At 42.0% G+C, this 56405-nt stretch overlaps 1 long non-coding RNA gene across 1 annotated transcript; it reads right to left on the reverse strand.

Annotated features, from left to right (window-relative positions):
* Positions 1 to 25168: 25168 nt before the first annotated feature.
* LOC128423478 (uncharacterized) lies at positions 25169 to 26226 on the reverse strand. Its single transcript, XR_008332766.1, has 2 exons — positions 26143 to 26226; positions 25169 to 25427 (listed from the first exon to the last, which is right to left on the reverse strand). It is a non-coding gene; the product is annotated as an uncharacterized LOC128423478 (long non-coding RNA).
* Between the last annotated feature and the right edge of the window lie 30179 nt (positions 26227 to 56405).

Consider the following 56405-nt stretch of genomic DNA (forward strand, 5'->3'; position numbering starts at 1 on the left):
AAGACTTTGCCTGGCTGGCTTCCCTCTGCTCCACTCTCTGGGATATAAGCTGCACCTGGGCACTGCTCTCAGTCGGAGTTGGGTCTCCTGTGAAGAAGGACATTGCTGGAAGCTCCAAAAGAAGCCGAAGAACCGAGAAGATCCTGGTTTCCAGGGCCTCCGAAGTGACCAAAGGGGCTTGGCTGCTATGAAATTGGGATGCCTTTGTTCTGATCCAGCAGAGCACTTCTTAGGTTCTTACATTATTGTGCTTATATCACTCTGAATGCAACCCTATGCACAATTTCCAGGATGTAAATTCATCTGGTTGCACTGGAATTTGTTTTCAACTGAACATTCTTAGGATTGCCTCACACAAGACTTTAAACACAAACCATCTCTGTTGGGTTCAGCTGACTAAACTCTAAATGTAATTAATTTTGTCCAGAGAAATGACTTCAAGCAACATTGTGAGGAGGAAAAAAAACTCAGGCAGATAATTTCATTTCGGTGTTGTTGCTCTTACTATCATTGCTGGAGGATTGCCTAATATGATTTCAAAAGTTGCCAGTTCTAAACAATTAAGGTTGGTCTGCAACCAATTCTAGGCCTGTTTTTTCTTTTCCTTCCCTGGACACCACAGAGGTCATTATTTGTATATTCCTGGCAGCAATGATGCTAGTTTGAAGTACAATCAATACTTTATATTCTTATGCTGAAAGAAAATGGCTGATTGTATCAGAAAGTGCCTGCTGGTAAAATATCTCTCAACTACAAATCCTGTGACAGATGCTTGATCGAAGACAGGGTCCTGCTGCTATGGAAATAACCATATTAACCACCTTACCCAGGTGATTTGCCACCTTCATACATTAGTGGGAGCATACATAGAATCAGTGTTCCCATGCTGCAGAGGGCATATGATTTTAGGGGCGGGGAAAAAGCTCTGGAGGTAGGTTCATATTCGTCTCCTCTGATCCTGTTGCACAGCAGGAAAACTTCCATGCATTTAAGCTGAAAATAGTCTTAGGGGGAAGAGGCATGTTTAATATAGGGCCATTGTTTCTTTCTCCATAATCCAAAGACAATTGCAAAATCATCTCCAACCTGTGTTTCCACAGTCTGGTGCTCAACGGCGTGTGCATCAGCCTCTCAGTACACCATTGGGCTTGGAGATTTAGAGAGAAAGTAGTTATTATTCACCATCCTTCTCTACAGCAGCTACAATATCCTAGGGAATCTTGTGAGGATCCAAACAGCAGTAATGACCCCAGATTCCCAAACGCACATTGTTTGTAGCTTCAGGTTTGATTTCTAAACATGCATGCCCAGACAGACTGTTGTTTTTACCACAAAATCAGATTAATGAAAGCTATGTCTAATGGTAATGGTGGGAATGAACAGGAAGATTTACTAGTTTTACCGCAAAATGAACTTAATTCACCTTTAGGTTACTTGGCAATAATGGAACTACAGTAGTACCTCAGTTTACGAACTTAATCTGTTCCGGAAGTCCGTACTTAAACCGAACCCATTCTTAAACCGAGGCACACTTTCCCTAATGAGGCCTCCCACTGCCGGTGCCCTTCCACTGTTCGGCTTACGTTCTTAGACCGAGGTAAAGTTCACAACCGGGGACACTACTGCCAGTTTTGCGGAGTTCTTAAACCGAACTGTTCGTAAACAGGGCTGTTCTTAAACCGAGGTATCACTGTACTTTAAGGCGTAGTTTGGAGATTTTTGAACTAGTTCAGTGTACTTTGTTCAACTGAAGTAGTTGACTCCGAGCACTGCTTTAAGGCGTCTTGAGACTCTGCTGTTTATTTGCTCTAAAATATTAATATGGCTATCCACCTAGGATTTAAGCAGCATTGATCAAAATTTAATCTAGTGAGAATGAAGTATGATATCTAAGTATGTGTAACTTTCATTTGCTCACACATAATCCCTTATTACAGTGGTACCTTGGATTACATATGCTTCAGGTTACATACGCTTCAGGTTACAGACTCGGCTAACCAAGAAATAGTACCTCAGGTTAAGAACTTTGCTTCAGGATGAGAACAGAAATCGTGCTCCGGCGGCGCGGCAGCAGCAGGAGGCCCCATTAGCTAAAGTGGTGCTTCAGGTTAAGAACAGTTTCAAGTTAAGAACGGACCTCCGGAACGAATTAAGTACTTAACCCGAGGTACCACTGTATTTTTGTTCCTTTCATCCCCTCTGATACCCCTTCCTTCCTTCCTTCCTTCCTTCCTTCCTTCCTTCCTTCCTTTCTCCTCCCTCTGTTGTGTCCCCTGTAACACAATGGCAGCAGTTGTACTGGTGGAAAATTCGATGCACCACACTTTGTGCAATGTACTGTGCAACAAAGTTGCCAGCAAGCTGCCTACGCATTCTCTTGCACAGCAACATTCTGATGGTGCAGAACATTTTGCCAACAAAAGAAGTGTGCCACTATGTGGCTTCAATTTAGCATAACATAAATTCTTAGATAGTGGGTCCTTTGAAGGCAGAGGCCTGTCTTCCCTGTGAGCACTATAAAGCAGCAAGGTACAAGCAAACAGAAAGAGAGCCCTGGCTAGAAATATGTGGTTCCTAATTTCTTTCAGTTTCGAAAAGATCAATCAAGACAATTATCAGTCCCGTTGATAGAAAAGAAAGCTGAAGGCGTACAAGAGAAATCCAGCTGCGCTTCTCTTATTGGCACACATGAAATGGCTGTGAAGTGAAGGCTGCTTTTAAATTATTCCTTATCGCAGATGTTTCCATATGGCGACCCTTTCATGAGCAGATGTTGCCCAAACAAATGGGAGAATTCGTCTCTAAACCATGCTCTTTTGGTGACTGCATTGATATATGGCTCAGTGCAATAGATAGTTGCCTCCCAGCTAACATTTGGAGTGGGCAAGACTAGTGGGAAAGAAAGGCACAAGACTTTAGAAGTGTGAGAGAGAGAGAGAAAGAGAGAGAATATACATGCGTATGTGATGTGTATGTATTTATAACCACCACATGTTATATAATATAATATAAAGGTAAAGGGACCCCTGACCATTAGGTCCAGTCGCAGACGACTCTGGGGTTGTGGCGCTCATCTCGCTTTATTGGCTGAGGGAGCCGGCGTACAGCATCCGGGTCATGTGGCCAGCATGACTAAGCCGCTTCTGGCGAACCAGAGCTGCACACGGAAACGCCGTTTACCTTCCCGCTATTACCTATTTATCTACTTGCACTTTGACATTCTTTCAAACTGCTAGGTTGGCAGGAGCAGGGACCGAGCAACGGGAGCTCAGCCCGTTGTGGGGATTCAAACTGCCGACCTTCTGATCAGCAAGTCCTAGGTTCTGTGGTTTAACCCACTGCGTCACCCGCGTCCCATGTTATATAATATAGACGTTTATAAATAATATATTGTTCATATTATATTATAATAATATATTATATTATATATTACAATAATATTATTTATATTATAAATAATATAGATGTGTATGTTTATAAACACATGTTTATAGATGAGCTTTTTGGAATAAAATGTTCTAGAATGGTCCTTATTCATGGGGTATACATATAGCGAAATGCTTTCCTTCATTTGAAATTAAACTTTGACATTTTCCTTTGAAAGAGATGGCCTGGATATTCTCAACAAATGTTGGCAGAGGGCTGCAGTAATTAGCATGTACAAGGGAGAACACTAACGAAACAAAAAAGGAAATAGATTGCAAATGCAAACAGTGACAGTGTCTTTGATATGAGTGGACGTAGGACTGCATAGTCTTATAAGCTTCCAGGGAACTGGAGGTAGACAATTGTTAGCGAAGGAAGGGGTGGTATCTCTAGCAGTGTTGTAGTTGTTCCTGAAGGGCATTTGCAAAACTTTGGAAACATTATTATATTTGTAGAATTTATATCCAACCTTTCATTTTGTGCAGTCTCAAATTGAAATAGCAAACATACAAATAACAACAACGTGTCCAAGTCCTGGTGTCCAGTGCAGAGGTAAGGAAGTGGTATTGGGCATTAGGGATGAGTGAATCTGTTAGTTTGGGTTTCTCTCAGTTTCTCATTTTTCCAATCCTAAATTTGGCTCTCCACATTTCTGCACCAGTTTGCAAATTATTCTGAAGTCCTTGTGAAAATTCATAAGCACGTTATTCTCATCATCATCATTTCTATACCACTTTATTTTTTTAAGAAAAATCTCAAAGCGGTTTACAGCATATTAAACATCAATAAAATAATGCAGAATCAAACATTTCTCCCCAATATACACATGCTTATATATGCAATTTTGCACAATGTTTGCAAAAATGTTTTCCCTAACAGAATGCATTTTAATGTTATTCAACAATATCTGCAGTTTTATGCACCCTTTACCTTACTGCATGCATTTTTTTGTATACATCTTGCTTGCCTACTGAACAGCACAACAAAATCCAGAGAACTGCACATTTTGAAGAAGGGCTGCATTTTGGCTCACATGTTGTGAGGGAGGATAGGGCACCTAAAATGTGAACAACTTAAGTGAATTTCTCCCCCATCCCTACTGGTGGCACACAGACACCTTCCATTCTATGTTACGGAAAGAGAGGAGCCTTCTTTATCTGGCCTGAAATACCGTATTTTTTGCTCTATAAGATGCACCAGACCACAAGACGCACCCAGTTTTTGGAGGAGGAAAACAAGAAAAAAAATATTCTGAATCTCAGAAGCCAGAACAGCAAGAGGGATCGCTGCGCAGTGAAAGCAGCAATCCCTCTTGCTGTTCTGGCTTCTGGGATAGCTGCGGAGCCTGCATTTGCTCCATAAGATGACACACATTTCCCCTTACTTTTTAGGAGGGAAAAAGTGAGTCTTATAGAGAAAAAAATACGGTATTTGGCTGTGGCTAACATTGCCAAAGCCACTGAAATGGAGAGTGAAGCATAAACCCAAAGATTAATGGCAATATCCTTCAGCTGTTCTGCAACCCTGACAGAAGAATCACTCAAAAGAAGCCTAATTTTGAATATGTAGCGAGAGTCAGTTGAATCCACATAGAAAATTGGTTTTTTAAAAAAAGAGAATAGAGGCCACATTTGCCTTTGTAATTCATGCCAATCTGACCAACTCCACCAGCTGCAGAAAGTCTTTAGTTAGGTGGAATTTCTATGTTGGTCCTAACAGATATATGGAGGAGAAATCTTCAAAGGTTCATATAAAATGTACTTTCCCACCCATTAAAACTGGATTACAAAAAGTTACTTCAGCACTGTGCACAATGCCCCAATATGACCTGAAAAGGAAGTTGTTTTTGCTAACCTTCAAGTGACTAATATAATTTTAATATTACTATTTATAATCCTTAGGCTGTTAATGGTCTTATATTATCCAAGGTGATTTGGAATTCACTCATGAGTAAGCTCATGAGTATTCTCCATTTTTATTCTGCAATTATTCTGTGTGCTTCATGTTGATTTATCATGTTTTCTTTCCATTATTTTTGGAATCCTTTTGTACATAGGGAATTTCTCTAATAGCCACTTATTTCCCTGAGGAACATTTTATGCAGAATGATTTGCATGTTACCAAATGTCTGGCAATTTAATGGTATTTTGTTACAACTAAAAATTCAGCTGGGAGATGCCTGCAAGACGAGTGACCTGGAATCACCTCATATTCTGTACTTACGTGATTTCGATTTGGGAAAACTCTTTGCCAAGTTAAACATGAAGGGTTATACAGCCATGTCCTTCCGCTGATGGGACACTCTTCAGTCCAGCAGACACTTCCATGAGTGAAAAGGGCGGAGGGAGCTGTTTTCCCCCAATTCACCCTTTGCTATGGCCTAAGACCCACGTACCTACGGGACCGCCTCTCCTGGTATGCCCCATGGAGGACCTTAAGGTCCACAAATGATAACACCTTGGAGGTCCCAAGCCGCAAGGTGGTTAGATTGGTCTCAATTAGGGCCAGGGGCTTTTCAGTACTGGCCCCAACTTGGCAGAACGCTCTGTCACAAGAGACTAGGGCCCTGCGGGACTTGACATCTTTCCTCAGGGCCTGCGAGACAGAGCTGTTCCACCTGGCCTTTGGTTTGGACTCAGTCTGACCCTTATGTTTCCCTCTCCTTATGGTCTTGATCTATGGGCTACTATTAAAATGAGGCTGCATTTTAAATTATATTTTAACCTGTATTTTAAATTGTGGTGGGTTTTTTTGTAATTTTACTGGTGTTAGCTGCCCTGAGCCCGGCTCTGGCCGGGGAGGGCGGGGTATAAATTATTATTATTGTTGTTGTTATTGTTATTACTATGTAACCTCTACAACGCTGTCCCAGAGGGGCTGGAGAACCCTCTGGAACAATGTGGAAAGTGGCATGGGGAGCTTGTAGGAGAATGTGGGAATTGGAGAAACTCATGTCCCTGCTTTCTGGTCATGGAAGACTCTGCTGGATCCAAGAGTCTTACATCAATGAAGATACATATCTGGAAACAACTCCGAACAATGTTAATCAATTCTTACAGAGCAATCCTACAATGCTTACTCAGAAGCAGAGCTTCTTCTTCTTTTCAGTCAGAACTCTCCACAACTCAGTTCCGGCTCCTCTCAGGTGGGTGCCATTTCCATTATAAGAGAACAAGGTTCATGGTGAGTTCTGGCACCTCTTTTTCTAGAAAAATGGCTCAGAAGGAAGTCTCATGGTTTTCTATTTGGTTTACTCCTAGGTAATTGGGATTGCAGCCTAAAGCTCTAAATTCGGTGTACAGCAAACATGTATTGCAGCCCACACTTTACAACCCATTTCTGTGGACTTTGTGCAGCCTGACCACCCTGCATATGTCTGAGGGGTCACGGGTTTGAGAGAACCATCCTAAAGCAGCTGACTGTGTGCTTACATAAAGGTGATGAAACGAAGTTTCTGCCTAGTATCATATTTTCCAGAAAAGCATTTCAAAGCACCCTGAATAATGTATCCCAGGCACAATCACAATCACCTGCCATTCTAACAACCAAATGCACATCTTGCTTAATAAGTGCTCACTGGCTTCTCTCCCCCGATATTTTGTATAGACAGAGGTGCAGGTTTCTAAATTCCTTTAATGGATTACATGCAGCGAAACTGTCACAGTAATTGGGAGAACTGCTCCTCACATTGTACAGCATCTTTTAATGTATCTAATAGTGGCACTTAAACTAATCACACTTATGTTAAAGTGCTTGTACAAAAGGTAAATAACAGTGACTGGCAGCAGACTCCTATGCATTTTTTACTTATAAGTAGGGATGTGGGGAAAATTCTGTTCAGCTCGCATTTAAAGGCAAACTTATCGTACTTAATTTGCTCTTTCTGAAACAATATGCAAACTGAAACTTATAACCATCCTTCAAAATTTGCATTTTTCAGGATTCTGCAGATCTCCAGGGGGTTGGGGTCCCTTCCAACTCTTCAATTCTATGATTCCAGGAAGAATTTTGCAGACGTTCTCCAGCTAAGTTACATATGAAAAAATGTATATGCTAGGGTCAAGTGTTCATATAAATGCATGTATTAGTGAAAATAGCACACAAAATGCATATTTGGGAAAATTGATTTGAAAAAACATATGCACACACACACAAATGTGTATATTAGGCACATTTGCATACAGAAATGTGTATATTTAGAAACATTTGCATTAAAAATCTGATGAATTGTCATGACGACTTTGTTTTAAAAATTGTAAACTGATGCAGTAATGTGGAGAACTGAATTTAAGATTGGAAATAGGAGAAACTGAAATCGACAGAATCACCCTTCCATATTGATACATCTTGCTCATTATTGTATACAATGATTGACAGTGGTTTTCCATGGTTTCAGATATGGGACACTCCCAGCCCTATACCTGGAGATACTGGGAATTGATCCTACGACCTTCTGCTTGCATTACTTGGGTATATATAGTTTCTCCTTGCTGTCCTGCCCATGTTGCATTCCCGCCACAATTGCCATGAAAAATCAAGCTCTTTTAGCACTGAGATTTTTGTTGTATGTTTTTAGTTCCAAGCTCGTTTTTTACTGGCTAGTAAACTCTGTTTTCAGGTGTGTTGCTCAGTGGAATGAGAACTTTGTGTCCAAATCGCTTCCTCTAGCCTTTTGCCTCCATCTGTCCCTTCTTCCTTCCATGACTGACACCTGGGCAACAGATGGTGCAAATGGCCCAGAATATTATTGTTAAATTAGTATAAAAACACTGCCAGGTTGCTGGATTCTTTGGCCATGGACCTTGCGGCTCTGAGGACTGGTTAGAGAAAATGATGGTATCTGGAAATTAATTGAGGCTAAACTTCTTGGTCTTGTGTTCTGAGTGGCTGGGGCAAGACATTTTAAGAATATTTAGTTGTTTGTCCAGAAGGACACACTTTGTATTCATTCTCATATGTTAGTTTTATATGTTGCTACTGCGCTCTAGCGTGCTTTTCTGTTTTTCAGTTTAAGATTCATTGTAATAATTGCTGAAACTAATTGCCTTGCCCTCTCACTGTGCTACATTTAAAGGAACTAGCATTCCTGGCATTCCCAGCTTTTTATAATCCCTGTTCTACCTGAGAGGTGGAGGGAATGGACGACCATATTCTTAAGCATCATTAACCACCGTTCAAATAGTATGAAGTTAGATCCCAATACAGTTCACACGGGATAATTATTTTAATTATCTATTAACTAAAGATGGCACATGATAGATATTTAGTGGTGAATGGGTTTATTATGTTCAATTCAGGATTCCCCCCCCCATAAGAATAAGAACTGGCTGCCCTCATCCAAGTTTTGTAATTGCCTTATATTTAATGATTTCATGCATCGTGAAACTTAGCCCCAATACTGTATATAGCTGAATGTTTCATAATGCGCAATATAAAAGGGGACTTTAGGATATAAGCCCAATTCTGGTCCAGCGTTATTTTAGATAATTCTTTTCCAGAGGATAATGAATGATAAAATTCAAGAGATCACATCGGTAGCAGTGATAAAATGTGGAGGATGCCATGCTCTTCTAATTAATGCTTATTAAACATAGGAGCAGGAATTTCATGTTAGAAGAAATATGTATGTTTTATGGAGGATATAAGCCAGAGGTAAGGAGCCTGCGGCCTTCCAGATGTTGATGGATTCATCTGCCCTAGCCAGTTGGCCAATGGTCAGCTACAACAACATCTGGAGAGCCACAGGTTCCCTATCACTGATCTAATGTTGTATCTTCTACTTTCTTTACCCATTCAAGCTCCCATGTTCTGTTACCAGCTAAAATTTTTGCAAAAGGCAAATAGATCCCAGTGGTGCCTGCAGACAAAAAAAAAAGTTATTTGTTAACAGAAGAAACAGAAAGTCGACATAAGAGTTATGTAATTCCTTTAACCAGGTAGCAGCCACAATAGCAATAACAAGGCTGTTGTGACGGCAGGCTGGGAGGCTGAGGGACCGTGGACACTACTTGGAGCTCCTTGGAGAAAGGTGGAAAGTAAATGTAATAAACAAACAAACAAACAAACAAACAAACATCAACAGATGATAAAATTACTTCCATTAATGAAGTGGCAGCCACAGGCACCTCATATAAACGCTCATCGTGACATCTGATTCAGTAAGATACCACCCAACCAAAACCCTTAAACAAAGTGAATGTAATAATAAGTATGTAAGGTCCGTATAGTTAAAGCTATGGTTTTCCCAGTAGTGATGTATGGAAGTGAGAGCTGGACCATAAAGAAGGCTGATCGCCGAAGAATTGATGCTTTTGAATTATGGTGCTGGAGGAGACGCTTGAGAGTCCCATGGAGTGCAAGAAGATCAAACGTATCCATTCTGAAGGAAATCAGCCCTGAGTGCTCACTGGAAGGACAGATCCTGAAGCTGAGGCTCCAATATTTTGGCCACCTCATGAGAAGAGAAGACACCCTGGAAAAGACCCTGATGTTGGGAAAGATGGAGGGCACAAGGAGAAGGGGACGACAGAGGACGAGATGGTTGGTCAGTGCTGTCGAAGCTACCAGCATGATTTTGACCAAACTGCGGGAGGCAGTGGAAGACAGGAGTGCCTGGTGTGCTCTGGTCCATGGGGTCACAAAGAGTCGGACACGACTAAACGACTAAACAACAACAAAGGATCCCCCCCTCCATTTTCTGATTGAGTGTAGTCAAATATGTATGGTGATGCTTGTGGGATGGTGCGTGAGTTATCCAGGACAGGATTATCTTCCTGTTCAGGAGTTGTATTCACATCCTGCTTTGAAGACCCTGTGAGAAATGGCTGCACTGAAAATGGAATCTTTGTAAACGATCATAGTATACAGTTTCCTTTGTCTGCAATACAAACTCTCTTTGTGTGGGTTAACTACCATGCTCCTTCGCCACCATCCCTACACTGGAAACACATCATTTAGGTGCGTTGAAGGGCTTGGCCCTGTTCCATGCTATTTTAAAAGGTTCCTCCCCTTAACAAGAGTCTTCCATGCTTTTAAGTCCCTGAAAGCTGCAAGTAACACTCCTCCTTCAGGAGGAAGCATAGGGTAGAAATTGAATTTTTAAGACCGTAAGAAGTCCAGTATCCTGTTATCCCAGATGCCTATGGAGAGGCTAAAAGCAGGACCTGAGCACAACAGAACTCACCACATTTCCGATTCCCAGCACTTGGCATTCAGAAGCATATTACTTCTGACAGTGGATGTAGGACATAGCTATCATGGCTAGAACACGGGCCTAACACATGCACCTGTTTCCCCTTATACTAGGTATGCTTCTGGTTGCATGGCTCTTTGTAACTGGCCCAACAGAAATATGAGATGTTGTTTTCATCCTTTATTACACAGAGTTCTGTTTATCTGGCGAAGAGAAGCCAGAACTGAGCTGCCTCTTCTTCTTGTTTAGTGGCAATGCCCTTTGGTGAGGAACAGCAAACTGAAAAAGAGAGATCACAACCAGCCTTATTCACAGCCCACTGTTCCATTTGTTTCTGAACAGCAGATCTAGCAGCTTTTCCTTATTTATTTTTTTATTGCTTTTGACTTACTCCTTCTGGTCTGTGAAGACCCCAAGCAGTCAGAAACACAGAAACACCTGTGGCTTTGTGACATTGCTGCATGTTTGGAACAACTTTTTTGCATTTAGCCCAGTGTTACAATGCATCAGCGGTTGGCTTTTTCATGGCACCCTGGGGGATGAAAAGTACTAAAAAAGAGACAATAGCGGAGGAGGAAGAGCTGAGACAGCCTTGAGCTCCAAATCACTGGAATAGCACATTGCAAGCAGGAAGGCCAATAACAAAGATTGTGTTGAGGATATTTCAGATTGACAGGAAACACATGAATTGCCCTCGCTCAGTCCCCGCAGGCCTCCTTCTGAACTGCGGTTCAAACTGTCAGGCATTTTCGGTTAATGTATAAATAATCCTGTAAGGAGCAGCCATGAATATCTTTATATCCTGCAGCAGCAATGAAGTTTACATAATGTCTTAACTTATCTACCATAGCCGCAGACCTTCTCAACCCCTTTAAAAAGTCTAGTGCAGGGGTCCCCAAACTAAGGCCTCATTTATCCGGCCCACAGCAACCCCCACCTGCTGCCGCCGCCCGCTCTTAACGGCACTGCCCACTTCCGGGTCGGACGAGCGCCAGAAATAGCTTGTGCACATGTGCAAGTGTTATTTGCGCATGCGCAAGCGTTATTTGCAGTGCACATCTGGGTCGGAGGAGGCCTGTGCACATGCGCACAGGCTATTTCCGGTGCTCATCCGACCAGGAAGTGTGCCGGAAATAGTGTGTGCACACGCATATGGGCAAGCGCTCCCTCGCCCTCTGGCCCGCTGCGCAGTCGGCGCTGGAGACACTGGCCCGAGGCGCGGTAAGTTTGCTGACCCCTGGTCTAGTGGCATGTACATTATACAGTGGTGCCCCGCAAGACGAATGCCTCGCAAGACGGAAAACCCGCTAGACGAAAGGGTTTTCCGTTTTGGAGGTGCTTCGCAAAACGAATTTCCTATGGGCTTGCTTCGCAAGACAAAAATGTCTTGCGAGTTCCTGCAGGGTTTTTTTCCTCCCCCCCCTTTTCCCAAGCCGCTAAGCCGCTTAACAGCTGATCCGCTAAGCCGGTAAGCCGCTTAACAGCTGATCCGCTAAGCCGCTAAGCCGCTTATCAACTGATCCGCTAAGCTGCTTAACAGCTGATCCGCTAAGCCGCTTAACAACTGATCCGCTAAGCCGCTAAACCGCTTATCAGCTGATCCGCTAAGCCGCTTATCCGCTGATCCGCTAAGCCCGCTAAGCCGCTAATAGCGCTAATCCGCTAATGGGCTTGCTTCACAAGACGAAAAAACCGCAAGATGAAGAGACTCGCGGAACGGATTCTTTTCGTCTTGCGAGGCACCACTGTATGTGTGTGTTTGTGTGTGTATAACTGGGTGTGCCATACACAGGGGCAGAGTGTGGGGGAGCAAGGAGGCCTGTGGCCCTGGGCACACAATTTTTGATGGGGCGCAAACCAGGAACTCCTGTGCAGGCAACCCCAGCGTAGCACAGCCCAGTGCTCCTCTCTGCCTGCCAAGGGCTCAGCACAGCCCCGGTTTGCTCCAGTGGGGGTGGGTCGCTCCAGCGGTGTTGGCATTGAGCAATGAGGGGTCCACCCACCCAGTGCACACACAGGCACCAGCAACTGACACTACATTGCTGGCCATACAAGCACATCCAGTCAACCTGAGCCACCCATGCCTTGGGCTGAGTTTCCACTAGTCTCTTGGCTAACTGCACAGCAAAGATAAAAGCACAGCCAGGCAAGCACTGTGTGGTGCCGAATCTAGTCACAGGGGAAGAAGAAACCAGACTGCTTTGGTTGGGCACAGCAATCTTAAGCATGTCATTCAGAAGTAGGTCCTCCTAAGTAAAGTGCAACCTTAGACTGCAATCCTACACTCGGTTACTTGAGATTAAGATCTAATGAACCCAATGAGACTTGCTTCTGAATAGACATGTATAACATGTGCACCAACAGTTGTGGGCCTCCTCAGCCTGGGAGGGTCACCAGAGCCCCTTGGCTTGTTTTGAAACACTTTGTTTGTGTTGGCTTTTGGTGGCCAGGATTGTGAACAGGATGTGCCTTCGCATTTGCTTTGCCTTACACATTTTGGATCATATTTATAATATTTTATAAACAGCATAATATTAGGGGATATAAGCAATATATGTTTGCGTGGCAATACCCGCCCCCTCCCACAGATGGAGTAAATAAAGACACCGGACACCAGAATTAAGGTTAATGGGCGAAAATGGCCACAACTTTATTGATTACAGGTAAGAGAGGTATTGGCTTTAGGCATTGGCCCTAACAGACTATCCGGTCTAACCGGGAAGGGTTAAGCACCAACAGGGGGAGCCCCCGAGATGCACATCCCTGGACGCTCCCCAAGGGGTTACCGCTCGGGGGGGCGCTTTAGGCCCTAGCCTCCGTAGGTTTCGGACGAGGCGACACCCCCCGGAGTCCTTTAACGAACTACCCTTCAAGATTTGGGGGAGGTGATGGCGTTCCACCGCAGCTGCTGCAAGAAAGAAAAGGGGGCGAGGCAGGGCTGCCCTGACCTTAAGTGCACCTGGTAAGCCCGCCCCCAGCGCCAGCCGATTGGCTGGCGATGAGGGTGATGAATATTGATGAGCTAGGGAATCCCTGGGTCCCGCGGGGCTGACGCCAGCCCCGCGAGATTGTAGTTGGGGGCATGAGCCCGCAACCCCACCCCCTCGTGATGTCGGGAGTGTCTTTATAGAAACAAGACAAATGACTGTTATGTGTCCTGGCCCTTAGGGATGAGGCAATATCCAAAATGAAATAAATAAAACTTGTTTTGAAATTATAAATATTTCTGTACTTCAGTTTCGTGTCAGGCTGAGACGACTTGATTTATTTTCCCTTACCTTTTCTCTTTCTTTTTAACTTATTTGTTGTCTCTCTCTCAAGTAAACTGTACTGATCTATTTGAAAATCTCTTTCCTGGCTTTTCTTTTCCCCTCTGCAGAACCTTGCGGATCAGTGGTCTGGGAATAAGTGGATCTACTGTTCTGTGAAGTGACAGCCTTTTCAGAGTATCCTTTGCTATTTCTTAATACTTCAGATATTATTTTCTTTCCTGTAATGTACTGAAATGTTTTAGAGTGCTGTCTGCTGTTATGAAACAAACTTTATATACCAAATTTCAAGGGAGAGTGAGAAATAGAAATGTTACTTTTTAAATTAAAGTTATTGTGTTATGTTAGAAAGCTGAAATGTGGTACCTATGTAATCTGTCTCTCATGGAAGTACAATATAGTGACTGAGTGACTCCACTCATTAGAATATAACTGACATTGCATAAAGATATAAGCACTGTCAGTGCAATCTGGTAAAATCCTATTGAAATCTATAAAATGCTTAACAGCACATTCCTATACATGTCTGCTCAGAAGTGGAGCTTAATCCCAGAGGAGTGTGCATAAAATTACTAGGAAATGTTACACTGAACTCAGCAGGAGCTACTTTCATGTAAATATTCCTATAATCAGACTGTAAATCCCAATGACTGTGAGTTCTAGTGGAACTTGGTTGTGAGTGACTCATTTTGCTGGATTGTTCCTTCTGAGGGTCACCTCAATTGCATGATGTGATAAGATCTGAGCATCAAGAGCAGGGATGGAGAACCTGTGGTCCTTGAGAAGTTGATAACTTCAACTTCCATTATCCCTGAAAATTGGCCATGCTGGCTGGGGCTGATTGAAACTGTGAGTCAGTAACTTCCAGAAGGCCACAAATTCCCCACACCTGACTGAGTGGTTAGGTTGCTATCTGATAAAATTCTTATTATTAGTTTGTTATCCAGTTACTGACTATGCCTTAACTACCATTTTTATTTTAATGCTTGTTTTCACATAATGTAAACAATAGTTTCTTGCTTTTTAAAGGGTCTTTTAGTAGGCTGTTTTTTTGTTTGTTTTTTGCTACTGCTATCTTTTTTTAACACTGTTACTCCTATGTACACCTACTTAGAAGTAGGGCTTACTCCCAGAACCAGGTTAAGTTTGTAGTCTTTTAATTCTTTTTAATTCAGAATTCAGTCTTTTAATTCAGAATTCAGTAAATACTACCACTATTTTAAAAATGTCCCAGAGCATATAAGGGATTGTATCAGATAGTCTTTCCCAATTGAAAATAAATGTATTATATCAGAGTGATATCAGCATGTGATGAATCTCATATGTCAGCAGCCTTTTCATATTAGGATCTAAAGTTCTTTTTAGGATCTAAAGTTCTAAACCCAGAGGACACTTTCCTGAGTCATACATAACCCAGAAAAACAATATGAAGCTCAGCATTTGAGGACAGAGAGTGCATCACATCAAATCCAGGGCTTCATTTTGAAAAAAGGCAAGATCTCTGAATCAGTACCAACTGATATTCTCATACACTTCTTACTAAAGTCCCTTCAGATATCAGCCAAAGCAGGGTGATGATCTGGGTGTTTATTGTTACATGTTGCTTTGGGAGTCTTGAACACCATGGAATTTACCCAGAAGACTCCAAATGTGTTTACCGAATGTGTAGCCCTTACGTTGTTCTCTGATATCTGAAAATGCTGTCAGGGTGTTTCTGCGATAACTACACACTCTGTACAACAGGAAGCAGTTGGAATAGCTGAAGGGGTACATTTCAAAAAGCAGACATGGTGTTGCATCACCAACATGCCTCACAGAGTGCAATCACTGACACAGAAATAAGACCCACCTGCAGTGTTTATCGTGCAATGGAGCTGTGCTTTGCTGGCATCCTTGATCTAATCAACCTACAGCTCAGTGCAGATTACATAGGTTAGTTGTGCTGCATCTTATGTTGGAACAGAGCCATGGATTTCTGCTACTGCAACCATAGCCATGCACACTAATCCTCTGTGAATCTACTTGGAAGCTTCTACATTTAATGCTATGTGGGTAATTCAGAAGACTAGCAATCTTTCTCTAGTTGGATAGATCCACTACTTCTACATGGAAAATACTCATTAGCTATGGGTGGTATTCTATTCAGTTTTACTCAGAGTAGATCTACTGAAATGAATGAACATGACTAAGTTAGGCCCATTAATTTCAATAGTCTACTCTTTGAATAAAACCTGGTATTTATTTATTCTGGTCAATAAGCCGTTGGAAAAACCTGGTAGACCACCACCCCAATGAGTTCATTTTTCAGAAATGTAAATATCATATTTTCTTAAAAATGAAAGATCATCAAATTACTAATTCTGTACCACTGGTTTTATATTCCTGCGCTCTTCGAAATACTTGTGCTATAAGGCACCACTTGTTTCACTGCGATTTTCCTGGCATGGCTTTAAGAATTGTGTAAGTAACACCTAGGACTCATTCATAGATTACATGCATGCAGGTTTCTGCAGGTATTGGATATCCTCTAACCTGCAACAGTTACGCAATCTCTGCATTCATTTTGGAATTCCAGAAATCAGACATGTGTCCTTCTGGATGACATTTAGGAGCTATCATTTCAGATGTTACATTGTTCCTGCATTTGAGAAACATGGCAGTAAGTATTGCGACTTGATAAACACTTGTACAGCTTTTATATGTGAATCGGTTAATTAAAAGTCACTGAAATATATTAGTCTTTGCTAAATAACTGCCAGCATTTGCTGGATCAAACTGCCCTAAGCTTGCAGTTCATCTAATTAATTCTAAAGTGCAGGTATCCAAGCTGAAGTGCAAAATGACAGAAAACAGTTTGAGAAAAAGCCTTCTTTGTAGATGGAATGGAACGGGATAAGACAAGGGAAGCAATGCTAAGTGGCAATCTTCCTGAAAAGATGAAAGCAGGCAGTCCGGCATAATTTTGCTGCCATGTTATGGAGCTGGTTTAAAGGCTGACATTGTCTCCTGCTGCCTGCTGCTTTGAAGAGATATATATGTATTTGTGCTTACCGCTGAAAAGGAAAACAAGAGACCAAAGGTTTTTTAATGGGTGCTCAAGGCTGTCAGTCAGGGAAGCACGAGTATAACCTTTCCCCTCCTCTTCCCCAAGGCTTAGACACCCTTGTCTTGTGTCAGATATACCTCTCTTAGAAACCTGGAAGTTCTCTTCTTAGAACTAAAAGCTCTAGAATAGACAACTTGATGTCTCTGGAGACTTTATTAGAATGCCCATTTGAGCTTTCCTGTTCTAGCTTTCCTGTTTTCTTCTCTCCTGTAACTGATTTCATTTCTTTCAACTTGAACACGTCATAAAGCCTCAACTGGAAACCAGCGGTTATTCTGTTTCCTAAGAAGAACATGTGAAGAAAGCTAGGGGGAAAAAATGGGAAAAGAATCGTAGGAGAAGACCAGTTCATTTTGGTTGAGCCAGTGTAAGATCTACCAGCTCAAGATACTGAGAAGACACTAAATCAGAAGGGAGAGACGCAACAGGTAAGCCCTGAAAGGCTTTTATCTCAAAAACAAAATGTGGATAGTGCCAAATGAAATTTCTTAATCAGCTGAAATGGGTGCACAACACACGACTGTACATTTTTCTTCCAATTAGCTTTTATAGGAAGTGGGGTCTGATTTTTTTACAAATATTATCTTTGGAAAGTACTTCTAATTCATCATAAATGTCCCTTTTAATATTGTCGAGGGGGGAAAACCTGCCTTTCAGCTTAAGCCTCGGGTTGTTATTGATATAAAGGACTACTCCTGTAATTCTGTATTTTCCATTCTTGTGCATTTATTGAATTGATTGGAGTTATTTGTTACTTATCTGGTTAAATAAGGAAGGTGGAACTCATCCATCCGGATTAAAGGGAGAAAACTTTTGAAGCTTCACACCAATAATTCATTTCCCAGAGTTTCAAAAAACTAAGAATACATTTATATTCTAGATTATTATCACTTGTAAGGAACCATAATATCTCTTATAGCGGAATCTACCCAACATACACAGCTCCATTCAAATCCAGGAGGTATAGGCAAAAGAAAACAGTCTGTACACTACATAATTTTATGGGTGAAGTCTTTATTAAATTCTGGTGCTTTGTTTTATTACCAGGGAAAAGAACGTAAAGCTTCCAAAGTTAGGAACCAATACGCCATAAAAGCAGAATAAAACAGCGAAACCAGCAATGAATCCTATTGTATGTTTATTAGTTCAGACTCAAAACTCATGATCCAGCTCATTACAAAATTCAAGGCAGGGACACATTCATTCGTTTATTTTAGTATTGCAGATCTAGAAAAGCCCTTATTGTTGTTGATCTTGGGTCCTTCCTGTTTAATAGCATGGTAGCCTTTCAGTATTCCCCCCCAAAACTTTGATTCGGGTATGAATGATCTGTCTTCCAGATTCTGCGCAACTCTTTGCATAAAAGCAGTAATGATTTTTCATTTAGAGACTGCATACTTAGGAACCCTTTTCTAGTTCTCTCTCTGTCCCTCTAAATATGGTAATCAAAGGCTGGGGGGAGAAGTACGATCAAACGCTTCCACGCTATTTTACATTCATTAATATGCTAGAAATGAACTGTAGCCAAGAAGCATTCCTGCTGCAGCACATGTTGCACCAGACATAAATCTAAACCAATCTCACTAATGTTACCATGCTACCAAGGCCCCAAATCACATAAATAGCTTTATTCCTTATGGGTATAAGGTGATCAAATACCAAAACGATAAACCAATGTACAAATGACATTTTGATATGGGAGCTACAATATTAGCCCTGTGAAAAGTATTTCATTTTCCCATCTGCCTAGAAAATGTTCCTTGTGCTGCCATAATCTACATTCTATACATCCTTTGTGGGGGTTTGTCAATTAGTGTTCTGAAGGGTTCAGAAAGTAGGGTGATATTCATGGTTGGTCGTGCTCACGGAGTGGTCTATTCTGGGTATGTCTTATTTACTTAAAGAATATTATGTCCCACTTTTCACTTCATCTGGGTCTCAAAGCTGCTTACATAAAAATAAAACCATACAATATAAAAAATTAAAACACTGGCATAGTGTTCTGATGTCAATTATACTTGACATCTACATGAAACTCAATGTAAAATGACAATCCAATATTCTGGGGGCTCCCAGTTCTGTGTTTCATTTCGCATCAGGCTGCTGTTATCTCTATCCTGATCCATTTTTTGAAGCTGTGGTCAAATACATGAAGTCTAATAGGCTGAATCAAGATGAGATAGATATTGTGGTGGCAGAGAATCAGACTCTGCTGCAGGTGAGGTTGTCTGTTATCAGTGGAGTTTGCATAACTCTGGACCTGGCATTGCTACTTGAGAAGCAGATGGTACCTGTGGTCAGGAGTGTCTTGTAGCAGTTGATTTTTATATGCTGGCTGCCATCATCTATGCCTCTGAGAACTTTTTGATTGGCTACTGAAACACACTCCATGTCAGGTTGTCTTTGAAGGTTTAGAGCAGGAATGAGGAACCTGTGGTCCTCCAGATATTTCTGGATTAGAACTCCCATCATTCCTGACCACTGGTCATGCTTACTAGAGCTGATAGGAGTTGAAGTCCAAGAACATCCAGAGATGTTCCTACGTTCCCAATTCCTGGTTCAGAAACTCTCCTTACTGAGATGGAAACATAGACCATGGTTGGGGGAGGTAGGATTAAACCTCTTTGTCCCACGTACTGTAGTTCCAATGGAAACCAACCCCTGCTTTTAGTATCAAATAAACAAAACCCACCAAATGTGTCACATTTAGCATCGCATGTAGGTGGGTCTCAAGTACTGGCTGCACCTGCAAACCTTCTGTGGTCTGTGGAAATTGCTGCTTTGTTTTGAAGGTATTTCTTCAAGAATCTGCCGTAGAGGAAATAAACTTGTGACGACCCACTTTCCACCATTTGAGAATGGCCAATTTAGCAAATGCTGCGATGGCATGGTTCCACAGCACAAGCTACAAAGATTGCCAGTGGCTCAAAACCCTGAACTTTTCACCTTTTCTATTTACTGCGCTGATTCGGTAAACTCAGGGCAGACAAAAGAAAGTACTTCGGTTAAAATGGTTAAAATTACAGGATTTGCACCCATAAAAGGTAGTGATGGCCAGCAACTTGGATGGCTTTAAAAGAGGTTTAGACAAATTCATGGAGGGTGAGGGTATCAGTGGTTTCCAGCCATGATAGCTAGGTTCTGTTCCCACTGTCAGAGGCAGCATGTTTCTGAATATCAGTTGCTGAGAACTGCAGGTGGGGAGACTGCTGTTGTGCTCACATTCCGCTTGCAGGCTTCCAGTGGGCTTTTGGTTGGCCACTGTGAGAACTTAGTGCTGGACTGGATGGGCCTTTGGCCTGACCTAGATGGGACCTTGGCCTTTGCTCATCTTGGGATATTACAGTGGTACCTCGGTTTACAGACGCTTCAGGTTACATACACTTCAGGTTACAGACTCCGCTAACCCAGAAATAGTACCTCGGGTTAAGAACTTTGCTTCAGGATGAGAACAGAAATTGCGCGGCGGCAGAGGAAGGCCCCATTAGCTAAAGTGGTACCTCAGGTTAAGAACAGTTTCAGGTTAAGAACGTACCTCTAGAACGCATTAAGTTCTTAACCCGAGGTACCACTGTAGTGCAAAATGCCAAAGGGCCTCTCCTCACTGGAGTGGAGACAGCAGGGCGGTTTAGTAATTTTAGACTCTGGATGTAATAGTCTTACATCTTTTAGAGCAGCGTTTCCCAACCTTTTCCTGACCGTGCCCTCCCCGACCTTGTTTCCTTCCTGTGGCCCCCCATGGGCGTAGCCAAGGGGGGCAGCTGCGCTCCCAATAAGTAAAAATCAATACAAATCAATACAAATATGAGGTTCTGCCCCCTAACAAAAATCCTGGTCATGCCCCTCTCAATGTCCTGTTGGTAGAAAGGTAGCTGTTTAAATGTTTTGTTTGTAAATAGAACATGATTTATTTATAATTTTTATACTTTATACAAAATACAATTACATAAAATGATAGGAACATAATGAAATATTGTTGAAGCAGAAAAAACATAGAATCATGGAGTTGGAAGGGACCCAAGAGTCATCTAGTCCAACCCCCTGCAGTGCAGGAATCTCCGCTAAAGCATCCATGACAGATGGCCACCCAACCTCTGCTTAAAAACATCCAAGGAAGGAGAGTCCAGAACCTCCTGCGGGAGATCCATCTTCCATGTATTATAAAAAGTAAACAACACTTATTTGACACAGAGGAGGGAAACATACAGATACAGCCCAAAGGGCCAAGTGATTGGCCAAGAGGATATCCAGCCAATCAGGATTTTTTCCCTTCACTTCTCACTTCCTGCTGTGTCCCCCTAGCCTCTTGCTAGCCTCCCCCAATTGGGAATTTGAATTTGATTTGAAGTCCAATATGTGCAATGATGCTACCCCTTTAGCATCACTCTTCCAGCTTTAAGCTCTGGTTTGAGAGTGCCTGTTCATTCACTTTCCTGAGTGGAGCCCCAGACCTCTTTCCCAAAGTCCTGTCTTTGCAGCACTTCTGGAAAGTAACTAGTTTTGTGGAGCATGCAGTATTAATACACTTAGTTTACAGATCAGAGTTACAGAAAGTAGGAAGTTGCTTTCAATTTTGTTTGACAATCAGTGCTTTTGTCTGAAGACCATTCACAGATAGTCATTTATATTGTTTTGATCATAAACCCGATTCCAATATTGCAGTAGCTCTAAAGATTTTCAGGAATGACTATACAGAAAATGAGCCATTGAACACTGCAAGGTACTGTGGCACCCAATTTATGATTTACACAGCCGTTCTTTCTACTTCTGATAATGTAACTTTGATAATGGATAAACTGTGTATTGAGGAGAACTATATTTTTATTCAGTTAGTTGGTATGCCAGACCTAACTTACCGTGTCCTCTAGACCAACTTTATGTGCTGATTCATATGCTAAATTTGGATAAAGCATAAGCTGCATTGCATCTTGAGCTTCGGAGTATATTGAACATTGGCTTTTTGATTTCCCCATCTATAAAATTGGGACAATTATTATTGTGTTATATGAAGGCACTGCTACGTCCTTTGCAGCTATGGCTGACAATAATATATGAAAGCTTTCTATTGTTACAGGACATTGCTAAAAATGAAAAGGATATTGGCAAACCCATTTTTTCTGAAGCGCAAATCATAATTACACATTGGCTTCAGAAGCTGTACGAAACCATCCTTTCACTTCAGAAATATATGCAGGTCTACTGATCTTTTCCAAAAAGTTCTTTATGGATGATGTACTCTGATGTATTTTCTATAAGGACTGCATGTATTCATCAAAGAGATAATAAGAACACAGGCTTTCCCAAGCTCTTAATGAATATCACTTTATTCATCGCAAATTAGATTATTAGAGGGACAGGATGTTTTGCCATTGGAACAGAGACTTTAAAAGTGTGGGATTCCATTATGTGAACTTGGAGGTGTAATTTAATTTCTCTGATCCTCTATCAATTTATTGATCAATTAAATATCAACTAAATATTAGGTGGAATTCTACATTGCACAATGACAAATGTTCTGTCAGCTTGCCAGATGGAACAGTCTTCCTTCTCTTCTCCCTGCATGCTCTTCCGCAGGTTCACCTGACTCCTGCAGAACCAAAAGTGGGGTCTGTGGAAGAGGGGAGGATAGGGTGAAAGTCCCATTATGCAAGCAGGAAGATCTTGCACAGGGCTTCTTCTGATGTTGCTTGTTAGGTGAATCCTGTCCTTTATTTCTGGCTCTTCACTAGTTGAGAGCTATAGATTAGTCTGCATTCAGTGCGTAACCAAAGAGCAACAGATAATATGCACGAATATTATAAGCATGCATAAAATGCAGACTCTTGTGCTGGGGGTTGTTTGGGGGGTTTTGTTGTGGGGGTTGCTGCTTGTTGTTTTGTAACTTTATTTTATATCTTGTGATTTATGTGGAAATTGTTCAGTTTGGTTGCGTATTCTTTAATGTTTATGACCAATTTTGCTAAGTTGCAGTTATGGGTTTTTTTGTGTTGTAAGCTGCTCTGATCATGGTTACCAACTGCGGAATGGTGGCATACAAATAAAATTATGTATGTATGTATGCATGTGTATCATATAAGGACCGCTCTCCCCATCAATCGGAGGACATCCTTTGCGTGGCTGCTCGCAGCACCCCCAATCCTCCGAGACTCTCGGCAAGACGCTCCTGGTCCACCTCCCCACGTCACAGCCCTTTGAGGTTCCTGCCAAACCTCAGTTCAAAATGAACCAATAGTGGCGGAGGCGGAGCCAGGAGAGCGGACCAGGAAGGAGTAGTCTTCACTCTGGTCCACTCTTGGTGTGTATAAGGGGGGCGAAGCCTATCTGGGAGTTCCAGTTTGCTCCAGAGTTTGGCAGAGAGACTGCAATTTTGCGATCTCGAGTGGCGGTTTTAGGCCTTGGGCAGAATCCTTTAGTCTATCTTCCCTAAATGGAGGGGAGCGTGTGAAGCGGTGACACATGCCCCCCCCCACATCAGTGAGCCCAGCATTCCCCGTTAAAGGGGCTGTGTTGAGGGGAGTCACTGGCCATATGCTGAAAGGTTGTCAGTGCACGCCCCAGTGTTGTGGTGAAATGGGGGGCGGGCTCTCTGCTTAAACATACGTCTTCCAGAGCCAGCCCACTCCCCAGACAGATCTGTTAACCTGATGTGCCTCAGATTCCCGGCTGGGGACTGGGAGGGATAAACACCCAATGCCTAAGCCAGGTCTTCCTACATCTGAAAGTTTAAATAAAGTTGTGGCCAATTTTAAACCCATAACACGTTGTCACAAGCCATTCTTTTCAACCGGGTGGCTCCTGGGGTTGGGGGGTCTCCGCCCAGGCATGCAAAAATGTGCATATTGTTTTATAAGTCATTTGACCTTAATAAGCATATTACTAATACCACAAGGTCCTTTATTCAGCTCATTGCATAAAGGTGGCCTTCATCAAAACCAGTTCACGCTGTTAGCATGTGGACAGCATCCTTTTAGCATAGTGTTAGCCAACTTCTCCTTCCCTGACATTTGTAAACTGAGTGAAGCAGGTCGGATATAGAGAGAGTTTCTCAATCATGAGGTATGATACAGCCTTGTGTAGCCTTCCATTTCTGAAAATCTCTTGATGTGGAGTGCCATACTGGAAAATGTGCTGCTGATCATGGAAAATCACAACTCAGTCAGATGTTACTTCTTCTGCATTCATGTACTACTGGGGTGCCCTGGGTTTGGAGAGATTTTAAAACCTCTAATCAGCTTCTTGATTTGAGTATATCATCTCTAGCCAGCATTATGGAAGCTGCACAAAGACTCATCTTTCTGGCAGACTTCTTTCCTTCTCCACCTGATTCCTGTCATTTACTCCTAATAGTCATGTTTCAATAGCATTGCTGATCATAATAGCAACCTTAGTTCTTCAAGTGATGTTCCTTATATAGCTAAAAATATAGCTAAAAGGGGATCTGTGGACAAGAGGGAGGGAACGGCAGGCTTGGGAAACCCCAAAGATTCCAGAAATGCAAATAAAAATATAGATTTATATTTTTAAAAAAACAACTCTTAAGGGTAGAAAAACCCAAAAAATGACTCAATAAAGACTGACATGCTCCCTGGGCATTGTATGCTGGTCAATTGGTATTTGGGGTATGTGTGGAAAGGGGACAAGAAACTGCAGGAGGGGAGGGAGAATGGAATGGAAAGGCTAGAAACCTGAACAGGAATCACTTTAGACTGCAACACTTTGTTGTGGGGTCCTAGATGTTATTGTATATATATTGTAAATATATATATATATACCATAGCTGTCAACGTTTTCCTTTTTTTAAGGGAAATTCCCTAATTCCGAATCGGATTCCTCACAAGAAAAAGGAAAAGTTGACAGCTATGATATATACTCCGAGAACACAGATTAATTAAGATTACTCTAACTACTACCATTGATTTTTTTTTCTAAAAAAATGTTTAGGGGTACTCTCATTTTCCTACTCATATTGAAATACTGTCCCTCAATGAGGCCAAACTTAGATTCACAAAATGTTGAGGGGTATGTATACCCCTGCATCCCCCAGAAAAAAAGCACTGAGTACTACTACTCATAATAATAATAGTAATAATAATAATAAACATTGCCTGCCTTCACCAGCAGGTCCCAAGGTGGATTACACAAATTTACAATTCCGAATTAAAAAAAGCAGTTAAGAAAGATTACAGTCACAGGAATAAGGGATCTGTGTCTGGTTTATTTTTCATTATGCAGTATTGCCATAGAGACATTGCCATAGTGACAAAGATGAACAAAAGACTGGAGAACATGTAAGATTTCATTTGATCAAGCCATAATTGTCTTTTCTTTTCTTAAATAAACAAGATATTTGACGCCTGGCTGAGCAGTAATAGTGTCGGCAAAGGGAATCCTTGATATTTTTCAGAACCAATTTTCTCCCATTTCTGTTATGAATCTGTAAAAAGTAGCAGGAATCCCATGGTGTTATTTCAGAAAGCCTACAGAGCAGTACGCAGTAAGCCCACAACTTATGTTCATTTAACTTGTGTGCATTCAGCTTTATGTGCAAGGCAAAAAAAGAGGGGGCGGGGGCAGGGTTCCAGGAGAAATGACTTTGGCAATCACATCCACCATTGAACCCAATGTGTTTTGCCTGTACATGATTTTGGCTTTAGGCATGATCCCTGGAACATAACACCCATGTAAATTGCTGACTTACTATATATTCTAGAGTCCAACAGAATTCCAGCTGTTAACTAGAATAAATATTTTTGGGGTCAAATTTCAGTTTTGCAACAGTAATAACCCCAAAGCAGCTTTAAGGGGAAAGGGCCTTCTCGGTGGTGGTGTCTTCCTGATGGAATTCTCTCTCCAGGGAGCTGACCTGATTACCATCTTTGCTATCTTTCTGGCACCAGACAAAGACCTTTTTTTTTTTAATTTCCCCAGACCTTTAGGGTACAATCCTAAAAGAAAGACTAGATCTCCTGCTCTGCCTGAAGAGGGGTATCTATGGATGGAGAAGGAAATCTTTCACAAACCTCCTCTTACAGACATGGAAACCTCTGTCCACCTTGCTGCTCTAGTTCTGAGGGTGTTGATGACAAAAGCGGGTTGTTCCAGGGACACATTGGAGAATGCTTTTGATCTGCTGGATCCCAAACCCTCACCTTCTCCTGAGGTGCTCACTGGATGGGAGAGGCATTTTCCCTCCAGCCATTCCCTCACCTACTCTGGCTGCTGTGAGATTTGACAGTTTTCTGTTATGGATTCTCTTTCCCTCTTTCCTAGGTTGCGATGTAAATCTTTAAGCTGCTATTATTTTTTTTAAGCGGGGCAGGGGGGGGGGTGATAGGGTTTCAGACAGGGGATATTAACAGCCTTACCTGGAGATGCCAGGGATTGAACTTACTGCTAAGCTATGGTCCTTCCCTCTGAGTCTGCAAAGCATCCTTAGCTAATGCAGCAACTCTTCAATCTCTTCGGTGAAAATAGACTAGAAAAGGATAATTGCTTCCCCTAACTTTTCTGCAGGCGGGAACGAGGAAGTATATGCAAATACCTCTCAAAAGTCACTCCGATAATCAGCAACCTCACTGATTTTTCATGCTCTCGAGTGTTTGCTCTCAATATAATGAAAACACATCACTTTATGCTCCACCTATGTACCTACCAAGTAAAGTATGGAAGCAAAGTGAAAACCAAGGTGCGGCAAAAATCCCTCTCTATTACTCTCGCTAGCCTGAAATGTATTTGATGCTAATCGCTGATAGAGATCTGAAATTACTAGGATAATATTTGGAAATTGTGCTAACTGCCGTTTTAAATTATCAGTCATCTGCCCTTTGCTAGCTTGCTGTTTGCCACATAACTGATGCATAAGCCAACTTAGTAAACATATGAAGCTGTTTGTTTGTTTATAAAGCGCCTCATATCGCTCCAGGTGCTGTTCAGATTAAAACAAGGACAAATCCCTGTCAAGTGTCTGAGAGCAACATTCCCCAACCTAGTGCCTTCCTGATGTTTTGAACCACAATTCCTAGAGACCATACTGGCTGCTGGGAGCTGAAAGGTATCAGGTTGGAGCAGGGTGGCTTACAGTCAAACAAACAAGACACAAAAGGGATAGGAAATTGGAGTGCAAGCTCCCAGGGCAACACCTAGTTGGTTACTTTTTAGGTTCTTCCCAAATAAGAAATACCATTGGCTATGTGGAGGGAAAGGAATAATTAATTTTTTTAAATGCCATTAAATGGGTTTGGGAACTTATTGATTGACATATGTAAAAGTCAGGTAGATTTTGAGGAGGTTGTGAGGCCGAGAGCAACCCGCATTGCAATGTTGTTGGATATGGGCCAGTGTGGCTTCCGGTGAATGTCTACTGAAAGGCATGGTTGCTGTTCTGCTGCCAGAGTGAGAGGCAGCAATGATTCTGAATACCAGTTGCTGGAAACCGCAAGAGGGGACAGTGCTCTTGTGCTCAGGTCGCCATTGCAAGTTTCCCACAAGCATCTGGTTGGCCACTGTGAGAAGAGGAGGCTGGACTAGATGGGCCATTGGTCTGATCTAGCAGGCTCTCCATAACAATATTATGACTACAGTGGTACCTCAGGTTAAGTACTTCATTCATTCCGGAGGTACGTACTTAACCTGAAACTATTCTTAACCTGAAGCACCACTTTAGCTAATGGGGCCTCTTGCTGCTGCTGTGCCGCCGGAGCATGATTTCTGTTCTCATCCTGAAGCAAAGTTCTTAACCTGAAGCACTATTTCTGGGTTAGCAGAGTCTGTAACCTGAAGCGTATGTAACCTGAGGTGCCACTGTATTGTAAAGGGAGAGTGGGATGTAAGAAAACTAACTAAACCTACCATTGCCCACCTCACACAGGAATGGAAATGGTAAAAACAAGCTGACATGAAGACACGCACATGTATATTTTTAATCATAATAATAAATAATAAATTTTATTTATACCCCGCCCTCCCCGGCCAGAGCTGGGCTCAGGGCAGCTAACACCAAAAAAACCACAGTAAAAACATAAGGGGGGGGGCAATTTAAAATACAGGTTAAAATGCAATTTAAAATGCAGCCTCATTTTAAAAGTAGCCAATAGATCAAGACCATAACAGGAGGGAAACATAAGGGTCAGACTGAGTCCAAACCAAAGGCCAGGCGGAATAGCTCTGTCTTGCAGGCCCTGCGGAAAGATGTCAAGTCTCTTTGTGACTGATATGATCTGCCTCATTCATTCACTTTGAGGCCACAGTTATACAGCCAGGGGTTGCGAACCCTTTTGTATGCCCTTTTGGGCCAATGGGCATATTTTGCATTTTGAGGAAGTGATGTGGCAGAAAGTCACAGAATGGTTGCCATAGTAGAGGCATGGCATAATAACACAAAATGGCCGCCACATCTAGAAAAGCAGAAAAAGAGACAGGGCTACAAAATGGTGTAGGGATGTCTCTTCATCAGTTGAAAAGAGGCACTTACATCAGCTGCCAGTGTGCTTGCTCATGGACAAAAAAGGTCTTTTAAGAATATATTTCTGGATGGACTTAATGCTGTCCAATGTAATCATTAATAGTGCTATTCCAAAGGCACAGAGGGAGACAACCCTGCCATGAAAACTAGCTACATTTTGTTCTCCTAGCTCTGCCAAGCTCTACTTAATTTAATTTGCATTTTACTAGTAGTTTCAGTTAATAACCATCATGGGATAAAGAAAAAAAGTTTCAGTAATGCATTAACTATTATTTCCGATGCCGTCAGAACTGTGGGGATGGTTGTCACTATAATAGCTGGCTTTCCCCATCCTATTGGGCCATTGTTATTACAGTTGTGAAAACAGTGTATTACACTGCTTAAGCTACTTCTCTATCTTATTCCTTACTGTTCAGTTCTCCTCCCTGCTCTGCCCTGCCCACTCTGCCTCCCACTACTTAAATGCAACTGAGGCCAATCCAAAATCATATTATCATATGATATATTTAGGGATGATGGGTGCATTTGATCTACGCACCATTCTATCTGATGTGTTGGCACAGTGTATCACAGAATCCGTCTGCCCTTGAGCCTACAACAAGAGGCTTCTCCCAAAGCATACACACTTCAATTAGGTGCTGCCTATTTCTCCTCTCCTCCCACTCTGATTGGTCCATTCTTGCCTCAAAACGTCCATCTTTTCTTCCCATTTCCTCAACCTTCAATTTTCCCCTACCTTCTTCAGGTTTCTCGGTACCTTGTCAACTCTTCTCTTTTCATTTCATCTCTCCCAAGTCTGGATTCCTTCACTCTGAGCTTACATTCCCTGAACCTTGAACGAGTCTTCAACTAGCTATTCGGCGAAGCGTTACTCCCAGTCCTACTGAAATTTGCTTCCCTCACCTTCTTGCCCTGTGAACTACTTTGTTACTGGTTGATTTGAATTTCTGAGTCGTTCCACCAGCTTTGCCAAATAGTGCCTAGAAGCAATCTGAGACAGATTGACAAAAGGTCCTATACCAAGAAATCCTTTTTAATTTGAGTGTACTTTTAATGATAAATGTCTCTGCTGAGGATCTCTGGTTCTTTTCTCAAAATAGTAGAGAGGTTGCTTACTTGCTTATTCTTATGAAAATTATTAGCAATATTTGAATGGGCTATATAGTGGGTCATTCTAATATTTCTTTAAGCATTTGATTCCAAATGTTAAAAATCACTTTACAATTGGGGTTTTGAATCTTACGGGCCTTTTATTTTTCAAAATGCCTAATTCCAGAAATCACTTGTGTGTACACCAAACCTTTCTTTTACCAGCATATATGTCTTTACTATCACACCTCCTCCACAGTGGATGAGAAAGCAACTGGCGTCTGTCTTCTGCTGTGAATAGCTACTAAAAGCTTAATTTCATAGCTTGTTTGTTATACAATCAATAGCTGTTAAGAATCAATAGCTGTTAAGAATCAGCAACTCTGCTGTTCATAGTTCCCTTGTGGTGACATCGTTTCCTACTTTCTAAGGCTCATTCCTTGTTGTTTCCCAATTCTCAGAGAAGTAGATTTAACACATTCTACACTGGAGGGGAACTCTTGTCTGCTGAGAAACTTCTGCACATCTGCCACAGAACCTATAGGCATTGTGATGCTGTTTTGAGATACACACACGCAGTTTAGGTGGTGACCAATGTGGTGCTCTCTAAATGTTATGAATTACAATTCCCATCAGCCCCAGCAAGCATTTCCAGTGTTCAACAATTATGGGAGCTTTAGTCCGCAACTTCTGGTGGGTATCACAATGGCTATCCCTGAGTGGAGACTGAGTTGTGGATCAGTCCTTGGTTTGAATCTCACTTCTGCCATAAACTCACTAGCTGGCCTTAGGCAAATCTTTCTCTTTTAGTCTCAGTCCCTCCATCTGCAATATGGGGGAATAATAATATCGAATTACTTTACAGAGGAGTTGTAAGGATTACAACTAGATAATACATGTTAATCTTTATGAACACTTGTGTTATGCAAATGTTAAGTCTTATTTATTGCTATTCTTAATTTATTGGTGACAAATGATCTTAGGCAAACAATTTAATTAGCACTACCCATTTCCAAAAATTAGGGACGCGGGTGGTGCTGTGGGTTAAACCACAGAGCCTAGGGCTTGCCGATCAGAAGGTCGGCGGTTCGAATCCCTGCAACGGGGTGAGCTCCTGTTGTTCAGTCCCAGCTCCTGCCCACCTAGCAGTTCGAAAGCACGCCAGTGCAAGTAGATAAATAGGTACCGCTCCGGCGGGAAGGTAAACGGCGTTTCCGTGTGCTGCTCTGGTTCGCCAGAAGCGGCTTAGTCATGCTGGCCACATGTACGCCGGCTCCCTCGGCCAATAAAGCGAGATGAGTGGCGCAGCCCCAGAGTCGGTCACGACTGGACCTAATGGTCAGGGGTCCCTTTACCTTTATTATTTCCAAAAATTAACATTATTTATCAGCCCTACAGGAGGAGACAAGTTTGAAGGCACATTCTAAAGTGAAAAATTCACACTGATTATTAATGTCCCTATTGTACAATGGCATAACCATATTTTAAGAGTAGTTTGTGAACAGAATGTGTAAATATATAAACATAATTGTAAATATCTGGGCTTTGTCAGCAATAATCACTGCCCTATATCTCGTGGGTATATTCTGTCATGTACAATGGTTTTTGGAAGCACGTCTACATGCAGTTGGAAAAAATAAAATATTCACTGAACAGGGTCATCTTCCATCATGATCTCATATTGTTCCATCCTGTCTCACATACAGCCAGCTAATTTCTTTTTCCAGCTGCGCAAAAGAATTTAGTTATCTTTCTCGATCATTATAAGCCAGCTGCTCTTTCTCCTAGAGATGGTCTCTGATGTAACATTTGCAAAGCCCATATTTTATCATGGCTGTCATGGAACAAAGCCAGAACAGAGTGGTCATCATTGCAATTCCTCACACCTCTGGATAAATACTAGCTTAAATAATGGGGTCCATAGCAAATATTCCTGAACTTCCACATTAGTTGCAATTAGGGTGTTATCTTACATGATGGGGATCTCAAGATGCTTTTCAGAGTTGACTTCTTTCACCTTATTTCCCCTCCCCAAACCTTCTTTCTCCCTAAAATCTAGTTTCCGATGTGCATTGAGATATTATTTTTATAGGGAGAAGTATTCAAACAAGCAAGTCCTTACCTGCAGGGGAAACACCTGAGTGAGAATAGGATCTCCAATCACCATGTCACTTCATAGAGGGGTTTCTTTTGTAGCATACTCTAGAGATTGCACTTTGGTCTTGCTTTATCACCATGGACTATAATACAGGATACAGCATGAGTTGCCTTGAAAGGCATATGGGTACCACAAGCCGTTTGATGGGAAAAGAGGATGCTAGGAGTGTGCATCAGACTGAGAAGAAAGTCAAATTCTGACGGGAAACACACAATGCCTCAGAGATATTTTGGGCTTCTCAGAAGTGAAGTGGGATATCTGTGAGCTGGAATGAGTCAAAGCAGGGATCCCTGAATCACTTGTAGATTATTAATATAGACAGCAGAAGTTCTCTGTCTGATCGACATTTTGTGTAGAAATAAACCCTCAGCACACACAAAAGTAAGTGTTAAAGCTTTACTTGCAGGAACATTATGAAAACAATAAATGATACGTCGTCTCAGTTATACATTACTATTCTTACATATACTGATCCCAGTTATAAGGCTCAATAACATATCTTTGCCAAAAACCAATCGAAAGAGCTCAAACTCCCTCTTTTTCCAGCTCGCTGCATTTTTGTCAAAGCCCAAGGAGAGCTGTGTGTGCTTGCAAAAACAACTCGTGGCTCTGGGTGGTGTGCGCTACTTCATTAACATAAGTAAACGCTCTGAAATTCTGAAATCCCAGAAAACCTGTGGCTCAGTCATAAAACTTAGCTCACCCCTCCTTTGCAATGGAAAAATACCAGCTTTCCGCCATTTGTTCAAACATTCTTTGTATTAACTTGAATATAAAGTGATTAAAATTATACACCATTTTAGGTAGCATTAAATAATTTCATCATCACTTTGTGATCCATGCGACGGTCACCTCCAGGCTTGACTACTGTAATTCGCTCTACGCGGGGCTGCCCTTGAAGCAGTCCCAGAAACTCCAGTGGGTGCAGAATGCTGCAGCGAGGCTCCTCACGGGGTCTCTGCCATGGGAGCATATTCACCCAGTGCTTTTCCAGCTGCACTGGCTCCCGGTGGAGTACAGGGTCAGATTTAAGGTGCTGCTTTTGACCTTTAAAGCCCTTCATGGCCTAGGACCCTCATACCTACAAGACCGCCTCTCCCGTTATGCCCCACGGAGGACCTTAAGGTCCATAAATAGCAACACCCTAGTGGTCCCGGGCCCTAAGGAAGTTAGATTGCCTTCAACCAGAGCCAGGGCCTTTTCAACTCTGGCTCCGGCCTGGTGGAACGCTCTGCCTCATGAGACCAGGGCCCTGCAGGATCTGATTTCTTTCCGCAGGGCCTGTAAGACAGAGTTGTTCTGCCTGGCCTTTGGCTTGGAGCCAATTTGATTCCCTCCCCCTCTTTCTTTTTTCTTTTCCTTTCTCCTCCTGCGATGAGGCTACATTTTAATATTTTAATGTTTCAATATTTTAATGTTGTATTTTAATTTTGTTTTTAAGTTGTATTCATTCAACTTGTTTTTATTATTGCTTGTTAGCCGCCCTGAGCCCGGCCTTGGCTAGGGAGGGCGGGGTATAAATAATAATAATAATAATAATAATAATAATAATAATAATAATCATTTGTGGCACAGCAGCAGTCCACCCTTCCATAAATAAAATAAAATAAAATAAAAATACTGAAGACCAGTGTCTTTTGGAAGCAAGCACCATGTTTGTATGCTCACTAAAATGGCGCAGTGGGACAACAGAGGGAGGGAGAGCAAAGACCAGACAGAGAGGGGAGAAGGCATGGAGAAAAAGCTCCATTGTGATTGGTAGGTCTAACTTGTAATCACAGAAACACGACTGTCATGCCAACCCTGTATGGGAGATGACTGGTGCTAACATTCTTCATTTAAAAAGTGTTCCATTAGTGACTCAGACGATGTGCAAAGAATCTTACTTTGATGCTTGTTACAGTATATGGCTTTGTCAGGAAGGAATTAGTAATTACCCTGTAAATCACAGACACACAGAATGGCTTGTTTTTCGCTAATTGTAGTGGCAATTTGAAATACTATTTTTATTTATTAAACCATTTCTGCATGTAGCTCCCAAGGCTAATCATAAAAAACCACAGCAAAACAGTTGAAACGATAACAGCGATGAAACCAGTCAAGGATGAATAAGATAATTAAAATACCAAGCAGCAGCCCATTAAAAATATGTTGAGCAACAGAAGGTTTAAAATCAGCTCCACAGGCCAAAGGTCTGTCTAAATTCTTTAAAAGGCTCTTGATGGTGGCAGAATACTGCTGGAAATGAATATGATCTGCTGGAAGGAAGGTTCCCTGATTTTCATGCCACTGCATATTGTTTAGGATTGCAAATGTTCAGTTATCTATGTTAATAATACACCAATGGACTTTGTGTATTTGATAGAAACTGCATACTGATTTGCCTTGCTACTATTATCAGTCTATTTCTGCAATGTTTTTGCTGCAGTATCTGGGTTAGATCCAGACTACCTGTGGATCAATCATAGAATCATAGAATCATAGAGTTGGAAGAGACCACAAGGGCCATCGAGTCCAACCCCCTGCCAAGCAGGAAACACCATCAGAGCACTCCTGACATATGGTTGTCAAGCTTCTGCTTAAAGACCTCCAAAGAAGGAGACTCCACCATACTCCTTGGCAGCAAATTCCACTGTCGAACAGCTCTTACTGTCAGGAAGTTCTTCCTAATGTTTAGGTGGAATCTTCTTTCCTGCAGTTTGGATCCATTGCTCCGTGTCCGCTTCTCTGGAGCAGCAGAAAAAACCTTTCTCCCTCCTCTATGTGACATCCTTTTATATATTTGAACATGGCTATCATATCACCCCTTAACCTCCTCTTCTCCAGGCTAAACATGCCCAGCTCCCTTAGCCGTTCCTCATAAGGCATCGTTTCCAGGCCTTTGACCATTTTGGTTGCCCTCCTCTGGACACGTTCCAGTTTGTCAGTGTCCTTCTTGAACTGTGGTGCCCAGAACTGGACACAGTACTCCAGGTGAGGTCTGACCAGAGCAGAATACAGTGGCACTATTACTTCCCTTGATCTAGATGCTATACACCTATTGATGCAGCCCAGAATTGCATTGGCTTTTTTAGCTGCCGCGTCACACTGTTGGCTCATGTCAAGTTTGTGGTCAACCAAGACTCCTAGATCCTTTTCACATGTACTGCTCTCAAGCCAGGTGTCACCCATCTTGTATTTGTGCCTCTCATTTTTTTTGCCCAAGTGCAATACTTTACATTTCTCCCTGTTAAAATTAATCTTGTTTGTTTTGGCCCAGTTCTCCAATCTGTCAAGGTCGTTCTGAAGTGTGATCCTGTCCTCTGGGGTGTTAGCCACCCCTCCCAGTTTGGTGTCATCTGCAAATTTGATCAGGATGCCCTTGAGTCCATCATCCAAGTCGTTGATAAAGATGTTGAATAAGACCGGGCCCAAGACAGAACCCTGTGGCACCCCACTAGTCACTCTTCTCCAGGATGAAGAGGAACCATTGATGAGCACCCTTTGGGTTCGGTCAGTCAGCCAGTTACAAATGGCTGCCAGTTACAAATGGCTGCTCATGGGATCCTCCAACTGGGGAAAGGGGGGGAGCCTCCTGAGTTTCTAGGAAAGCTACTCCAGAGGGTCAGGGACCCTCTGGGACAGCATGGGAGTTGGTATTGGGGGCTGCAAAAGGAGGAATTGGTGAAAATAGCATTCCTCCATTCCTCCAGTGGAAGCCTCTGTTAGATCTCAATTCCTTCTGCCCCATAAATGGAAGGAGCCTTTCTTTTCATGGAAGGGTAATTCTGGATGCAACCCTGTGAACCGGAATGTTTGTACAGTATGTGGATTTGACCATTTCAGAAAGACAAGTCTGAGCATATTACACAAGTCCTGGTCGGACTGCACTGGTTTCCTGGCCCAATTCAAAGTGTTGGTTTTCACCCACAAAGCCTTAAACGGCTAAGGACTGCAATACCTCAAGGACCGCCTCTTTCCATATGAACCTACCCGGACCCTGAGATCATCTTCTGAGGCCCTCCTTCGTGTGCCGCCTCCTCCTTGAGAGGTCAGGAGGGTGGCAACACGAGAATGGGGCCTTCTCTGCAGTGGCTCCCCATCTGTGGAATGCTCTCCCCAGGAAAGTTTGCCTGGCGCCTTCATTATACACCTTTAGGCGCCAGGGAAAAATGTTCCTTTTTAACCAGGCTTTGGTTGATATTATTGACATCCAACACCCTTTAGAAGGTGTTTTTTGGGTTGTTTTTTTAATGGGTTATTGTTTTTGGTTTGAATTTATATACTATGATCCTTTTATGTGAACCATCCTGAGACCTCCAGGTATAGGGTGGTATATAAATTCAGATAATAATAATAATAATAATAATAATAATAATAATAATAATAGACATAACAATTAATATTGCAGGGTTTTAGAGGTTCATATGACTTAAAGGAGATTTAAAGGAATCTTCACAATATGCCAGCATGGAAGCTTCACAAGACTAATTCCTGCATGAAATTCCATTCTAAATAATATATATATATATATATATATATATATATATATATATATATATATGCATTTTAATACTTGCCTTGATCATTGTATAATGTTTGCACATAATTCATATATTCAATTGACTGAAGTGATAATTTGAGGAAATAAATAATTTGAGGCATAAACAGTCCATCTCAAAGAATCGTGCGCCTCCTTCATGTCAATGAAAGCAAGCACTGCTTCTTTCCCAGAGCAGGTACCGTATTTTTACCTCTATAACACGCAGATTTTTTTCTCCTAAAAAGGAAGGGGAAATGTCTGTGCGTGTTATTGAGCGAATGTGTGGTCCCTGGAGCCAAAAAATCAGGCAAAAATCAAATCGCGAGTCACGGAGAAGAGAAACCTGAAAAGAGGAAGCGGCTGCTTTCCTGCATTCTGCCTCAGGGTCTTACTGCCCACCCTCCTCTGTTTCGTTGCTGTGTGTGCTCAAACGGAACAAAGAGCAGGGAAAGCCCCTCCCCTCCAGGCAAGCAGAGGGGAAAGCAGAGTGTCGTTCCTTCTAATTCCTCTCTGTGCTCCGGTGCTGCTGAAAACATGCAGGTGGGGGGGAGAGAGAGAGAGAGAGAGAGAGAGAGAGAGAGAGAGAGAGAGCTGGCTGGTTTGGGTGCTTGGGTGGGGGGAAACTTTTGCCTTTCTTTCCTCCCTCCCGTTAAATCCCTCTCCTGCATTCTTAGCCAGCTTCTTCTCTGCACACCCCTCTCATGCTCCTTTTCCCTTCTTTGTTTTTCCTTCCCTCCCCACTTAAAATGTGGTTAAAAAGCATAGATCCACATGGATCCTCAGGATCTTTGCATTGGGTCACCCCAAATTCACCATCAGATCACATAGAATGTCCATGGCTACAGCCTGCACCAAAAAAATCACGCACCCACTGTTGCCTGGGGCTGCAATGGTGCAAAAAAGTGGTTACAAAGCATGGATCCACAGGAATTCTCAGGATCTTTGCATTGGGTCACCCCAAATTCACCATCAGATCACATGTCTGTGGCCACAGCATGAAGCACAAAAATGATACATCCACTGTTTCATTCAGAATGTTTTTTCCCTTGTTTTCCTCCTCTAAAAACGATGTGCGTGTTATGGTCAGGTGCGTGTTATAGAGTGAAAAATACGGTATTTCTGAGGTGTAAAACAAGTCCTGGAGGGTGGGAAACAAAAATGGGGGAGGGGGTTGTTGAAGAGGGCAAGTTGTGGGGGAATGAGAAATGTCCCTATATTCATCTGGGAAATGTTGGAGGGTATGGGATGCTGCTGTTAGAAACAAGTTTGAAGTTTGCCAGGGAGAATCGCTTCTGTAGTCTGGCACGAGGCAGTAAGCCCACTCTGACCAAAATACGTTATGACGGACTAGTAGCTGTTTGAGGGAACACACATGGAGTTTGATTTGCCCCTGGTATAAATCCTCACAAGTCTACCTATTTCAAAACTCTTTAATCAACTTAGGTTAGAAAATCGGGACCATAATGGAGGCTTTATGAGGGGTGGTTTTTTTGAGAACAATTTGAAATCTGCTTTCATTTCCTTTGAAGTGTACTTGACTAAGACAAAGGAGGCAAAGCAAAATGAAGTTTCTGAAAACAGTAAGGACCTCAATTCAATGCACGGGATTTGTTTAAGGAGCTAAGCCATGTCTCTTTTCCCTATTGTATGCCTTCCTTATCCTTCTGCGGAGTTTGGGGAAGCCCTTCCCTCTTTCCAGCATAGCTGCGAAAGATTGTTTAAAATATCCACATTTCCCTGAAGTATTTAGTTGTGTTTCTTCAAAGCAATATCTTAGAATGCTTGGTACTCTGATTTGGGCTGTCTTCACTTCTAACGCCCGTCTTCGGGATCAAGAAAAGAAAAAAGTGGATTATTTTCTTTGTGTGCGATAAATAGTTCACTTACAAATGGAACTGTCTTCATGCTTGAAATGGAATGAGTGTCAGGAATGTTTGTCCTTAAAAGAAAAGAAAAATGCTGCTGCAACCAATTAGAAACATTAGCATGAAGGGTGGGTTATCGATTTAAATATTGTTATTGTTAATCATCATCATCATCATCATTGGATAGGTTTTTGCTCCATGTAGGTCTGTTTTCTAAATAAATATGTGTAAGATTTACATACATCTCTAGCATTATCTTGAAAGCACTGTCGTTCCTTATAGCCTCTGATATATTTCTATATCTTTCTTCACAAATTCTTATTCTTTGCATTCATGGATATGCTTCTATGCCACACGCTGGATCTGATCTTTGGGGCTGGCATAGATGTGATCATGCTCCCCACTGTGGAAGTGCCATGGTCTGATCACTACGCTCTGAAAGCCAAGATTGACTTCCCACTCTTCCCCGGCTCAGGTGGCGAACCTATTTGGGCTCGTCCGCGAAAGCTGATGGATCCTGATAGATTCCGACAAACCTTGCAGAACCCTGCTCCTCCTGGCGACTCATTAGATGACCTTGTTGAGGACTGGAATAACCGGCTCTTGGCAGCCATTGATGAGATCGCGCCTAAGCGCCCTCTGCGACCCCGTCGAAACTGGGCACCTTGGTTTACTGAGGAGCTCTGGAAAATGAAGCGGGATCTCAGACGGCTAGAGCGAGTATGGCGACGGACTCGTGACGGAGCCTCAAGAACATCTTATAGGACGCTTATGAAAGCCTATGAGATGGCTATAAAAGCTGCTAAGAAATCTTACTTTGCAGCTTCCATTGCATCCGCTAGCTCTCGCCCGGCACAACTTTTTAGAATAATTAGGTCAATAACGTCCTTAGGAGGACAACCAAATTTAAGCACAAATATCGACCCACAGCTGTGAGGCATTCGTGAGCTTTTTTGCGGAGAAAGTCCTGTTGCTCCGCCGTGACCTCCCTGCCACTTTAGATACAGTGACTGAACTGGAGGCCCCTCGACTGACTTCAGGTCCAGTGTTGGACCATTTCGATTGGATACTCCCTACTGATGTGGATAGATTCCTCCAAGTTGGTAGGCCCACCACCTGCCTCCTTGATCCGTGCCCGTCTTGGCTGATTAGGGAGTGTCCAGATGTTGCGCGGACCCCCCCGGTTGAAATTATCAATTTGTCCCTTGACACGGGGACATTCCCAGGGGAACTGAAGGAAGCAGTGGTGTGTCCACTCTTAAAGAAAACTTCATCAGATCCCTTAGACCTATCCAATTACTGCCCAGTTTCAAATCTTCCATACCTGGGTAAGGTAATTGAGAGAGCGGTTGCTGAACAGCTTGGTAGGTTTCTGGAGGAAACATCAGCATTAGATCCATTTCAGTCCGGTTTCCGTCCTGGTTTTGGGACGAAGACGGCTCTGGTTGCCCTAACAGATGATCTCCGTAGACAACTGGATCGAGGCGGGTCAGGACTGCTGATCCTTTTAGATTTGTCAGCAGCCTTTGACATGGTCGATCATGATCTTCTGGACCACCGCCTCGCAGACGTGGGGATACAGGGCATAGCCCGTAACTGGTTGTGCTCTTTTATCTCTGGTCGGGGACAGAGGGTGGCACTAGGGAGGGAAATGTCATTGCGCCACTCCTTGGTGTGTGGAGTGCCGCAGGGCGCAATTCTCTCCCCGATGCTTTTTAACATCTTTATGCGCCCCCTTGCCCAGATTATCTGGAGCTTTGGGCTGGGCTGTCACCAATATGCTGATGACACTCAGCTCTATCTGCTGATGGATGGCCACACCGACTCGGCCCCAGACACACTGACCAGATGCTTGGAAGCTGTGGCTGGATGGTTTCGTGGGAGCCGATTGAAACTAAATCCTTCGAAGACAGAGGTCCTATGGCTAGGTCGGGATGGCATGGGGATGAGAGACCAACTCCCTTCTCTTGCGGGGGCCCAATTAGTGCCATTGCCTTCCGTTAAGAGTTTGGGTGTAATCCTTGACGCCTCCCTTTCCATGGAGGCGCAAGTTACAGCAACAGACAAGGCGACATTTTTCCACCTTCGCCGCATCAAGCAGTTGGTCCCTTACCTTTCCCGCCCCGACCTGGCGACAGTGATCCATGCAACAGTCATCTCCAGGCTTGACTACTGTAATTCGCTCTACCCGGGGCTGCCCTTGAAGCTGTCCCAGAAACTCCAGCGGGTACAGAATGCTGCAGCGAGGCTCCTCACGGGGTCTCTGCCATGGGAGCATATTCACCCAGTGCTTTTCAAGCTGCACTGGCTCCCGGTGGAGTACAGGGTCAGATTTAAGGTGCTGCTTTTGACCTTTAAAGCCCTTCACGGCCTAGGACCCTCGTACCTACGGGACCGCCTCTCCTGGTATGCCCCACGGAGAGCCTCAAGGTCCATAAATAACAACACCCTTGTGGTCCCAGGCCCTAAGGAAGTTAGATTGGTTTCAACCAGAGCCAGGGCCTTTTCAACTCTGGTTCCGGCCTGGTGGAACGCTCTGCCTTATGAGACCAGGGCCCTGCAGGATCTGATTTCTTTCCGCAGGGCCTGTAAAACAGAGTTGTTCTGCCTGGCCTTTGACTTGGAGCCAATTTGATTCCCTCCCTCCCTCTCTTTCTTTTTTCTTTTCCTTCTCCTCCTGCGATGAGGCTACATTTTAATATTTTAATGTTCCATTATTTTAATGTTGTTTTTTATTTTTGTTTTTAAGTTGTAATCATTCATCTTGTTTTTATTATTGCTTGTAAGCCGCTCTGAGCCCGGCCTTGGCTGGGGAGGGCGGGGTATAAATAAAAAATTATTATTATTATTCTACAATCATTATGATCTGGACACTCATAGAAACTGGAGTGTTTTTCAGTAGGTAAACTCAGTTTTAGACACTTATTACACTGACATACAGTTTAGTTAAACGTATTTATTTTTTAAAGGTTCTACTGATTTTATCTGTGTTTTGTTAATACTTAGAGAGTTTTGGAATTAAATAGTCTATAAATCTTTCTAAATTTTATTTAAAAACGTGCTTGCATTTCATTGGAGAACCAGGTTTCAACCCATTTTCTATATTTAAGGCCTTTCCAAAACTCCAGTGCAATGCTTGAATTTTAAGAGTGTCACTTTGAGTAAAATAACATCCTTTTTGAAAATGACAGATAAATGTTTGTTTAAATGACATATAAAATATTATCTAAAACACAACTATTTTTAAGGCTTTGAACTGAAAAAATATAAATCAGGGCCGGAAATCATATTACGGTACTATTCAGTAGCATTCATAGTAAGGAATTATATTTGAGTAAATAGCTCTTACTCAAATCTATCCATCCATGCATCTAGCCAACCATCTATTGATCTAACTAAGGCCTTAATCTTACAAATATTTTAAACTATAAACAGTGCCACTGATGGTCTTTGATGAGACTTGCACCCAAGTAAAACCAAGAACATAGCAAACACAAAGACCTTATACGTCTACATTTCTACAACCCACCATCACTGACATTGCCTCTCTTTTGTACTAGAAATCTTGTGTGCAAAATGAGAAGTTTTGATTCAGCAATAACCACGTCAGAAAAATGAGGTATGATAAATATAATTCTTAATTCAGACATTATTAGTTTTATATTAGCATGCTATTAAATGTGCGCAGAAATCACTTAAACAATTTTCACAAACATTGGAAAATGCAAACGTTTTATAATCCATGTGCTGCAAGACTTGATAATATGCATCGTGGAAAGCCTTCGTTTTTCTACATACCAATATGCCTAACCAATTTAGGTTCTTCCTATTATACATAATATGATTTAGGCAAGACCACATCTTGCTCTCTGGATACATGGAAGCAGCTTTTTTCACTGGTAGCACCAGTGCTCCAGAATGTGCTCCCTGATGAAATATGGGAGGCCCCACTGATATTGGCATTCTTCTGGCTCTTGAAGATACACCTGTTTCAAAAAGTATTCTCCTCATCTCCTGACTTGAACTTGTTGTTTTAATTGCTTAGAATAATAATAATAAATTTTATTTATACCCCGCCCTCCCCGCCAGAGTCGGACTCAGGGCGGCTAACATCAATAAAATCACAGTAAAAACATAATAGGGGGGAAAGAAAAAGAAAGAAAAAACCCCAATTTAAATACAGGTTAAAATGCAATTTAAAATGCAGCCTCATTTTAAAAGTAGCTGATAAATCGAGACCATAAGGAGAGGGAAACATAAGGGTCAGACTGAGTCCAAACCAAAGGCCAGGTGGAACAGCTCTGTCTTGTAGGCCCTGTGGAAAGATGTCAAGTCCTGCAGGGCCCTAGTCTCTTGTGACAGAGCGTTCCACCAAGTTGGGGCCAGTACTGAAAAGGCCCTGGCCCTAGTTGAGACCAATCTAACCACCTTGCAACCTGGGACCTCCAAAATGTTGTCATTTGTAGACCTTAAGGTCCTCCGTGGGGCATACCAGGAGAGACGGTCCCGTAGGTACATGGGTGCTAGGCTGCATAGGGCTTTAAAGGTCAAAACCAGCACATTAAACCTGACCCTGTACTCCACCGGGAGCCAGTGCAGTTGGTAAAGCACTGGGTGAATGTGATCCCGCGGCAAGGACCCCATAAGGAGCCTCACCATGGCATTAGGGCCTGGGACCACAAAGGTGTTGTTATTTATGGACCTTGAGGCTCTCCGTGGGGCATACCAGGAGAGGCGGTCCCATAGGTACGAGGGTCCTAGGCAGTGAAGGGCTTTAAAGGTCAAAAGCAGCACCTTAAATCTGACCCTGTACTCCACCGGGAGCCAGTGCAGCTTGAAAAGCACTGGGTGAATATGCTCCTATGGCAGAGACCCCGTGAGGAGCCTCGCTGCAGCATTCTGTACCCGCTGGAGTTTCTGGGTCAGCTTCAAGGGCAGCCCCGTAGAGCGAGTTAAAATAATGAAGCCTGGAGGTGACCATCACATGGATCACAGTGGCCAGATCAGGGCGAGAAAGGTAAGGGACCAACTGCTTAATACGGCGGAGATGGAAAGCCATTTGGGCACATAATTGCTAATAATAAACATTCTCCTCTCCCCCTTTCATCCAGAAGTGAAGACAAGGGGTTTGGACTAGAAGACCCTCAGGGTTCCTTCCAACCGTACAATTCTGTGATTCATTGCTTTGCATAATGCTGTACTCAAAAATAATTCACTGTCTAGCCTAGACCCAGTTAAGTCAAAGGATGTGACGCTATCCCACTGAATGACTCAAATGTCTATTTCTTCTGAAATTGGTTGTGCGCTGGACTATCAATAATTTTGTAAATGGAATGAGCCAGAATAACCTTGAGATAAAATATATTTTGGGTCGGCACCCATTCTTTCTTTATGTGTGCCAATAAGGCATGCCTAGTCCTTCTACAAGCACAGCTGTAAATCCTTAAGATCATATACCTTCTGTGAAAGACTAGTATGAAAGACTTTAAAGCCCAAGACAGTATAAAGCATTACTTCCAACCAGAGCTTGAAAAGTTCGTTTAAAAAAGGAAGTAGTTCTAGTTCATGTTCAACATGCCCAAAAGGCAAAGACTTGTTCATGCTAGTCCTTTTGCAAAATTAACTTGTTTGGTTCATGATCAGTTAACAGGTCAATTCAATATCATCCAAATGATCCTCAGCGTTTTTTCCTAGCATTTAGAATGTTACAACCTGCCATGCTGAAATATAAGATTTACTTAAGACTAAGAAAACATCAAAACGCGCACAGTGGCATGTTAATTAATTTATTTTCACCAACCATTGTGATCTTTAAGCTTAAAGGCCCAAAGAGTTTAAATAGTAAAACAAAGAAACAAACAAACAAACAAAGCAAACATATAAGAGAATGCACCTGAAGATGAACTAGAAATTTTTGAAGTTCTACCCCAAAATGAACTTAATTCGTGGTCAGTTCTCTTGGCAATTACAGGAACTACTTTCAAGTGTAATTAAAAGATTTTTGAACTAATTCAGTGAACTCCATTGAACTAAACAAGTTATTTCTAAGGAGTGTTCCCAGTGCTACTTCAACATATTTATATAGAGCCAACAGTGTGCTTGAGCTGGTGCTAAACCATTAAAATCAGTTGGACAGATTTTCTGCTGGTCTTTTATGTCATTCCAGGCCAACTTTCCCAGCGTTAACAGTAGTTCAGATAAAGATGAATGGTGGAGTAGTCCAGCCCAAACTGTCATTTCTAGCTCAGGGTTTACGGATCATCAACCATGCTACAGTGCAAATGATAGTATCTCTGTGCAAATGGAACAACAGCTGAATTTGAGGCCCAGTCACCAATCTGTCATGACTTTGCAGACCTTCATGAAATTTAATTGGCCACCTATGACTGACAAGCAGACCCGAACTTTCCAAATCCATTTCTAAATGAATTTGTAAATCAATACACAATTCTTACCCTGGAAAAGTGGTCTGGTACTTTGGGAGCTCATGTTAGGTTTCAACTTCCATTGGTAGGAATTGGATTAATTTTCAACAAGACAAGAAAGGATGGTGAGGGACTCATTACGGTTCTGTTCACCATGGCATGAATGTCAAGAGTGCTCAAGGGCAATGGCTTCAAGTCTCAATTATGTTAGGGGGGGGGGGGGAAAGGCACTAACCAAAGTCAGGAGAGTGGCATATCAAAAATACCTGTAAACCCAGCAGTCCCAAAGAGCCTTCCTTGCAGCCTTGCAAATAAGCCTCAAAAGTTAGAAAATGACAAAAATGTTGTCTGCTCACAGATGCTTAGACTAAGTCACTTATAAATGCACAATACGTAGAACACACTTGTAAATTAAGTTCACAAAAATCACTACCCTACAGAAATTTTTGGTCATATGGAAATTTAAAAACAACAACAAAATCCTAATGTCACAAACACAGATTAAATAGCCCAACTATTCTGGGATTATTATTATTATTTTAAAAAAAGGCTTATGGAAGAAAATATTTGAATTCTTTCTTTTTTAAAACTTGGTGTACAGTATTTTCAAAAGAATGCATAGAAACATGAAATCTAGCTGACTAATGAAGCCAAGTTAAAAAAATTATTTTTGCTGAAACTGGAAAATACCTGCATCAAAATTGCCCAGGTCTTTGTAGGTGAGCTTTCATCGTTTAATCACTCTCCCCATTTTCAATTTGAGCATTGGATTGTTAGGACTTGTTTCACTGCTAGAGCTCATCCCATGAAAGTGTGCAGAAATAGATACTGTTCTTTTTTAAAAATAATAATCTTAAAAACAGTATCTTAAAAAAAGATACTGTTAAAAAACCATGGAGTAATCACAAGTGGTTCTCAGTTCTCAGATACAATTGTCACAACATATAGAGTGCAACAGGCTGAATGGTAATGTTTGTAACAAATTTTGTTGGTTACTTCCTAACAAACGAATCAAGTCCAGGATGTACATGATATCCAATCCTTAAGCAAAGTTTTGTTGTTGCTTAGTCGTCTTAGTCGTGTTCGACTCTCCATGACCCATGAACCAGAGCATGCAAGCAAGGTATATAGCGTATGTAATTAAATCCAATGCAGATATATTTCTTCCTTTCTTAATACGTTCTTGTTTGAGTCCATATATTACACAGTCCTCAAATATGATTAAGGAAAGGTCCCTGGTATAGGTTATATACCTTGCTTAAGGATTGTATATGGCGTACATCCTGGACTCAATTCGTATGTTAGGAAGTACAGTAACTAAACATTTTTGTTACAGACATTACCATTTAGCCTGTTGCACTCTATATGTTGTGACAATTGCATTTGTGTAACAAGGTATTGTATTTGTTTTGACCCTTTAGTTTTCAGATACAGCCTATACAAAAGTAGTTCCCTTTTAAGGCTCATTCTGCAACTTCTGCAAATGTAGGCATCTAATTAAAATCCACATCACAGCTTTTCTTATGCTGCAGCCTCAGGGCAAGGAAAAGGTAAATGAAGTCAGGCTGTATTTACTGGGCATAGACAGGCTATTGAGGTCTTAATTCTTATTTCTTAGGAGTTAAATTCTCCTAGTTTACAGGGTCTTGTCTAGGCTCCAAACAGATAGGTGCAAATGGAAGAGCCCTTTGGGAAAGGCTTTGCAAAACTTCATGGTAATTGATGTTAGTCTGGTCAGTACTGAATGTAACATGTCCAATGGACTTTTTAAAGGGCAAGATTTCTCCTGCTGGGGGAAAATGAAGGACTTTAGGATCACCTGGGGACAGTTTTTAGTTACCAATGGCAACCAGAGAAGCCCATTTCACCAGTTTTTGGGACTTGTCATTATTTTGAAATAGTGTACAGATAGAAGGGACGCGGGTGGCACTGTGGGTAAAACCTCAGCGCCTAGGACTTGCCGATTGCATGGTCGGCGGTTCGAATCCCCGCGGCGGGGTGAGCTCCTGTCGTTCGGTCCCAGCTCCTGCCCACCTAGCAGTTCGAAAGCACCCTTAAGTGCAAGTAGATAAATAGGTACCGCTTTATAGCAGGAAGGTAAACGGCGTTTCCGTGTGCTGCTCCTCTGGACAAGGTTTGCCAGAGCAGCTTCGTCACGCTGGCCACGTGACCCGGAAGTGTCTGCAGACAGCGCTGGCTCCCGGCCTCTAGAGTGAGATGAGCGCACAACCCTAGAGTCTGTCAAGACTGGCCTGTACAGGCAGTGGTACCTTTACCTTACCTTTACAGATAGTTTAATACACAGAGCTGCCTATAGGTGATTAAATGAAACTGAAATTATTCAGGCACAGAAGCATCTAAATAGTTAATGGGCAAGTCTATATGTGGAACTCTTAGTAATGGGAAAAATTATTTAATATAAAATCAGGTGTAATTACTTAAATAATTGGATACATGCAATTCAGAGCAGACCTATAGAAATTAATGGACCTAACTTGCCATATTCATTTCAGTGGGTCTACCTTGAGCAAACCTTGGTTGATTAAAACCCATTGAATTTATTTTCTGCCATTGCTGCCTGTGAAATTGGGAACTATTACAATTGATTTTATGGTGGGTTAAAAAATAAAACAAATCTTGATACATTATACAAGTATAAGCTTCAAGGCAAATACTTACAACCAGCCAACTACGATAAACATCAAAATTGTGGTCTGCCAAAACCCTGAGTGAACAACCAGGTCTTTAGTTGGCATCGAAAGGTTAAAAGAGTGGGTACTGATCATATCTTTAAAAAGGATGGACTTCCAAAGCTAGGGTGACACCACCTGGAAGTTCCCCTATGTTGTCATACAGTGGACCTCAGCTAAGAAGAACGGTTCAGAGAACCTCCCTTGAAGATTTTAACAAGTGGGCAGGTCTGTAGAGGAGCAAGTACTCTCTGAGGTCTCCAGTCCCCAAGTTGTAAAAAGCTAAAAAGGTAAGTCCAGACGCTTAAGTCCAGTCAAAGGTGACTATGGTGTTGCGGCCCCCATTTCGCTTTCAGGCCTAGGGAGCTGGCGTTTGTCCACAGACAGCTTTCTGGGTCATGTGGCCAGCATGACTAAATCGCTTCTGGCGCAACGGAACACAATGACGGAAACCAGAGCGCACGGAAACACCGTTTCCCTTCCCACCTATTTATCTACTTGCACTTCTGGCGTGCTTTCAAACTGCTAGGTTGGCAGGAGCTGGGACAGAGCAACGGGAGCTCACTCTGTTGCGGGGATTCGAACTGCCGACCTTCTGATTGGCAAGTCCAAGAGTATCAGTAGTTTAGACCACAGCGCCACCTGCGACCCTTAGGCTTGGTAACATATAAGCAGCCAATGCTGTTCATTCAGAATAACACACGCAGTATGACATTTATTTATGCATGCCTTAGAATTATCCCTAGGACTGAGAAAGTTTGAAAAACCCCAAACTGCGTGTTCAGAAATGATGAAGCTTCACATCTGTTATGAATGGAAATATTTGGGATTCTGCAATCCCCTTGGCCTCTGTTTCCTAAACCTTTTGCGAACCTTGACTTTGTATGCATCATCTGCACCGTCGCTCCTCTAAATGCAGATGTCAGCCACTGAAAATGTGAGGCTTTTGGTTTTCAAAGCAGGATACCATTGAGCTATGACTGAGAATGGCTGGTATTCTTTAAGAAGGATGCAGCATTTCTGCGAAGGACAGAGTAAAGTTCAATAATGTTTTTTTAAGAGAGCCAGTTGAAGAATTTAATATTTAGTAAAAGACAGTGACATGCAATTGGTGCTTCTGTGAGAAGGGGAATGGGATGTAGGTGGCAATTTTCAGTCTTCCTTGCAATACAAAAACCTAAAGTAAGCTTCAGTAAATCATCCTGAGTCAACGGTGTTGTGCTTTGCGTGAAATAGTACACTTGGATAAAATAACATTTTCCTCCCAGATATGATGCAAAGACATTACTAATACTAAAACACTCTATTTTTGTCTCTGGCTAAGCTGTACAGTAAAATAGTACCATAAAGCAGGGAGGCTTATGAACAATGACCCGCATCTTAGGAAAATAACTGCTTCTGCTGTGCCCCCTTTAACTGCTTAATTTCCAATGTAGTTTTTTTTTTTAAGCAACTTTTTGTCCCTCAAATCAACATATTTTCCTGATTTTGCCCCTCACCACTTCCCAGCCAACAATTGGTGATTTGCTTGAGGATAGCAATGTACATGGTTTGAAGCAATGTACATGGTTTTTGACCCACAGCTTACATCAATTGTGGTTGGTTCTTTTACCCTGGCTTAGTTCAAGTCAACTTCTAGAAAAGAAACAAATGGCTTTGGTATGGTAGTAGTGCCCTTCCTTCTGAAGGCATGGATGTTCGTTTGTTGGGAGTTCAAAAGAAACTTACTTGTTTTTGTCTAACTCTTGGTGGCTATGGTTTGAGTGTTTTTGAGCCTTGTTTTGTTTTAGCGCGCTGGTTTTGTGGTTTTATTATCAATATTGCTGATATTTTTAATCTTTGGCTGTTATTCTACTGCTATCTTAATTGTGTTCTGTGATTTGTAATGAGATTGTTTTATTTATTTTGATGTCAACAACTCTGAGGTCATTTGTGGCAACAAACAAACAAACTATGGTTTCTTTAATAAAATACAAGTGGGCTCTTGGTCTCTTCAATGAACCAAAGCTAAAGCCGATTATAACTTAGGGTTATGTCTCAGCGCAGCCTAAATAGGGGAGCACTTCACTATGTTCTTTTGGGAGTGCTCCATCCGGTGAAGATGCTGGTTAAACTCCACCCATGATTTCCACGTCTCACCCTATTCTTGCTGTTGGCTTTACTTCCCCTGGGTTGTTTCTGACCATCTGTTTTAACCCCCTTTGAATTAATTAAAAGTTTTAAAACTTGCTCAGAATGCAAGGAAATATGGATGTCTCTTTTCTCTCCAACTTTGTGTTTTATTTTTCCAACAAATTTCATCGATCTTCTCCTCCCACCCCAAAACAGACCTCTATTAGCTCTTCCTTTCAAGCTGTTTTTGTTAATGTTTTCCTTTTGACGAGTGTCACCGCACTAGTAGCAATTATGTGTTATTTCTAAAGAAAGTGTATGCATTAAGTTTAGGGACCTTGGGAAAAAATCGGTTCATCTTGTTTTGTACCATGTTTCAGAATCAAAGTTCTTTAAAAATGATTGGGGATTAAATGCAGACGTCCTTCTGTGGATCTCCGCTGCTGAGGTCAAAGACTCTACCACCGCTGAAAGCATATATAGGTTCCCACAGGGATTAGCCAGGATAAAGTCCTGAAATAGGGCAGAAGAAGAAGAAGAAGAGTTTGGATTTGATATCCCGCCTTTCACTCCCTTTAAGGAGTCTCAAAGCGGCTAACATTCTCCTTTCCCTTCCTCCCCCACAACAAACACTCTGTGGGGTGAGTGGGGCTGAGAGAAGTGTGACTGGCCCAAGGTCACCCAGCAGCTGCATGTGGAGGAGCGGAGACACGAACCCGGTTCCCCAGATTACTAGACTACCGCTCTTAACCACTACACCATACTGAACCAAGGTGGGTGGACAGAGCTGGACAGAACATGCCTCTGTTGACGCCTAAGTGAGTCCAGCAGCTCAAGAGGGGCCTGATGTAGGTCTTTCTGATGTGCTAGCCTGTAGCCGGTGCACAAAAATAAGCTGAAATACCTCCCCGCCCCCACCTTCAGCCCTGACCAGTGCAAAGGGCAGGGCGTTGGAGGTAGTAGTTGCTTCACAGCTACCTAAGTGTTTATATTTGCTTGGAGAAATATGGCTGATATTAGGGAACAAATGGACAGGTCCACCTCTTGTTTCTCACTTGCCGAGAAATATATTAGTAGCATGCAGTAGTTCTAATAACAGTGATGCCTAAGATAACCAAATTAGTCTCAGACAAGTACCAAGGATCCCAAGGGTTATATCAGGGGTCAGCAAGCTTTTTCAGCAGGGGGCCGGTCCACTGTCCCTCAGACCTTGTGGGGGGCCAGACTATATTTTGGGGAAAAAATGAATGAATTCCTACGCCCCACAAATAACTCAGAGATGCGTTTTAAATAAAAGCACACATTCTACTCATGAAGGGACGCGGGTGGCGCTGTGGGTTAAAGCCTCAGCACCTAGGACTTGCCGATTGCATGGTCGGCGGTTCGAATCCCCACGGCGGGGTGCACTCCCGTCGTTCAGTCCCAGCGCCTGCCAACGTAGCAGTTCGAAAGCACCTCCGGGTGCAAGTAGATAAATAGGGACCGCTTACCAATGGGAAGGTAAACGGCGTTCCGTGTGCTGCGCTGGCTCGCCAGATGCAGCTTGTCACGCTGGCCACGTAACCCGGAAGTGTCTGTGGACAGTGCTGGCTCCCGGCCTATAGAGTGAGATGAGCGCACAACCCTAGAGTCTTGCAAGACTGGCCCAAACGGGCAGGGGTACCTTTACCTTTACCTTTATTCTACTCGTGTAAAAATGCCAGGCAGGCCACACAAATAACCCAGAGATCCATTTTAAATAAAAGCACACATTCTACTCATGTAAAAACATGCTGATTCCTGGACCATTCGCGGGCCAGATTTAGAAGGCGATTGGGCCGGATCTGGCCCCCGGGCCTTAGTGTGCCTACCCATGGATTATATCCTTCAGCATCCATGCCAAGGCTGCCTCGTTGTGGGCAGTTCAGGACTTTGTTGCTACAGTAAAAATCAGCTAGTACCAACTATATAGAGTTTTTTTGGTGGGCATGTGCTTTGAATGTGCATTGGATATGATTTAAAAGTATTCATTTAGTATCCTTCTCTGCATACGTTTGCCTTAAGAAGTGAAGCAACTCAAGAAAGAACATTTTCTGTGGTGACCACCTCCCCAGCCCTGGAATTTCCTCCCCAGGCACACTGCCATCTTTTAAATATGTGAATTATTTCCTATTCACCTGAGCTTCTTAAAGAACGAGTATCAATTATGGAAAAAATGGAAAAAATGGTTTTTATCACACGCTGTATTTGCTATTATTTAATCAGATTTTGCTTTAGTTGGTTGTGAATTATTTATTGTTGTTGTTTTATATTGTTTTAATTTGTGCTGAAACCTGCCTGGAAGGCTATTTAGGGGAAACAGTAGGAAAAATGTTTTAAATTAGTTTTATACAAATCAATAATTTATGTTATATGGCAGCTAATGATCTGAAAGCGCAAGTTTTCAGATTAATAAAGGAGTTGTTTATATTGGCCAATTATAAATCAATAAAAAAGCTAGCCTCTGTAAAGACAGCTTCATATTTGGACAAACTCAACACATTGAAGCGAAGCAACAGGAACGGTTGCATCCTGATACAGTTAACATGGGAAACAAATTTAAACAAGAACAAATTTAAACAAGGCGTATTTGAATATATATATATTACTGCTCCTATTCTAAACTTATCCACAATGCATAAATAAAAATGGGAATATTTAGCCTTATTTATCTTACTAATGATCATTTACTGAATTGAATCCCATAGGCATGCTTTCTTCTATATCAAAATAAAATCCATGCGAACATTTAAAAACTAGTGAAAGGAAATGCATCCATATGTAAATATTTATTCATAGATGCAACAAATGCATAAAAAAAGGATGTGTAATATTTCAGCATCCGATGACATAACACCTGCATGTCCTTAGTATTGAACTGTACTGATAGCTTAGCGCTTCAATAAATAACTGTCATGTTCTTATTATACTGAGAAACATGTCTCTTCATATGGTGTTTCCCTTTCCACTGAAATTTATGATAGCATTGATTAAATAGTAAGCTATAGAGATGAAATATATTATGTGGTGAGCTTTTTGAATAAGTGCATTGTGGTTAAAAAGCATTCCCGTGCTGCACATTTCAATAAATAAATCTCAACTTATAAAATTAATAAAGAGGGTGGGATTAAATCACTACCTTTAACAAGCACAGGCAACTGGGATTAAGGAAGGACACCACTGTTTTTCCTTTTGATTATATGAATTCCTTTCCTTTGTATAAAGGCATTTTTCCTAGAAGCTTTAAAAACCATTTTTGGGTAGGCAAGAGAGAGGATCACGTAGGCATTTTTTCCCCTTCCTATGGATAAATTTAGCTGAACCTTTTAAACATGGGCTATAGAAAATGTTCCATTAAGCCTACAGTGAACCTTTATATTTATATTTCAAGCACTAAAACCTAACCTTTTTAAATTTGGAAGTTGGTATGGTGCCACCTATTATTCAGAAACTATTTTCTTTTTGAACCATGGAACCGAGAACTTGCCAGAGCTAAAGTGACTCCATTGAATTAGTAATGAGCCCAAGCAAATGCTGGAAAATACTTCTAAACTGGCAATCATGTAACAGCTGCATCTCTTGAAGTTGACAGGCCTGATACTTATACAGAACACTGCAGGCTTTGTTCTTCCAAATAATTTTATGGAGAACTGACAACCAAGAGACAGGATGAGATGGAATATATCAATTCATTATTTAATGGCAACACTGCCTTGTGCTGAAGTTGCCTTTTGGTATATAAATAGAGTATAACAACTTGAATACTCTGTTCTACCTGCAATCTTATGCAATCTGAAATCTCAGATATAATGCAGAAAGGATTTGAAGCAATCTTCACATCCAAAACAAAAAGCTGGTGGTTCATACATTGCATTTAAAGGGGGAAATATGTCTAAAAGTTTGTTTTTTAAAAAAACAAACCTCAAACCAACCAGCAGCTGTGATAGAAATGGCTGAACCCTGATCCCCCCCCTAAAATCTGTCGATCTAGGAATGTTTAGGATAATGTAGACCAACTATTTTTTATTAAGTTAACATACACAGGGAAACTGAAAAGAGACATGCATTCAAGCAAGTTCACTATCTTGCCTAATAACCCATTACTTAGCTCCGTATGCCTATTTCTAAATGAGGGCTGAACATATATTTAAATATTTGATCTTTAATATGGTATAATAATTTTTTAAAAAACAATTACAAGGACAAAGCAACAATATTGTTTGGATACCACTTTCTAAATAATTCTACTTTGCACTGTGAGGACAGTATATTTCATGGAAATTTCATGCAGCAGTCCCCATCCCCAAAGATTTTCCTTCTTTTTAACCATACGGGGAGAGAGTATATACCTAGTTCCCATATCACTACTACGAAAGAAAGGAGAAAGTCTGAATCAAAAGCAGGAAAAAGAGAGAAAGAGACAAGACTGAAATAAAAAGTAAATAGACTGGGTGATCCTGAGTAGACAGATTGTAATTAATCAACTTAATTCTGCCGATTTCAATGGGTTTAGCCTCAGTATGGGGGTTTCCCTCATCAAATGCAGCTGCACAACTTATTTCTCCTTGAATAAAAACATGCCAAACCACATACATATAGCAGTGTTGTATCACTGAAAGTTTCAAATTCAGTGGGGTTTGTGGAGGCTTGTACCTGCCAAAGCAGATGCATATGTACCTGATATAAAACCACAGATTTAGTGCAGCAGTTGAAGACTAAAAATGTAATCACATGTACACTAGTCAAACTTTCAAGCCCTTTTAACAGCTTAAACATCGTAAGTCCACTGAGTCTTGAGCTGCGCTGTGGGTTAAACCACAGAGCCTAGGACTTGCCAATCAGAAGGTTGGTGGTTCGAATCCCCCGCAACAGGGTGAGCTCCCGTTGCGCGGTCCCTGCTCCTGCCAACCTAGCAGTTCGAAAACACATCAAGTAGATAAATAGGTGGGAAGGTAAACGGTGTTTCCGTGTGCTGCTCTGGTTCGCCAGAAGCTGCTTAGTCATGCTGGCCACATGACCCGGAAACTGTACGCCGGCTCCCTCAGCCAATAAAACGAGATGAGCGCCGCAACCCAGAGTCGGTCACGACAGGGGTCCTTTTACCTTTACCTTTACTGATGTCACTGGAACTGGTGTCAAGTAACTAGATTGAATAGTGCAGGCTTTTTATACAGAATGACTTGTTGTGCAAAGGAAAGTCAGTGCAAGCATTCCTGCTAGCACAACAGGCCTCCCCCCCTCTCCACATGCCCTTCTCAAATCTGCTCTGGAGGGTCGGGAGAAACCCCCAGAACAATGCATGGAGAAGGGAGGGGGAAGATTGCTCTGTTGGGCAAGCAGAAGCACTTGCACCAATGGAACTATGTCCTTAGCAGCACGCTGAATACGACCCATGATAATAAGCAGTGCTGAAGTGAAGGGCGAAGACTAGAGAGTTCAGCTCCAGGCCTTTTTGCCAGAGTGCCTGTGCTACTGACAGACTCTCCATGGCTCCACAAAGGAATGAGGCGATCGTGAAGCTTTCAGGTTTTACGGATGTTTCCAACAGTTTAGCATGGAGGAAGCCAATGGATGAGGGGGAAAAACAATCAAGCAGAGACTGGAAATTACTTTCCTTTCATGGGGCTCCTGCTCATTGCTAGCAGTTTACATGGTAACGTTTCATTGCAAGAGGGTTTGCGTTTCTGATCTAACAATTTCGTTTGGCTGAATAACTTTTCTTGAAGCTCAGGGTGTTTTTCAAGTTGAATACATTCTATATATATATATAAATATTTCCTAAGGACTGCCAGCTGATTCTAATAAATTGGGTATTATGCTGCTCTTTGGAGGGTACATGTATACAGGGTGAGTCCTTTAAAAGAGGCCCCGTGGATACAGAAAACACATGTTTCACGGGGCCTCTTTTAAAAGACTGACCCTGTACATGTATATAGGGATCCACGCAGCTGTGTGCATTTTTACTCTGCTAGGAAGTGACTATGAGGGACCTCATTATTACTTCAAAATTTTCCACTACACACAAAGTTGAGAAGTCTGTTTTCCTGTTTTTCAGTGCCAGTACAACCTCAGATAGAATAGGAAAATGCCCCATTTGCAAGGTATAAGAGCGTCATTGGCAGTCTCCACATATTTGAGAGATCAAACTTTGTACTAATGGGGCTCAACACCAAGTGTGCTGACCACTGGGAAATGCTTTTATTTCAAGTCCCAGATTATACTTAAGTTTGTTACACAGTGGCTAATATATTTTGCCGTGATTCTTTGAAAACCAAATGGCTCTGGAAATGCAAGCATGCTGTAATCTCAGTTGGTATAGTTTCCAAGGCAGTATCTTATTTCTTATTTACTGCATTACCTTTAGAGGACCTTTTGTAATTTAATCCTTTCAGCCAGGAATGGAAATATGCCAGTGACCTCGTTGCTGCAGCTTCTGAAATATGATGATGGCATCTAAGAATTTATATATGTTTTTTCTCAATTCTGTTCAGGGCTTGCACTATGAACTTGAAATATTTTCCCACCCCAACTCAACAATACCTAGCTATATTATTACTAATATGGCGTCACTTGCAGCCCCGTTTCTTTGCTCCAAAAAGCAGGAGATGATACGTTAATATTAGCCTAACAATGCCACATGAATTTCTTTTTGCTCTAGACACCTCGACCTGAAAAAGAATACATGCAGGACTGCTTCCAGATGACTAGTTGGTCCAATATATTTTATTTATTTAGGGAGAAATTTGGTTTGGTTCACATGCAAGCCTACCAAATTCACACGATGCCCCAAGCAATACATGAACCGAAACACAACTTCCCTTCGAATCTTGCATTTCTTAAAATTTTGCGATGCACTTCTTCAACAAAAAAGACACAAAAAATGTTTACTAGGAGAAAGAAAAACACATGTATTCATGAAAATAGCATCCAAAGATGCATTACAGTAGTGAAGATTGCTTGCAAAAAAATCCATATATTGGGATAAATTTGCACGAAATTGCATGTGAATTTTCAAGCAGATCCTTTTTTTGAAAAATAAATAAATTACAAACTGATGCAAAGATGGAGCACA

The sequence above is a fragment of the Podarcis raffonei genome, chromosome 11, assembly GCF_027172205.1.
Source record: "Podarcis raffonei isolate rPodRaf1 chromosome 11, rPodRaf1.pri, whole genome shotgun sequence".
Taxonomy (NCBI): domain Eukaryota; kingdom Metazoa; phylum Chordata; class Lepidosauria; order Squamata; family Lacertidae; genus Podarcis; species Podarcis raffonei.